We start from the raw sequence: 56,922 nt of genomic DNA on the forward strand, positions 1-56,922 counted from the left end.
CAGTGCAATTCTTTCTGCAGTAGCGTAACATGATGGCGATAGTCTTAGTCCCAGTGAACAGTCGAGCCCTCCAGAGACTGTATTGCAGCAATCCAGGGGGGTGGGGTGGAGAGGGTTACCAGTACATGGATGACAGTAGTCAATCTATCCTGGTCCAATTTGATATCTCTTAAAACACATAGTTTTGGGAGTCTGAATTAGATTAAGGAAATGTTGGCATGGGGTGAGTCTAGAGAGAAGTGTATTTTTCACACTTTTTCTAAAGTGTTATTTACTTTGGAACTATAACTTCATCAGTCAAGTTGGATGAATCCTGCTTGATGAAGATGAGATGGTGATAAAATCAAACATTTGAGGCATATGTATCAATGTACAGTAGTGCAATGTTTCAGAACTGGCGATGGAGGTAGAAACATCAGTTGGCTGCTTTTAGCTCTGTATTTGTTTTCATCATTGATGTAATTCTGTTGTTTATCCTTTGTTGTGCATCACTCTGGGCTCTGTTGGAGGAAGAGTGATTCGCAACACAATTAATTACTATTGTTATGAAAAAAATAATATAGAAAATCTCTGTACTGTACTAAGCACAGTATATTTTCCCTGCATGGTTCCCCCGCCCCCAGTTAACCAACACCTAAACTTCATGCTGACCTTTCATATTTACACATTTCACTGTTTGCACATTGTTGGGAACCTGCAATTGTACTGAGAAGCCACAGCCATCTACACACAGTTCATGTGTGGTGAAACTGATGAAGCCATTCAGGGACCACCAGATTCCATGGATGCTCAGTCTGCTGCCATGCTGCCCTCTGCTGTTCTGAATTTTGCCCATGCAGTTTCCTCTTCGATAGAATGACTAGCACAGAGCAATCCAGGACCATCAGAGGCAGATCCTGCATGCCTACCAAGAGAAGAGAAGTCCATGTTGGGGGTCATTAGATAATCAGAAAGGGAGATGAAAACAGATCGCACCCTCTGATCATACTGCTAAAGAGTATCTTCCTTCTGGATTTTGGTAGGGCTGAGGCAACACTAGACTTTAGAGGCAGGATTAACATTCCCCCCTCCTTGGTTCTCCTTGGCACATTCCATGCTGCTCCTCCAACATCTTTGGCCAGGCCAGTGTAGCGAGAGCACTACTATAGCAACCAGAATCTCAGAGACTGCTCTGTTCTATGGTGCCAGAGTCTAGGTGCTGGGCAGGAATGTAGCTGTGAAGGTTGCTCTTTTAGGGTTTCTGCAGAAGGTGTCATCCAGAGGACAGATACACATGTAACTTGTGATTCTGCCATCCCATCCTAAACCAAAGGAGAGGAGACAAAGGAATTTTGCATAAGCTATAGCAAGGAGATTGCCATACCTACACCAGTCTATTCAAAGATTAGATTTTCTCCTGGTGGTGTTGGAAGCCAGATCCATCTTCACCATGAGTACTCTATTTGGGTGAGTGAGTAGGTCTTGGCCTCCTCGATGAAGAAGGCATGGCTGCACATTTACATCTCTGAGAATCTTGCATAGAAGGCAGTATAATTGGTAGCATAGTGGGATCATCTGAATAGACAACACTGATCCCGTTATTCCAGTGTGACACTATTGGGCATTATATTCCCAGTGGCATCATATACCAGGCAGATTCATGTGGCCCTGAGTCTCGTCCTTCCATCCCCAAGGCCAGGGTCCAAACTATGAATATACCTCTCTTGTTCAACTCTCAATACCAGACCCTACAAAAAAATAACTGTCCTAAAAATAAAAATTTGCTTCCACATAGGCTTGTACTTCAAACTACCACAATAAAATCTATAAGCATCATCACTTTGGGGGGCTGTTAGGTTGCCAGCGTTGCTATCTGTATTTTTCTATTTTCCCTGTGTATTTAAATATGTTAGCAAACACAAGCGAGGAATGGCAGTTTCTTGAATTCTTGCGTGAGTCCCCTCTGCAGCAATGTTGCTGACCAGATAGCCCTGCCTTGCCCTGCCTTGGTGCTGGGTGTGGCAGCCATATAAAAACAGTGGGTTTTCTTGGTCTTTGAAATAAGCTGCCTCACTGTGAGATGTGGATGCTGGCCCATGAAAGAGGAAGTAGCATGTCAAAGCACTGCAAGGGGTCCTTATGGGCCTAGAGATGCTACTGCAGTAGATGCCAGAGTCTGCCTAATTTGGCTATGTTTTCTGCCAGGTGTAAACACTGGCTATTAAAGTGTTTTAGGGCAGGCACCAATCTAGAAGGCAGCTCCCTCTTCATGTGCATGGTATTGTCCCAGTGGTGTATGTATGTCGGACAAAGGACACCTAGGTTGTGCAAGAACAGGAAGAGATTATAGGCCCTGCAGCCAGCCCATGAGTATTGCTAAAAGTGAGAGCTGACTGTTCTAATCCTTCACTGTCTTTTGGCAGGCAGTATGATCCCGGTGGCCGAATTCAAGCAGTTCACAGACCAGCAGCCTGCTTTCAAGGTTCTCAAGCCATGGTGGGATGTGTTGGCCGAGTACATCACCATAGCCATGCTGATGATAGGAGTTTTTGGCTGCACTTTGCAGGTGAGTGCGTATGGGGGGAGCCCACGCAGTGCCTAGATGCCGCCATGGTGTCATAGAATCAGAGGATTGTAGAGTTGGAAAGGACCCTCGCAATGCAGGCGTCGCAGCTAGAGCATCCGTGAAAGATGGCCGTCCAACGTCTGCTTGAAAACCTCCAAGGAAGGAGAATTGGAATCATTGGAATCTTGGGGTGATGTTCCACTGCCCGTGGAAGAAGAGGCTCTAAATGTTTGGGGGCAGTCTGGACAAGGGTGGAACTGACCCTAGCACAGAAATGGTCAACTTCTACAGCCTGGGGGGTTGGATTCTCTGCAGCCCACCACTTGTAAGGGGTGGCGGCCTAGCACTGTGCAGCCTCAGTAACTTAGGCAGGGAGGCTCTGTTCTCCAAACGTTGAAGACCGACTTCTCTCCTACATGGCAGAGATGAGAGATTGAGTATTGAGTTTACTGTATTCATGCAGCCTTAGTACAGAGAAGAAGGTATGGGAGCCACAACTTTTAAGATTCTATCCCATGTTACAGAAAGGGCATGAAGTATTAGGTGATATATACCAAAGCAGGCCTGGGAAGGACCTCTGTGCCATGACTTCACCTTCTCTTGCCAATGCTTTATCATAAGACTCCTCAGATCCAAAGAAGCCTACAGAGCGTTAGATCCTTGGGAAGGAAAGATAAGACATGTCTCATATAACCCCTCATTCTGTAATCAGTATGGAAAACGCAGCCCTATAGCTGACACAGCATAGAAAATGCATGCAGACAAGTTATTAGCAGATTTATACAGGGGCAGATTTCCCCTTGGTCCCTTTAGTATTAAGACTAGATTATCAGTTCATTTAAATTAGCTCCATTTTGACTACACATGAAGCAGTATTAGATATTAGACTTTGTCATTTCAGACAACAGTTGGGGGAGGATCCTTTTTTAATAACACGTAGCACAAAACTCCTTAAAAGTGAAACCAGCACATCAGAAAGAGCTGTTCTAGACCAGCCCACTCCTTGCTATGCTAGTTTTCTACCTGCAGAGACTTTTTAAAAAACATATGAAGAGGTACAGTCCATTCAGCCACTTCAAGGCTTTCCTTGTTCATCCCCACCTGATATAAACTGTTGCGTTCTACCACCAGCCTGTTTTCTATCATGTTCCTCTCTTCTCTTTCCTAACCTGATGTGACAGGTGACACAAGATAAGATTATCTGCCTTCCCAACCATGTGCCTGATGGCACAACCTTCACTGGTGCATCTTGTGAAGATTTCACGAAGAAGAGAGCCAATGCCTCTGAGCCAATAGGACCCTCTGCCAACCAGCGAATGAATGGATTGAAGAACAACCTAGACCTCCAACAGTACAGCTACATCAATCAGATGTGCTATGAGACGGCCCTCCATTGGTATGCCAAATACTTCCCATACCTCGTGGTTATCCACACCCTCATCTTCATGGCGTGCACCTCGTTCTGGTTCAAGTTTCCTGGGACCAGTTCCAAGATTGAGCATTTTATCTCCATCCTGAGCAAGTGCTTTGACTCGCCCTGGACTACTCGAGCCATCTCTGAAGTCTCTGGGGATAACCAGGAAAATGCATTCTTAGAGAAGGGGTACCGGAGGAGGAAAAGCAGTGCTCCCAGCGAGACAGCTGAACTCAACCCCCCCGGGGGATCGGTGTCAGAAAAGAAGGTTTCAGAGTCCTCCCCGGTTAGCCTATTGGACAAGAAGGAAGGGGAGCAGGCCAAGGCTCTCTTTGAAAAGGTGAAGAAGTTCCGGCTCCACGTTGAAAAAGGAGACATCCTTTACACCATGTATATCCGCCAAACCGTTCTCAAAGTCTTCAAGTTTCTCGTCATCATTGCCTACAATGCAGCCTTGGTTTCCAATATCAGCTTCATTGTGCCATGCACTGTCAGGATGGAGGACATGACAGGCTATGACCATTTCTGCTGCAATCACACCAAAGCCCACCTCTTCTCCAAACTGGCCATCTGCTACATCTGCTTCCTTGGCATATATGGCATGACGTGTCTCTACACCCTCTACTGGCTGTTTCACCGGCCACTGAAAGAGTACTCCTTTCAATTTGCACGCAACGAGACAGGCATCAGCGACATTCCTGACGTCAAGAACGACTTTGCTTTCATGCTCCACCTCATTGACCAGTATGATTCCCTCTACTCCAAGCGCTTTGCTGTCTTCCTTTCCGAGGTCAGCGAGTTCAGACTCAAGCAGATCAACCTCAGTCATGAGTGGACGGTGGACAAACTGCGGCAGAAGCTGCAAACCAACGCGCAAGGCCGGCTGGAGCTCCATCTCTTCATGCTACCAGGGTTGCCTGACACCACCTTTGAGCTGAATGAGCTGCAGTCCCTGAAGCTGGAGCTCCTCAAAGATGTGACATTCCCACCCTCAGTGACTCAGCTGGCCCAGCTCCAGGAGCTCACACTGATCAACTCTCCCGTCAAGCTCTCTTTCACCTCTCTTATGTTCTTCCGTGAGCAGCTGAAGGTAATGACTGTGAAGTTTGATGACATCAAAGATATACCACTATGGACCTACAACTTGAGAGGCTTGGAAGAGCTGCACATCTCAGGACTTTTCAGTCCAGAGATGGGCCGGGCAGGGACTCTGGAGAACCTGCGTGAGCTGAGGAATCTGAAGACCTTGACTCTGCACAGCAACATCTCAAAACTGCCACCTAGCGTGTCTGACGTTGCCGCCCATCTGCAGAAGCTCAGGATCTACAATGATGGGACTAAGCTAGTGACCCTCAACAACCTCAAGAAGCTCTTCTCTGTGCAAGAAGTGGAGCTGATAAACTGCAACCTGGAACGCATCCCCCATGCTGTCTTCAGCCTGGTGAACATGCAGCAGTTGGACCTCAAAGATAACCAGCTGCAGTCCATTGCAGAGATCATCAGCTTCCAGCATTGCCGCAAGCTGGTGTGCCTCAAACTTTGGCACAACCACATTTCCAGCATTCCTGAACACTTCCGCAAGCTCAAGACCTTAGAGCAGCTTGACCTCAGCCATAACCGCATTGAGGTCCTCCCTTCCCAACTATTCCAGTGTTCTAGGCTGCACACTTTGGACCTTTCCTATAACAATATCCAGGTCATTCCCCCTGGGATGGGAGTCCTGCAGAGCCTTCAGCATTTTGCCATTTCTCACAACTCCTTAGAGGCACTGCCAAATGAAATCTTCTTCTGCAAGCAACTCCGGGTTCTCAAAGTGGGACACAACAAACTGCATCGCCTCTCTGACCGCGTGAGTTGGCTGCCTTCGCTCTCCACGCTAGACTTGAGAGGAAATCCCCTTCAGGCCCTTCCCTTGGAGATTGGCCAGTGCCCAGTGCTCAAACGGAATGGCCTGCTGGTGGAGAGCAGTCTTTATGAGGCGTTGCCTATGGAAATTAGGGAGAAAATGGAGGATCAGTGATGAGGAGAATGATAAAGGGGACAGGGGTGTCCTCTCATGTGTTGGCCCCTTTGAGTCCAAGCATGGACTGAATGGGGGAGCTGGCTGGACTTCTATCTTCGGCTGGAACCAAGGAGGGAATGGGAACTTTTCACCCTAATAAGGGAGCAAAGGAATTGAAAAGACACAATAAAGAGCAAAAGTAGAAAGTGACTTTTAAAAAAATAACCCTGTTTTCTGAATGGATAAGACCACAGGAATTGTCCATTGGGGCGGGGGCGGAAGCACAGCTACACCTGACCAAATCATCATTATAGCTATTTTTGTACATGTGTTGTGTACTGGTGTATCTTTGTGAAATGCCCTGGGGCTTTGCGGGATTGTTCTGTTCAAAACTCCTATCTCTGCTCCCTTCTCCTCATCAATGTGTTCAGCTCGCAGGCCTGTAGCTTACAAAGCCCATCTTTTGAGCTTATTAGAAAACTTTCTTTTCTGCAGTTTCAAATTCCTATATATCATGGGGTGGGGAATCAGGGACAGGCAACTCTTCAACAGGGAAATAGCCTAATTCCTTTTACTTCTTTGTTCAAAGAAGGGCTGTGTTCCTTAGCACTGGACAGACAGAGCACAATGCCTTCACATACCACTGACTGTAAGGAATCTTCTTATGTTTGTGTGTGTCTGTGTACATATGCATGTATACCTTAATCCCTTCTGGTTTCTGTTTTTGTCACATTCTAATCAGGGTGACATTAGTTTATCAGTTCTTCTTGAGTGCTAGAGCTGAACTTTCTGGCTGTTCAGATCTCTTCCCTCTTCAGGCTAGGAGAGCCTAGCACCACAGATCCTCTTCAGAACTCACTTCCTCTCTCATTACCTTCTCACGTAATTTCAGTGAGCACCACACATGGAAGAGAGGAGGAATCCTGCACTGTGAAAACCCATCCTCACTACCACTTATGAAAAGCCACCTTATTTCCCCCTGGAGCCTTTAATCAGTTCTCCACATATTCCAATCCCAGCATAGGTTGAAGTCGCTTTCTCACTCCTCCTATAAGCACAGACATTCTTTCTACCCATTTTCTGTAATCAAGGCAGGTAAGTGCCTTTTGCTTAGCACATGAAGGGAGATGTGGGACTTCCCAGGTGGCTTGGGCTTGCTTCTGTTTCATCCCTTTGGGTCTCAGCTCTCTTACGGCCTCTTGAGACGCAAGCAGACTCTTCTGGGCCTGCCGTAACCTGGCCTTCTCTTCCTGCTTTACCTGATTGCAGAGCACTTTGGGGCATGTAAAAGCCATTGGAAAAGGGACCCTGCTTCCTCAATGGCAAAGCAACTCAAAGCTGGTCTCAGAATCCTACCTGTTGGCAGCAGACTCCTTCATATCCAGTTAAAGTATGTTTAGAAAAAGTTTATTAAAAATAAGAGAAAGCTGAAATGCATGGCATTAAGAAACAATAGTGCACACTTTTAGCAGATGCTATGCTAGCGCTCTCTCTCTCTCTCTCTCTCTCTCTCTCTCTCTCTCTTTTGGGTGTGTGTGTGTGTGTAATGTTCCTAACCCCTACTTGTCTTTGCTCATAGAGTTGCTTTGTCCTTAGAAACCTCACAATCTGGTCCGAAATAGTTTAGTTCATATGTCTTCTGCCAGATTCAATACACAGAGGTGGTTGGATAATGATTTCACCTTCCATTTGTTGAGAACTAGTTGCTTGAGGGAACTTTCACAATAAGGGAGAGGTTGCAGTAGTCCCTGGTAATTATTGTTTTGGTTAATGAAGTCCTAAATTCAGAGCCTGCTGAACAACGAAGGCTGAAGTCCTGTGCACACATAACGGGAATAAATCCCACTTGCACTTGAGTCAGCATTCATAAGACCAAATAGAAAGGTGGCAAGGAGACAGCCATATCTATTTGCACTCTTACCAGCAGTCCTTGGGACTCAGCTGCTGAGCCTTGCTTTTGACAGGAGCAAGCTGTGCCCTACACTGGGGCAACCAGGCAACCAGCCAGCCAATGCTTCATACCTGGGAATGGCACAATAGGCCTCATTCCTCATGCCCTGGTGGTTGAAGGGGGAGGAGGAGATGGGTGGGAATGTGAAGCAATGGGTGGGAAGGAGAACCTGCTATGTGACTCACTGAGAGAAACCAACCAACATAGCTGCATTTTGGGAGTGCTTCTGAGGCCATAAAATTGGAAGAGGCTGTTCTGCAGCAAGGTTGTAAAACAGGCCTGTTGTGCAGGAACATGCTTTAGTAGCATGAATAACACTGATGGTGTTAACACTGTGGTGGGTGGCCTGGTGTTTACATGAGCATGCACCAAAGTAATTATTTGGCAGTTCACACAGTTCCTGGCAAAATGCATTTACAGTGGTACCTCAGGTTAAGAACTTAATTCGTTTCAGAGGTCCGTTCTTAACCTGAAACTGTTCTTAACCTGAAGCACCACTTTAGCTAATGGGGCTTCCCGCTGCCGCCGTGCCACGATTTCTGTTCTCAACCTGAAGCAAAGTTCTTAACTCAAGGTACTATTTCTGGGGTAGCGGAGTCTGTAACCTGAAGCGTCTTTAACCTGAGGTACCACTGTACTTAAAAGACTTAAATAACTTTGGGGGGGGGGGGGTAGAAGAAACGCCAGCAGAATTAAAACAGATGTAAAACATTGTAAAAGGCCAGAGTCAATGTAAGAGATCTTCAGTTAATTGGGTAGGAGGCGTAACTTAGTGGTAAAGCACATGCAAAAGGCCACCTCAGTCTCCAGGTGAAGGATAACAGGGGATAGCTAATATTCACCTACTTGAGCCGCTGCTCAGAGTAAACATTACTGAGCTAGATGGACCAAGAGCCCTACCTGGTATAAGGTAGAATCCTATGTTCCCATGTAAAAGGTAAAGGTAAAGGTACCCCTGCCCGAACGGGCCAGTCTTGACAGACTGTGGGGTTTGTGCGCCCATCTCACATTTATTGGCCGGGGGCCAGCGCTGTCCGGGGACACTTCCGGGTCACGTGGCCAGCGTGACATCGCTGCTCTGGCGAGCCAGAGCCGCACACGGAACGCCGTTTACCTTCCCGCTGGTAAGCGGTACCTATTTACCTACTTGCACCCGGGGGAGCTTTCGAACTGCTAGGTGGGCAGGCGCTGGGACCGAACAGCGGGAGTGCACCCCGCCGCGGGGATTCGAACCGCCGACCTTTCGATCGGCAAGCCCTAGGCGTTGAGGCTTTAGCCCACAGCGCCACCCGCGTGTACTTGGTACTAAAAGGATATAAAGTGCCAGCTGGGCTTCCTGGAGAGGACATTCCATAAATGTGGTGCCACCACTGAAAAGTCCCTTTCTCTGATCTCCCCCCCCCCGTCTAACCTAAATAGGTTGAAACACTTAGAGATGGGCCTCGGAAGATGACCTATGCATTTGAGCAGAGACCATGAGGCTGCAATCCTAACCCCAGCACCTGGGAGTAAGCCAGGCAAGCGAGAAGCACAGTTCAAGGCCACATTCCAAGGAGACACCTGAGGGCCAATGAAGGGTGTGGCCTCAGGAGGAGGCGTGGCCTAGGGAGAGGTGTGAAGGGCCTGCATCTCTCCCTCCCTGCCCAGGTCTGAAGTTCCCCAGGGAGGTTCAACTGGTGCCTTCATTATACACCTTTAGATGCCAAGCAAAAATGTTCCTCTTCAACCAGACCTTGGGCTGATTGACATCTTATACCCCTTTAAAAATTGTGTGTGGGAGGGGGTGAGCGGGGTTATTGGTCTGTGGTTTTTTTTGTTCTTGTTTTTATCATGTGCTTTTATATTGTATTTTTAGGTTGTGAACTGCCCTGAGATATGTGGGCAAAGGACAGTATACAAATGTAATAAATTATCGTCTAAGCAGTACACCACTTTAGGTTTCAGGCAAGGAGTTTGGGAAAACACTGCACCGCACCACAGAGGAGTCTGTCAGAAATAGTTGGGATTGTCACTATGTACATCCACTGCCTTTGATATGGGCAGTGACTGAAAGGGTCCAGACATGATGGATTAGATGTCGGGCTGGATCATTTGCTCCAGTAGCTACTTATGCCAGTCTTGGATACCCGACAGATTTATATTCTCTCTTCGATCAGAGGCCTTCAACTGGTGGATTGGGGACTCACTACCAGGTTGCCTGATCTAAGGTGGGTCACAACAGCAGCACTACCACCATACAAATGTATGGAATGAATGAATGAATGAATGAATGAATAGGTCCCCAAATACTTGTTTGGATTACATAGGGGTCCTGTGTATGAAACCGCAGAATATTGTTGCAGTTTAAACATTTATGTGCTATGTCACTAGGTTCATTGGCTGTGTGTTGGAGCCTAATGCCACCTAGTGGTTAAAATTATTCAAGCACCTCAAAGAGCAATCATAAAATGCACTTTTATTTGTGGTGGGTGTTCAAACTCTACTAGTCAAGGCTTTTCAGGTATAAGGCAAATAGCCGATTCTTCAAACCCCACTGAAGACTCAGCCTACGCACCACTGTGATTTGCTCTCCTATGTGATCAATTAGCTGCAGACTTCCTTTTGGAAGGGAAGGTTATACATTTTTAAAGGGAATAAATAAATAGGTGGCCACTTTCTATTCCTAATATGGAATTAAGCCTCCTTACCAGTCTTCACAGCATACAGATTTCTGGGATCACAACCAACCACATTGTTCGGCTGAGTCAGGTCTTACAAGACTGTATGTGGATAGAGTGGGTGATTATGTTCCTGTATTGCACAAGTGAAAAATAATGCAACTTTAAGGAGAGATTTTGCAAAACTGAATCAAGGAATACAGTACATAAAACCTTGACCAAAATATATTGCATCTGTGCCAACTCTGACCACACATCAGAAAGGGAGGGACCTACCAGCTGATACATGCAAAAGACATGAGTCAGTCAGGTTTCAGGTCTTGTTATGGGACCTAGAGAAGCTGAGGGAGCTGAGAAAGAACAGGTGGGTGGTCCAAAACAGGGACAGTAGCTTAGGGTGCAGGCATCACAACAGAGAAGAGTCCCTCAGACTGGGGCTAAGGCTTTATTGGGCCTAGTGGACAGGGATTGGCCTTTGAGGGTCACATGACTGAATGCTCAGGTAGACCAGTATTACATGTCGTTGAAGCAGAGTTCAGCCTGCCAAACATGCAGTTAAAGCAGAGTCCTGGTGCTGCAGAGATTAAGACACCAGTCTGCTGGGAGTCCTGGTTTGTGCACACACAGTGGGTGCCATGTAACAGGCCTCTGCCTCCAGGGAGCTTGCAGTCTACAAGAGCCAGTATGCTGTGATGGCTATCATGTTGGTATTATACCAGGATCTTCAAACTGACCTGTATCAACTTGCGTGCCCTTCCCTTTCTCCTGTGTGGCTAGAATTTCCATGTGCGTCACATTCTTCAAAGTTTCAATTAGTCCTTGATTCATTCTGAAAATCTTTTAGCCTCGTTATTTCAAAGTTGTGTAATGCAGGAACAGAATTCTTGCTCAAGCCACTCCACCCATCCCTGATGACCTTATGGCTGTTATTATCAGCCTTCCCTACCTCAAAGGGTTGTTATGAAGAGCAAATGAAGGCAGGGAACTATGTTTTGTGGGTGAGGAGTTCTCTAGTGGTTTAGTGGTCTTAGCTTAGCCCCTTCCTTCCTTCCTTCCTTCCTTCCTTCCTTCCTTCCTTCCTTCCTTCCTTCCTTCCTTCCCTCCCCCCTCTCTCACATTTTTCCACTGTGAGTTACAGAAGACAGAATAAGAAGTGTGAGTGTGGGAGTTTGTCACAACTGGTAGCAATCCCTTTGCAAGCAAATGAATTCCGAGCAACGAGTTTTGCTTCCCTCCTCCTTCCTCCAGTCCTTTCGTCCTGCCTGGAGCTGCCATGGAAACGGAATAAAGCCTCTTGCACTGAGTACAGTGTGGTGTGCAGGCTTAACGCACAAGCAAAGGAGAGGGTCTGGGAGAGAAAGATCCTTGCAGACGGGAGAGAAAAGAGCAGAGGTTGTGCATGAAGAGTTCTAGAACCGCCTGCAGGTGAGGAATTGATGCCAAATGGGATAAGGAAGTCAGAGAGGGGCAGAAGGTTGGCATGTAACCCTTCCAGTGTTATAACCACAGCCAAAAAAATGCTTGTGTCTATGCATGCTAAAACCACCCTTCTAAATGATATTTAAGGACAGCCTGCTGCAGATCTAGCAACAGTGAAGTGGTTCTGTTTCAAGGCTAAGTGTCTGGGAGTGCATGTTTTGTTGGTGGATGTTTTAGGGTGCCCCCAAACTGTTGATATTTTGTGGGAGGAATACACACACATACTGGAACTTTAGGTTTGCACAATTAAAGTGGATTGCAACCCTCTGTCATCCTAGTGTCACAAATCCACTTTAAATAAACAACATTGGACTTTTCGCAGTTTGAAAAGTGATGGGGAAATGCATTCAAAAGTGTGGGATGAGTGAATTATTATTATTATTATTTATTAAATTTGTATAACACCCTATTCTTGCAGGTCTAAGGGTGGTTCAATGACACGTAAACACCCTGCATGCAAATAAGGGTAAATGTAAGATAAATACTCTTTGTCATATAACTACCCCATAAACAAATCAGAACAAACGCTCAATGAAGATCAGACATTGACCAACTATTGTGTAAGCTTATCAGGATCATAGCTGTCAACGTTTTCCTTTTTTTAAGGGAAATTCCCTTATTCCGAATAGCAAGAAAAGGGAAAAGTTGACAGCTATGATCAGGATGAATGTTGAATAAACAGGTTGTCTGGAGGAACCCCGAGTATCGTGAACAAACAACAACATTTTCAGCAGCAACAGCCAAAAGGAATTGGAATCTAAAGCAACAGCTGCTTTCAGAGACACCAGGATTAGATCCTCTCACAAACAACTTTTAGCACAAATGTGCAAATCACTTATTGGTATCTCTGCTTTTCAACTTCAGGTAACAGTAATTCTTCCATCTACTCAGAGTAAGATATCATTAAGCCTAGGCCATTTCCCACTTGCCTGATCCACTGTAGGACGTGGAAAACAAAGATGGGGAAATGGAAAGTTGCCTAAACGCCACAGAGTAAACCACCCTCTGTACAGCCTTAAGGCATTTTTCCATCTTTCCGCTTTCCACAAAGCGAAGTCTAGTTATAGGATCTAAGGAGAAACTGTGAGTAAGGAAGTGTTGTTGCTATTTATGACTTGGAGAGCATCTTGGCAGATGGCTATATGAATTATAGTCTTAGAATTTTTTAAAAAAACACATATTGAATCTTTTTCAAGCCACTCCATCTCATTGCAATTATTCTTATTATTCAATTAGGTATTTATATCCTGCTCTTCTGCGCCAAAAGCATAATCAAGACAGCATGCAGGATAAAATAATAACAAAAACAAACTAAAATGCAATGTTAAAAACAATAACAAGGAAGCCACAATAGCAGTAAAAAAAGCAGGGTTATTTTTTTAAAAAAAGTGTCCATAGGTCAGGGGTGGGAAACCTGTGGCTCTCCAGATGTTGTTGCAGACTCCTCAGTGGCAAGGGTTGATAGGAGCTTGAGGACTCATCTACATTAGTACGGAAAAGGTGTTTTATATGTGTTATAACACTGTGACACCAGATAGCACTGTGGAATTCCGTTTTTAGCCAACATGCTTTCCCACTATGTTGTTTACAACATGTTTTCCTGAAACACTTTTTTAATGTATCTAGATCCAGCCTAAGACCAGTGACAACTGGAGGGCTACAAGTCCTTCCCTGCCCTAGATTATTTATTTTTTTTACATTTGGAATGGCAGTTGCCAACTCAGCATCCACAGATGCCCTGCTGCCCACATTGGTGCCCCTGGGTGGGGGAGGACAAATTATGAGCTTTCATCTTTTTCTTTTTTTAAAAAAAATAAGGCTCTAGCCTTCCAGGAAAGTTATGAAGCAAAACATACAGGTACCCTTCTAAGTGATTTTTGCAAGATGGGGGCTGCTGCCTGTCAATGCTTTTAACCAGCGGATGAAGCTGTGATTGATAAATGTGTTGTTTAGACACCAGGCATTAGGAATCCCTGGGATCCTAAAGAGCTACTGTTTCCCCCTGTCCTTTAGCGCACTTTTCCTGTTTCTGTCTGTCTTATTTATAGTCTTTGGATTCTCTTTAGTTTGCCCTTCTTTTCCCCGTAGCAGCCAGGATGCATCTTCCCTAAGGTCTCTTAGTGTTTACTAGGGCTTATTCCCAGGTAAGTGAGTGCAGGATGGCAGCCTAGACTTTGGTTTATGGTTGACACTCAGGAAACAGGAGGTTCTTGTGTCTTTGGCAGCTGTATGGCAGGCAGAAACTCAACAGGTTAAGGCAAGCCTTTCCTAGTATGGAAAGCCTCGCCATAACTGTTCTGTCTCTAAGTTTGGGTTATGCCTGACCACTTTGTTCATCAATGACGGCGCTATCAATAGTGCCACACAATGCCCGCTGTACCAGGAGAGGAGCATTCAGTGTGGCAGCATCAAAACGATGGAACTCCCTCCCAATGTGCATTATGCAAGCGCCTTCTGTTTTATAATTTCAAACACATTTCTGTTTAACCAAGCCTTCCTTGAAGTGTGACCAGTTCTGTATTTTAGTCATTTATCGCTGAACAGTTTTAATGTTTAACTTTTTATATTGTTCTGAGTAACTTTGTATTGCTCACAGTTTAGGGGTGTGTGTGTGTGTGTGTGTGTGTGTATGTGGCACTAGCTAAATGTGCTAAACATGCAGACTTTGTTTCAGTGCAATAGCCAAGGATGTTACTCAATTCCCACTTACCATTTGCTTCTAGTGATGTTTAACCTGACAGAAGTGACCTTCCTCGGTGACGCCCACGCTCGGTTCCAGACTCTAAAGCCTTGGTGGGATGTCCTGATGGACTACTTGGTAGTAGCGATGCTGATGGTCTCTCTCCTCTCAGGTACTCTGCTGATTTCTGTTGACCATATGACCTGCTTGCCTCTGAATTACAAGCTAAATGAGACCACAGCAGCTATGCTCAAGCCTGGAGCTATGAACAGTGCCACCAGTGAAGAGTTTTCTGCTGAGAACAGTGGACGCCCAATCAACCTTGACTACCAGCAGTACCTGTACATAAACCATGTCTGCTATCAGAATGCTTTGCCTTGGTTCTCCAAGTATTTTCCTTACCTAGCACTTGTCAACTCACTGATTTTAATAGCAAGCAGCAACTTCTGGTTCAGGTACCCTAAGACGTCCTCAAAGATCGAACACTTCTTATCCATCCTCATGAAATGCTTCGAGTCACCTTGGACCATCAAGGCCGTCTCTGAAATGGTCTACCAGAATTTCCTAGACCTACCCCAAACCACGGATACTAGAGGGTGTCAAGAACAATTTATTTCCCCTTCATCCTCTCCTATCCTTGACTGGAAGGAGAGGGAGCAGGGCCGGGCACTCTTTGAGAAGATCTGCAGATTCAGGGCACATGCTGAAGGTGCCAGCTTGATTTATATGGTCTACATGGGACAATCAATCTTCAGAGTCGCCAAGATCCTAACTGTGCTGGGCTACACCTCCAACTGCATAGGAGCCATCTCCTTTGAACATGTTTGCTGGCTGGACACAGAGAACCTCACCGGCTACTCTGTTTTCCTCTGTAACCACAGCTTGGCTTTCATTCTGCAGAAGTTGATGGTGACCTACCTGTTCCTGGTATTCCTCTATGGGGTGGTGGGGGCTTACCCACTGTTGTGGCTGCTGCGGCAGCCGCTGCAGAAGTATTCCTTTAAGCAAATGCGAGAAGACAGTCACTTTCTTGGCATCCCAGATGTCTACAACGACTTTGCTTTCCTCCTGCACATGGCTGATCAGTGCGACCAGCTATACTCCTGGCGGTTTGCCATCTTCCTCTCAGCCATGAGCAAGAGCTCTTTGCTGGATGTGGGCCTTGAACACAAGGCAAGTATTGAAGGGCTGCAGCTGCATGTGCATTGAGACTCAAGGGCATCAGAGAATTAAGGCTTCACAAGGCTGCCAGGCTACCTAGGGCCCTCTTCTGTGAAATGGAAGTCCTGAAGCTTGCAAACAGTCCCAGACTAAAGCACCCAGAAAAATAGGTATACTAACCTTTCTTAATCCTCATTGGTCAAGATGGGCCCCACTGACCTAGGAAGGCCCACAGTATTCCACATCACATTTCCTGACAGGTCTCCACCAGTATCTCTCTAGCAACTTTGGCAAGATGAAAGATGCACTGTTCAGACCTGTCCTTGTTGGGCTGGGATTATGAATATGGATTTCATATGGATATGGAAGAAGGGGTACAGCTCAGTAGTTAAGCATGGGGTTTGTATGCAAAAGATCCTGGGTTCAATCGTTGGCATCTCCAGTTAGGGCTAGGAAAGGCTCCTGTCTGAAACCATGGAGAACTGCAGCCGGTCAGTAATACTGATCTAGACAGACCAAGAGTCTGATCCAGTTTCAGGAGCCTCTGATATTCTGATTAACTGAGGGCTGAAGATAAGGCAAATTCACAACTGGATCCTTTAACTTTCTTTTCTATTTTAATGCAGTACTTTTTATTAGCTGCTCTGCAATAAAAACAACAGGTACCTGCATTGCCTGTGAACTTTCCTCCCTGGGGTTAACAACAGTGCGCTCTCTCTCTCTCTCTCTGTGTGTGTGTGTGTGTGTGTGTTGGGGGGGAGGGATCAAGGAATTGGTACCAATAATTGGAAAACTTCAATAGAAACCAAAGCCTCTTCTGTATTTCTGCTTAAAACAGCAACAAAACAACAACAAATAATACACTGACCTGGGAATAAGTCCAATAGGGGCATACTTTTGAGTAAATATGCATAGGATTTCTGTAGCATTTATTACATCTGTTTTAGCCCTGAGATATTAACAGAGAAGCAGATTTGAGCTGGCATGATTTTCCTGAGCTATGCTGAAAGTAAACACACGAGCACATACAAATTAATGTATAAAACTGTAACATTTTCTCCAAATGATCTTTTCAATGTTTGTTTGTTTGTAAAAAAAGAATTGCAGGACTCTACAGTTTCAGTTTAAGAGTGTAAGGAGTTGTAGGTAGTGAAATGATCCACTTTCTGAAACCAAAGGAGAATATTAGTCATATGATGGCACAATGGGCCATCAGTGTCCCTGGCTGTTAGCCAGAAGGTTGGGACGGCTGTGAGCAGGATTCCTGCATTGCGGGAGGTTGGACTAGATGACCCTTGGGGTCCCTTCCAACCGTATAATTCTATGATTCTGTTTCCAAGCCGTTCATATGTTAATGAAACAAGTGTGGGTTCAACAAGCCCGTCTGCCAAAACAAAGAAGATATGTCCTCCTGCATCTCCCTTTCCTGCCTGTCTTACAGGAATGACACTTTAAGGATATATGAAAAATGTGTCAATGAGACACTGACGTAAGAGGTGTTTCTTACAGCAAGAATGAAAAATCACCATAACCTGGGGAGGCCTTGTAGCCCTGCAGTCAGAAACAATGATTTACAGTACAATCCTATACATGCCTATCCAGAAGTTCTATTGTGGTTAATGGGGCTTCCTAAAGTAAGTGGATATAGGATTGCAGTCTTCTTAACTGTTAAGCAGATTGACAAAGGGCTAGTCCACACTTTCACTTATGCCATGCATAGAAAGCATGGGTCCAAGCAGTTTCCTGCAGATTTCTGCATGACCCACACTTTCAAGGCATGGGTCCAAGCAGTTTCCCCCTTGCCCCACTCCTTTCCAATTGAAAATCTGCTCTTTAGCAGCAGGATGAGAGGAAGTGTGGATAAGCTGGGAGAGCGAGCTCACAAAGTAACCTTAGTACTGTAGTCTCTAGTTAAATGAGACAGCTCTGTGGTGTCCCCAGTTCCAAAAACAATTCAGGACAATGTCCCTTATTTTAAACACAAACAAGGAAGAATGCCAAAAACAGAAAGGAGCAACATAGTGGAACTCAGAAGACAAAAAGTACTGTACTCCCATAGAAATGAAATGGCCTGTTATGGTTTGCATTTTGCTGGAAGAAACCTATATTATTATCAGAATGTTCTGGCTGAAGGCAAAACATACTTAACTGTAGCTAAAGTCACACAGGTGATGTTATCTGAATTAGAGCTGACAGACCATGGCAGGAAAGTCAAAGGACAACCAGTACGTAAAACTAATTAATGCATCTCCCCCTCCCCCTCCCCCCCGCCAGCATTGCACCTTCCACAGAAAAATTCTAGGAGTCTGTAAGGATTCAACATTTCCTTCTGATACAATCTGTAAATGTATTTTTATGTAGGTAAGAATCAAGTAGGTAAGGTGTGGGGAACCCATGGTCCTTCTCCACACATTTCTAGACTACATGTCCTATCATCCTTGATCCTTAGTAATGTCAGCTGATGGTGATGGGAGTTGGAATCCATCATCTGGAGGGTCCGAGGGTTCCCACCCCTGAAGTAGAAGGCATATATTTAAAATTAAAGATGTGTGTGTCTTAGGATGGAGGCGTGTGCACACGTATATACACATGCAGTTTTCTTCTTAAACCCTAACTTGATCACCATCTAAGAGAATGTAATAAAGGCTTGCTTTGCTCTGTACTTTGGTAGCTGTTATCTCATAACATGCTTTCCCATGTACTTCTTCATGCAGCGCATAGTTAAACTATGAAACAGGAGGCAGTGATGGACAAAATGTTGGACAGCTTTTGAAGAGGATTAGACAGATTCATGGAGGATGCTGTCAGTGGCTACCAGCTGTGATGGCTACTAGCTCTGCCTCCACTGCTGGAGACAAAATGCTTCTGAATACCAGCTGCTGGAAGCCACAGGCAGGGAGAGTGCCCTTGTCCTCCTTGTGAGTTTCCAACAGGCGTCTGGGTGGCCACTGTGAGAACAGGATGTTGGATTAGATGGGCCAGAAGGCTCTTCTTATGTTCGCACCACACCCTTAAAAGTCCACAGTTCACATTTTAGATGGGAAACAGATCCGCAGCAACTCTAAGGAATATACTGTACCGGTAAGCCCAGCTCTTTCGACTCCCAGACCTGTACTCTGTTACACTGGATGTCCCAGCAAACATTCTATCATGGGTACTCCACAATACCAAGAAATAGACAACCTTATAAAAAACCTAGCAAAATGTGGTTCCCAGCGACCTTTCATGAGGTTGTAGCTGGTTCCATTGGTTCCCTATCTGCGCTTCCTAGTTTCCTATTTGATTCAACAGGTCGGACCTAGCAGAAGCCAGTGCGACAGCTCCCACTAGTGCAATTCCCTGCAGTGCAATGCATCCTGCTCCGGAGTGTGGGGAGAACCCCCAGAACAGTGCAGGCAGGGGGTTGGGGAGACGCGAGAAAAGGCGGCATATAAATGCAACAAGTACACAAATTCTAAAGAAGCACAAAGGAAACCCAAGCGCAGGCAGGAAAAAATGCTCTTCCGTATTTGGAGCAGTTCAGCTCCGGCTGGTCTTCAAGTGTGAGAGGTACGTGCCATAGAATCACAGAACTGTAGAGTTGGACTCAGAGGGTCATCTACTCCAACCCCTGCAGTAATATTTTGCTCCCCGCGGAACTTGCACCCAGGACCCTGAGTTTAAGAGCCTCAGGTTCTATTGACTGAGCAGCATCTTCTAACACCCCTCCGACCCCGTCATGACTCCCGGACATGCTCCCTAGTCCCCATCAAAACTGAGTGGAGATGCACGAATAGGGAACGTCCGAAATATCATTGACGGCCGGGCGGTGCGGATACTGAGCTCGGGCAGCGCTTTGGTGCCCTCGCGCATGCGCGAGCAAGGAAAAGCCGCGAGGCAAAACAAGCACAGCGGGCAAAAGCGGAGCCGTGTCTTTGCGGTGGGCGGAGGAGGAGGACGATAATATGGTGGCCTGGTTGGTCCTTTCGGCGCGTGCGCACTGCGGTGTTTGTGTATTCTGGCTGCGCGGTGGCGGCAGCGTCGGCGGCTCCGGGGGAGGGGGGGAAGATGGCGGCGTCCTCGCTGGAGCAGAAACTGTCCCGCTTGGAGGCCAAGCTGAAGCAGGAGAACAGGGAGGCCCGGAGGCGCATCGACCTCAACTTGGACATCAGTCCGGCCCGGACTCGGCCTAGTAAGGGAGGCTTTGAGGGGGGAAACGGGGGCGGCGGCGGCGGCAGGGGAGGCTCCGCGGCAGGGCCCCCCCCTGCTTGGGCGACTGACACGGGCCCGCCTGGGCAGGAGCCCCGGGGCCGGAGGGATGCGGGGCGGGGATGGGAAGAGCCGAGCTGCCCCGGAGAGGGGCCGGTAGAGAAAGGTCCTCCCGGAGAAGCGAAGGGGTCGGGAAACCCGGGGCGGGGAAACAAGGGGGCTCTTGTTTACCACGGAGCCTGGGGGAGGCGGAGGCCCAAGGCACACCGGGGCCGGGAGAAAGAAGACCGAGGGGAAAGGTAAAGAATCCAGTGGGGAAGGGACTTGGAGGAAGGCGTGGGCGTGGGGGGCGGGGAAGAGTTTGAGAAGGAAGAAACGTGTAGGGAACAGAGTTGGGACCTAGTGCCCGGGCTATGATCTGCGTGTGGGTTTTTATAGGAGGACTCAGGGTAGAAGGAGAAGAAATGAGTGTAGCAGTAGGGGGCACCGACAGGAGGTCATTGGGAACCTTAGGTTAATCGATCTTCCTGGGGGTGGGAAACCACCTGTGTCTTGAGCTTATGATGTGATGGCGTTAGTGGACCGTGGTTCTTTGAGATTTTCTTTAAAACTGAGGACAGTACTTAGAGCTCAGAGTTGCTTTACTGGGGCCAAGAGGAGTTCCCATGCACTGTATTCTGATTAGAAAAATTGATATACGAGGAGTTATGCTGTAACTGTTATACTGAAGGATGTAAAAGTGGATTTAGGACCCCCCAATTGCCACATTATAACTATGTTTTTAAAGTTAGGGAAGTCTAAGCAACTGCTCACACCCTGCAGTGGAGAGGGAGGAGGGGTGGGTTAGGAATACCATGAAATAGCGATATGCTGGGCTCAGAAATGTCCCCAAGTGTATGCTTCTCTAGATCAGGTTCCTGTCATTTGCTGGACTAGTATCTTTTTGTAAACGAAGAAGTTCACAAGAGCTCTTTATTTAAGTTCTAACTTAAATACAGGAAAGTTCCATATTGTGTATATAGCAGTGCTTCCAAAACTGATATGGTTTCCCCACCCCATATTGGATTAAAATTGAATGCATCTTTCACCCTTTACTCAGATGTGTGTCAGAAATCCTTCTTGTGTCATAGTCTAGTTAATAGTGCATCTTGGTTTACTGTTTCTGTTTAGTTATCTTCATTGGTGTTTCTAGGAAGACCAAGCACTTGCCAATTGTACCATGGACTATGGCAAGGACTTACCTGTAGCCTCCATATGCTGAGGGTGTATAGACAGGTGTATATAGACAGGTGTAGGCATCCAATATGGTGAATTAATTTTTTCAAGACACACTTCAGCCTCTCTCATGACACATTAGATGCTCCAGCATGCAGTTTGGGAATCACTGATGGCAAGATGTGAATATATTCACTTGAGAAGAGAGCTGAGGGAGGAACTTACTTATTTGGCATATTTATAGGCCTCCCTTTAATAAAGTTGCCAGGGTTGTTCACAGCCAGAAAAGCTCAGTCAGTAGAGTATGGGTCAAAACCTACAAACTTGAGCTACTGGTTTTGAACAGACTAAAAATTTCATGATCAACCAACAGCCCAAGTTTTTATGCTTACTATACCTGTTTGACCCATATTTTGAGATACAGAGCTGAAATTTAACATGAAGTTAATAATTTTTTGTACCACTGAAGGATTTCCCCCTGTAATTGTATTGTATTGTTACTAGTTTACTTGGCACACAGGACAAAATCTTAGAAAGTGTGTTGATAACATGTATAAGTTTGTCATAAGCAACATAGAATGTATATTACAATGATAGTGACATTGAAAAGATTTAGAATATTTTAAAGTCTGATTTCTAATTGTTTGGCAGTAGATTATTCTAACTGTATAGTCTGTCTCTGTGAATAAGGCACTTACCTGTGTGGCCAAGGTGAAATTGCCAGGGCAAGAGTGAAATGAACAACAAATCTAAATCATAATTTTTTTCTGACAAGCCAATGGATTAATATGTTGATCAGAGTACCTCTGATAGTCATTCTATGGTTGGAGCAAATCTCCAATTATAACAACTGAGACTTAAGCATGCACGGCTCAAAGTTTTGGTGCAGACACAGGGCTCTTACCAGTGCAGGTAGGTACACTCTACCCCATTCAGTATAGTGCCTGGGATGTCTCTGTCCCTACATTTGCCTCTACTGCATGCATTTGCCTGCTGCTGGAGCAGAATCCAGAAGTAGCTATGTCACTGAGAAAAGGAGAAGATTCCCCTTTAAAGTCAGTTAGAGGAGGAAAAATGTGAAGCTCATCTGTTCCTCACTGCTTTTAAAGTTGAATTACCTCTGGAGCATGGGAGCTATTTCAACACTGTCTGGACCTCCAGTGCCGTGATAATGTGCACAAACAAACATCATGTGAGTGGATGCTTATTTATTAATTTTGATGGTTTATGTCCCACCTTTCAATCAAACAATTTTCAAGGCAACTTACAAGCAGGAGGTAACAATACAACCCCCACCCCCAATTCACACATACAATCTAGCAGCTGCTGGATGGGACCAGAGCTTGCTTTTCATCAGCTCTCTAGTCTCAGGGCAACTGGCAATTGAAGTTGAGTGTTCTTTCTAGAAGCAAGGGGGAGGGAGGAAGCAAATTCCGGCAGCTGCTCATTCTTTGGCTGATGAATGGGGCCAGACTGGTCTCCCTTTTGCCTTACTTCCTGTGAGGCAGGGGGTGCAGGTTCCCAGTGGCCCTGCTGTCCTGGCCAGAGACAGAATGGGATTCTCTTCTGTTTTCTGGTCCTTGTATTACATGATCTCTGCTGAGATTGAAATTGGAATGTGGTTGTTTCTTATCCTGGTGGTGTGGGAAGTAATTATATTATCCCATGCACCCACGTGGTTCTTGTATCTACATAGTACTGGGGTTTTCTGAATCCAGGATATAGATGAGCAGTTCCAATAGTGTAATGCTAATATTTGAATTGTTCTTTAATATCCAATAAAGAACAAAGAGCAGATTCAGTTTTGTGCCACTTTTCAAATCAGCTCACCTGGTGTAAGATGTCGGGGGCGGGGGATGGGAAGGGATGCTTTAGCTCCTACAACTAGTTGTGGGTTTAATGTGAGTGTAAAGCTTTCTGGTTCCACTTTCCATTGTGGTTTTGTGGCTTGGATGTAGCTTCTTTCAATCCTGAGTCTAGAAGCTGGAAGTGGAGATTACACTGTGTATGTTACTATAGGTTAGTAGGTTATGTGTGTGTAATTAGTTAGGGGAGGTTTCTGATAACCCTTCCATGTATTCAGGGACTATGTGAGGAGGATTGTGGGGCTGCATGAGCTAATCCTGGCTCTATTGCAGCATCTAGCAGCCCTGTACCCCACACTTTATTATGTGAAAAGAGGCTTGCTATGCATATAATAATAATAATAATAATAATAATAATAATAATAATAATAATGTTATTTATTTGCTACCCATCTCACTGGGTTACCCAACACTGTGGGAGGCTTCCAACAAAATAGGGAACCACGATAAAACATCAGTCGTGTGCATCAAGGTTCTCCACATAAGTTGGGATCTTGATGCACAGATGTTGGTATATTTGTAGAGCCCCTTCTCCTGTGTGCTAATTGCAGGTGAGTGGGCCTTCCTGCTGTGTAAGTGGCAAGAGGCAATTCCTGCTCATGTGGTTCTGCAAACCCCTTAACTTTGAACACATGGGGAGAGTCATTGAACTAACCCCCCCATCCAATTGAATAGCCATTTCTGATCTAGGCTTTCTAAATATTTATTCAATGTACTTCTGTTTAGGTCACATTCTGTCTTTCTGAAATCTTGTATGCTTACTTTTCACACATTTGTGTGAGGGAGATAGTGTTCATGAATGCCTAATAATGTACCCCATTAACCTTAAGAATGTTTACAAAATATTTCACAAGAGTGACAGAGTCATGGTCCTTCCCTAATTAAGAAGCATTTCTTCAGTAAGAATAGATGTGACCTTCTTATATGGTATAGTGGAACTAGAACCAAGGTCTGTATCCTTTCTACTTTGTCGTATGATCCACAGCTATTTAACAGAGAAAGTCTAATTTACCAGATCGTAGAGGTAGAGGAGCTTTTGTATTCATTTAAAAAGGACAAGACACTTGGTTTCTCTAGTGGAACGAGACAAGGGTAGTGGAGGTGAGAGATTAAAAGGAGAAACAAAAGTTCAAATATGCTTTATGGAGAATCCAGATGCACCTCCAGGATTTTTGTTTTACACACTAGCCTCAAACTTAAGTGTAATGTGAGTCTTTCAGTATGCTTTATGCAGAATAAAAAGTTTTTATTGAAGGTGACTTTTATGGATTTCAACTCTTTTTATTTTGTTCTGGGTAGTCCACAAAGGCAACAAAAAGCTATTATGTACTTGATGTTTTTTGCCGTACTCTCAAGCTTCTGATATAAAATTCCTGAATTCTACACTGCACTTTGATTCACATTTCAGGCTATCACATCTCATTTTGCATGTAGGTATCCTTTTAGAGAATGAAATTTGAGAATGACTTATGTGGCCATGTCTTCATAATTGCAGGCTTTTTGTAAGAATATGTTAATAGTAGTTTCTTGTAGAATATGTGTGACTTTTGGTTTGTGCTGTTGGGTGCTTATATGCCAGATGTAAATGAACATGATGAAAATGGAGTGTTCGAAAGTTGCCTTGCTGAAATTCTCTCTTTTAAAGCAGATCAGGTTAATCCATTTTAACTTAATAATGACAATTTAAGACACCTTTAAAAATTATTAGCATGAGGCAAGTAGAATTTTGTCAAGTTGCTACATTGGTATAGACTTCTCATACTTATAATTCTTGTAACAATGCTCTTGTGTAAAAACACTTTTCAGTGATAATGTGATCATAGCAACTCTATAAAGTTGTATGTACCACTTTTAAGAAAGGGGCTGTAGTTTAGAGAGATTTGCTTCCCAGTTTCTCTTAGTGAACCCATGACAAAAATGAGGGGGAAAGTAAAATGATGACTGAGACATGGCTTCTTGATTTATTTTATTAAGATGGTGAGGATCAGTTCTTGTTTATTCAGGCTCTTACTTGCAAAAAACGGAGTGGAAATTGGGATTTCTTATACATTTACAATTAATATTCACAATAAATGGTGGCTTGAACTGGTTTTGAAGAGTATAAAAGTCCAAGAGAATATATTTGGAAGTACAACTAGTTTTTTAATGTGAATGATGCCATCATTGGTAGGTTATAAAATTGATTTCATTGTGACATAAGTCCTACCAAGTAATCCTTATGGCACAGTTTTTCAACCATTTGGGGTCCATGGCTCCCTTGACCAACTACATTCTTTGTGCGATACCCCTGTGGGGCTCAGGAGCCCAGTTATGTCACCCCTTGCCTGCCGAGCTGGCAGCTCCCTTGTGGAGGGCTCCCTCAGCCTCCTCTCTTCTCCCCATGGGAGTCCTCTGGGCATCTGCAGCTGCTGCCCCTGGTCTCTGAGCTGCCTCCCCTGCCCCAAAGAGAGCTGCCTCCTCTCACTGCCCCACAGGGGCCTGGGAAGCACGCCCTGGTCAGCTCCAGACACACCATTCACCTGGGAGCTTGTAGCCAAGGCTGCCGCAACAAACAACTGTTCAGACCTTTTGGAGGCAGAGATGTGAGAAAGCATCAGATGAAGGGAGGGAAAGAGGGACAGAGGCCAGTATTGCCCATGGCACTCCTGAACATCATTCAAGGCACCCCAGGGTGCCGTGGCACACTGATTGAAAACCACTGCCTTATGCCTCAGTCTGCAAGAAGCAATACCAGAGAGCTTTTCATTGTATATATATGATTTGATGTTATGAGCAGGTGTACTTTGTTTGCTGTTCATATTGCTTATAACATTATTTAGATCAGTAAGCCAGTTAATTAACCTCCATGTGTTATCATGAAGCAAAGCAAGGAGTTCATATCCTATTTCAGATCTTGTTTCCTTTCAGGGCATGTAGTGGTGGTCCAACAGAATGAAAGAAGAAATAAGGTGATGGTTCAGAGATGGTTTTCTTTTGATAAGCTAGAGTATGGGTGGGGAACCTAAGGCCCTACAGAGGTTGTTGAAATACAGTTCCCATCATCCCTAACAATTGGCAGTGCTGTCTGGGTCTCATGGGAGTTGGAAGTCTGTTAACTTCTGGAGGACCCCAGGTCCTTCATCCCTGAGGTAGAGGCTGTTAGAGAAGATACTGTTTTTATCAGTTGTTTTTTAATCTCATTAGCTCTCAAAACCAGGAGCAATCATTTCTACTTCTTGGGGATCAACTAAAAACTTTGTGAATTTTTCTTACCTTTTATTTTTTCTTAGAGAATGGGCATATTTTATAACAAAAAAGAAATTACTTATGTGCATCAGTTGGGGTGGAAATCTTTTAGAAAGCAATTTTCAAGGGGAAATGAAGAGAAGTTATTAGCATCTGAGCACTTGGTTAAAAACTAGAACGCTTTGATATCTTAAAGTAGAAAATATTTTATAAGTTGCAGGGGCATAAGGTTTTGAATAAGGTGAGATGTTGCTTGTGAGAGGTCTGTTTAACATAAATAGAATCAAGGAGCATAATTTATGTTATCGTCTTTAGATTATCCTAGTCACCTCTTATGGTTCAAAATGCCGTTAGTAAACATCACTTTGAGAGTATAGCAAGATCATGGCCTTTAAAGCAAGTCTTTATACTGTGATCAGACCTTGGAACATCACAGGTAAAAGGTTTCCTAGGCATCTAGGAATATGAGATATTTGAACGGCATTGGTGCTGAAAAGAAGTGGAGTTTGCTGCACATAATATAGTCAGCCAGGTGCAATCTTGGAACATAGACATTTGATGCTGGCTTTGAAAAACTGGAGCTTTGCCCCGGGTACTTTAAGTACATTTCATGTATATCTATGATTGTGAAGCACTGGGCTAGATTGTTGATGAAGCCATAGTGAATGGGTTTTGCTTTCTGGAAGGAAGGAAGGCCATTGACCAGAACACTGCTGTGCAAGGGAATTGTTGACCAACAGAACAAGAACCATAGCCTTTTTTTCATGTTACAAGCGCTAGGGATGTGAAACCTGTGGAATTGATTCGTTACTGTTTGATGCATCACATTTTCACTTTGTCTGTCCCCTTTGTTGGTTTCTTGCCACCTCCACTCTTTATCCTGAAATTGATTTGAATATGAGTTATTTTCATTTTGATGATTTGATTGTTTCTGTTGTGATTTATCGTGTTTTTTTCTTCCTTTTCCCAATCCAGTTATTGTGATCACTCTAAGCCCTGCTCCCGCTCCATCCCAACGTGCAGGTACCAGAACTTTTTATCATCGCAGCTTGGATTTCTTGCATCATTTATTTAATGCTTCCTTCAACTGCATAGAATTGCCACTTGTCTGCTTCTCTTCCAAGTGTGTGTCTGACCCTGCTTCCTTCCCCACTTTCGTATTCTCCTTTACTATTGATCTAGCCTTACTTGCCAAGACTGGCTAGGCAAAGCGTATGTAAGGCCATGCATGAAAACATGTTTTGATTGTCCACAGCTGCAGTAGTTGCTTAGCACCTTCCTTTCCTGATGATGTCAAAGCACTTTCTGAAGACAGGTAACCATTAAATTTTCACACTGGTATTTTCCGCCTTCTATCTTCCACCTTCCACTTTAACATGCCAGAGTCCTCAAGTGGCAAATGGCAGAAATTCATATTGCCATACATTTCCTTAGATTTTCCTGAGTGGAAAGGCAATGTTGAAATGTCAACCTGCATACAGCAAAATTAAGTAGGCTCTGCTTTTTGTGATGTGCAGTTGCCTCTGAGGTAGAACCCAGTAGCAGACTGTCAGTGCTGTTGCACACTAGTTTGCTTTAGGGCAGAAAGTCAAGACTGTCCTTTTAGTCAAGGGCAGCTGCTGTAGGGATTTTAAGATGGGAACAGAGTAGCCTTCCTTAGAGTTGAGCAGGGCTCAGATTTCTATGAAGCTCCTAGTAGTGTCTGCTGCATCCCACAACGGTGCCAGACTTTGTTTCTGATATAATCTCAGGAGGGCATATATTTATATGTATTTGTTACCTTTGTATGCCTCTTTCCCCCAAAAGAATTTTGATTACTATTAACAGGTTTTCCATGCAGATTCCTGTCTACGTATCATTTGGTCCCAAATATGCTAAGCTTCAGAGATGGACCTAAATGATCTATTTCAGACAATTCTCTGGACCAGTGTTATTCACTGGGGCTTTTATTGTACATGGTGTGCAGTAAATATATAATTGCTACCTAAATAAGCTGTAATTGGATAAAATAAGGTCAGGTGAGAGATAGCTTTATTTTATTGTTGAAGAACATCCCTTAAACAGTTAATAAAATTCAGTGAAGCCCAGATCTAATGCCATACCCTACATGGTATGGGGTGGGAGTCTACAGCAGAAATAAAGCTAATTCCTCATTTTTTTGTTATTTGCTGTTGTTGCATGGTGCTGGAATCTTCCCTGCCTCTTACAGAGAGCTGTCCTTGATCTTCTGGATGTTAAAATTATGCTCTGGAAGTTAAAAGGATGCTGTACTATTAATATTGCTGTAGTGATGTCTCCTATTAAGATTAATGAATTAATTAGGTTCTGGGCATATTGGTGCTTATAGAATCATAGGATCAAAAACTGTAGAGTTGGAAAGGACCCTGAGGGTTATCTCGTTCAACCCCTTGCAATGCAGGAATCTCAACCAAAGCATCCATGGCAGATTGGACGAGTCCATGGTAGTACATGAAGAGGGTTGCACTGTAAATGTTAAAGTCACAGTCTTGGCATAGCCTATCATGCCAAGTGTTTTCTTTAGTTTATGCAAATGGGTTTCTTCACCTTCTACCCTGAGCTACTTTAGCTGTGCATTGTGAAATAGCTACTGCATTGTTTTTCTACCCTAGAGGCAGCCGTCTTTGAGTATAGAAAGTACAGAGACCAGTCTGCCATTTTATCTAGTGGGTGCTTGCCTTACAGTGCTTTGAAGCCTTTCAGGATGGGAATGTGTTTCATTAGATTACCTTCCAATGCTTTCCAGTCTTGCCTACCACTAGCTCTTACCTGTGCTTTTGTGCTATGCCACTTGTTCTTTGCAGCTGCCATCCAGCAGAATTTCTTACCCTTCCATTTTCAAGTAGTTATTATTCTAACACTTTCTTCTGAAAGCAGCAAATTGATAGTTTGTATGATTATTAGGTTTAAGCATGTGTTACTCTTGACTTGCCAATTCATGGTAGCCATCTGAAGTGCACATGGTACAGGCAACTCATTATTCACCAAGGTTAACTATGCAACCAGAGCAGCTTGCGAGCAAGGTGGGTTAGTTTTACTTGAGTCTGCACACCTGATCAGGTACTGCCACAAAATCCCATCTCAGCTCCAACTTTTTGGCTTCATTTTTTTCAATTATTTATTGGAAAACTTAATTTTAGTTAATTTCTCTTATATTTGAGTGAATGGAAATATTCCAGCTTTAACTTTGAATTGTTTTTTTCTATTGTGGCTGTATAGAAAGTTTAAAATATGACCACTGTGTCTTTTATTGCCTAAAAGTCTAATGGCAAAGAACAATCCCACAAACATTATTTTGTAAGCTGTCTATTGAATTGGCAGATAGAGAAACTTAGGTGACACTTGCAAATATATAGGATTGGCAACTACCCGTATAAAATACATTAGCTGTGTCTCAAAAAACATGTTGCTACCTGAAATTCTACATGTGAGAGACCACTGGGACTTTAAAAGTAGACGTGCCTAGGATTTTTCTGTAAATGGTTCACTTCCATGTCTTCTTTCTGGGTAAATGTAGTCAAAGAGGAACATGGCAGCTTGCTGCTTGAATTCCAAAGGAATTCATGGATCATATTGCTGGATAGTGAGTGAGACATTTTGCAATTTAAATGGTGGAGTGCCACTTTTCCTCTCTGGTATACTTCTCCAATGATGGATGGACTGTTTGTTTTTAAATGGATATTCAGAATCTTTATTCTTTTCATTAAGGTAGAAGTGAAAACGCATATAAGCTATATGCATTTTGGGTTGCAGGCAACAATATAGGCTTGAGTTATTTCACTAAGTACTGCTGTACAACCACTTTCTAAGCCAGGGTTGCGGGATCGTGTTGGATTCTAACGAGCCCCAACCAGCATGGCCAGTGGTGAGGGATGATGGTTGTTGTGGTCCAGGAACATCTGGAGAGCCACAAGTTCTGCATCCTCTTCTGTGGGACAGCATGCTGCATTTAATAATAATAATAATAATAATAATAATAATAATAATAATAATATTTATACCCCACCCATCTGGCTGAGTTTCCCCAGCCATTTCATTTGGAATAGGTAGTAGAATGCTTGGTGTTAAAAATGACCAGGTTTTGGAGGATGGGGAGATTAGGAAGATAGAATGCAGCTGCTAGAATTAAAATAAAACCATTTTTGTGCTTCATTATGGAAGGAAAGTTTCCAGAGCACAAAGACGCAGGCCCACATTTTTCAGCTTGCAGTTTCTGCAACCTGAAACTGCTCTTATCCCTCTACAGATGATTCTGTGTCATGCTCTAGTTAGCCTTTTCATTCAAATGCTGTCTTGGCCTTTGCCTGCTTAGCTTGTCTTCCCAATCACAAGAGGCCTGAGTTATGAAAGGCCTATAGATTGTTGTCTTGGGGGGGAAAAGATAGAGAAGCACTTGCAGTCCAGCAGCGGAACGGCAGGTTGGAGGTAGACATTATTAAAATGGCCCTTCTAGGCAATACTGTTTTTAAAGTCTCCTTGTGTGAAAAGAACCTTTTCCTCCCATTGTTATGGAAGTCCTGCCTACTGTCCGCATCACAACCATTGGAGAATAAACAATTTCAAATATCCCCAAATGGAAAAAAAAATCCATACAAATTGAGCAACGATGACAAATTATGCCACTTGATTTTATTTGCATACATTATTTCACAGGGATGAACTGTAGATTGTATTTTTTAAAGAAAATTAAGCACAGAATTCAAGATTGCTTGCTTATATAGAGACCAGCTTGGCCTTATATAGCAAAAAATCACTCCTTCGCAGAAATGTAACAGACCAATGATGCTTCAGTGTATTTGTGACTCTGGAATGCTGCCACGTGAAGGCTGTTTCAGTCACTAGAAGTAAAAAAAACCCCTTGAGATAACATGCTTTCTTCCTTTTGTCACTTCCATTGCCAGGCCTATTGGTCTTTGTAAAAGTTTTTTTTTTTTTAAATACACATTCAAATAGAAAGCTAAAAGGAAGTGTTAAGTCTAGTCTTCATTCTCATTCCCTGTGTGGATGGTTGGCGTTCCTTGAACCTCACTCATAATCATATCTGTAATTTGCTTGGCACAGGATTAACTCAGTATATGCCAGGAAGAAACAGGATCAAGTGATGGAATTTTATCCATTTACTTAGAACCATTGAAATTGGTCACATTAAGTTGGTCAAGTCCATTAATTTCAGTGATATGACTAACATTGGATATAAATCACTGTCTCTAAAGCACCTTCCATAAAAAGGCAGCCTATCTCCATGGCCCATGAAGAATGTACAGTGGTGCCTCGCAAGACGAAATTAATCCGTTCCGCGAGTCTCTTCGTCTTGCGAAGCACGGCTATTAGCGGCTTAGCGGCTATTAACGGCTTAGCGGCTTTAAGAAAAAGGAAACAAACTCGCAAGAACTCGCAAGACGTTTCATCTTGCGAAGCAAGCCCATAGGAAATTCGTTTTGCGAAGCACCTCCAAAACGGAAAACTCTTTTGTCCTGCGCGTTTTTCGTCTTGCGAGGCACCACTGTATGTTCAGAAGAATGCCAGTTTGTCTGGACAGGTGAAATAGATTTGTATGTGCCTTCATTTCATCATCTCTTGAGAGGAGGTGATCTTAGAAGTGACTACATGGTTTGCGAGCCTTGAACATCCAGGGTAATGATAATATTTGGTGTAACTTCAGATTTTGAGCAAGTGCTAAACCTATGGATATTGACTGGGTTTTTAAAATTAAAGGCATGGGGACTGACACAGAGCATAATTAAATATAACCAAATATTTTTGGAAATATGAAGGATTCACAGTTATCTTTCTAATACTTTTGAAGGTCAGATATATTTTTCCCACCTAACCCAGCAGGATTGTGGCTTTAGAAATTTGACTTCCATTAGTTTCGATTTTTCATGGAAAACTCTTTGCTAAAATGCAGGACTTTTTATTTATTATTGCATAGATAGACATATTGCACTGAGAACATATCAGTAATGCTGACTTTGTAACTCATTCTCTAGAAGCATCAGGGACTTAATTTCCTGGTTTATGACGATTTAATTTTAACCCTTTATCCCATGTGTGGTTATTTCATGCATTCTTAATCAGAATATTAAATCACATTAAATCCACCGCTTCCTGGTTTAAAGTAACTAGTGGCTTACAAGCAGAGACAATATGGAACTATTTGAACTGGCTTTAGGGGAATGCCTTAAAGCTGCAATGTGGGAAGTTTAAACAAAATAAAACATTATTATGCCATGAAACTCCAGGTGCCTTTCCTGAGCAGTCAGGTATATAAGCTCTATCAGCAGTCTCAGTTTAGAGGTGATTTGCAAGAAAAATAATTTCCATGACTTAAAATAATAAGTTGGGAATTTGCCCTTAACACAAGAGATCTTTTTTTCAAATACATCTGGTGCAAGTTTCTATCACATTTAATATGATTGGTACATTGAGCCTGGTTTCAACTCTGGTTAAACTGCTGGTTTAAAGAAAAGCCTTGTATGGGCATGCCAGCAGCTGGAACTAGGTTGTCCTTTTAGCTTGGCTATCACCATTACAGTAATTTAAGCTGATTTATGAAGCTTGCAAAATGTGTAAGTCTGCTCTGCCTGCACTTCTGCCTCCCTGTTCCTAGCCATTGCCGTTCAAAGTAGAGTTCATGTTGAATTCCGTCAGTGCTGGCCTGAAATGGCCATGTAGGGTTATGCCCCATAGCTGGCAAACCACATCATCTGAAGTATCTGGTGAATACTCCAATGTCAGCAGCCTAACTAGTGTTTCTCTTTTCCTCTGCTTCCATTCTGTGTGCAGTACCTGCTTATGCCCATCAACTGAACCTTCCTGCTTTGCTCTGCTTCTGTTTTGGCTTTCTTCCATGTCCTGTTCTTCCCACTACAACCGTCTTCTTCCCCTTTAATGTAACCTTTTCCAGTATTGTACTGGATTGATTGACCATTTCTGCAGCATGATTTTCTCCTTTGCTGTGGTTCTCCTTTTGGCAGACAGAGGCTGACAGGTTTGCATGATCAAGCTGTAGTGTAGCATGCAGGCTTCTTCGATTGAGAGCTTGAGCGGGGAGCGTGTTATAAGAATGGATTTCTCCTTTACAGATTATTACTATATTTGGATGCAAGGGGGAGGTGTGCAGTGCAGTAGGGTGTGATGGGGAGAATACCAGCTAGATTTGCCATACAGTATTTTCACCAGCATTAATGTTTCTGGGTTTCTGAATTGGTATATTGATATCTAGGATTAAGAGAGTATACCCTTTATCCTGTTCGGTGCAGCATGATTGATAATCCTCTACTTTCTTCATGCCCATCAGCTTCCAGGCAGAATTCTCTGCTGCTCTCCAGAGGGTCCCCATCCAATGGGACCATGCTAGTCTGGACAGTTCAGTTGAAACTTTGGTTCATATGCTCACCTTTCAAACGGCACATCAAAGAAAGCACGTGCTTAACCCAAGAAGATCAAGCCCTTTTCTGTTTGCAGAAGCATCCTGACTGTTCTTGTGTTGGAGGGTACCGTAGCTCCATTAAAGATGGCGAAACCAGAGAGAAGCCGGTGTCCTTTCATGATATCTGCCTCTCTTTCTTCTTCAACAAATGTGATTCTGCTACTGGTTCTGAAAACTCTTTCTTATGTTATAAAGAAGGGTATAAGAAGAAGTTCAAGACTTCATTAATGTGGAACCTGCAGATCTCAGAGATAAACAAATCCCAAGTTACAGTTGAATTGGGGGGAAAGTGAAAGCTGCCACTTCTGTCTGTCTTACAACATATGAATGAGCCCTGAGATTAATATAAGCCACTCCTCTTGCATCAATCAGGAGAGGCATATCACATAGTTCAGACCCACTACCAGGGGCCAAGCAAGCACAGTTGCATTGTGCTAGATATGGCACATATGATTCGGATATAAGCCAGCCTGGTACAAAAACTCGTATCTGCCTAGATAATTGTTTGTGTGTCAAGGCAGCTGAAATGCAGTTTTTTGGCAAACCATATTCCCAAATAGAATTACTCACTGCCAAACTGGTTTGGTCCCATGAGACTGACTGTATAAGAAACATTATGTTCCTAAGGAGGCAGGAGAAAACAGCAATGAGTTCTGTAGAGCAGGGGTACCCAACATGTTGCCCTCCATATGTTGCTGGACTTGAATTCCCATCTTACCTGACCATTCGCCAAGCCAGCTGGGCTGATGGGAGTTTGAGTCCAACAGCATTTGGAGAGCACTGTGTTTGCTTCCGCTGCTGTAGAGGCTTCTGGAACACATTTTTAAATGGCAAAACTGCTACTTCTTTGCCAATAAACTTTGCAGTGTTTGTCCATCACAATACTCTTATTAAGGTATTATTTTCACTTTGTAAGTTTCACTCCCTCCAGGGTTAAATTATACTGCTTCATTGGTCACTGGTTTGCTTTTGTTAATAGAGATTCTTAAGCAACTTTAATCTACTGCTTGAAGTTTGCTATAGGCACAATCCTATCTGTGCTTGACAAATCAAAGTGTCCCCAATAGTAGAAAGCCCCAAACCACTTCTATAAGAGCATGCAATAGAGAGGCATTGGAGAGGTAAGACTGAATGTTTTATAAGAGAGATAATTTTTTTAAAAAAAAAACCAAGTGAAGCCAGAAGAAAACTTTTGAGATTGTAGCTCAGTTCACTTGTAAATGTCTGCTCAGTGTGGGACTTGGTAAAATGATGATTTTCTGTCCAGAAAAATCTATGAAAATTATCATTTGCTTATAACTGCAGTCATTTTTGTTGTAGACATAATCCTGACTCACCCTCTTGGTATTTTGGCCCCTGGATCCCTTGCTCTTTCAGAACCCTAAGGTACTCATAATAAAATGTTGTAGTAAAAGAAACAGATACAAAATGTAGCTCTAAATCAAAAAATTGTCCCTGATTCTTTAACTTATAAACAGAATATTGCCCGAAACTATCTACAGAAATGGTGTACATATTAAGATGGCAGTCAAAAGTGTTTGACAGATTTGAACTGCAGAGGCTTAAAATACTATAGTGATATGGACCTATGTCCAACCCAGAGTCCATTTATTTGAGGTCTGTTCTGAGCATGACTAATGTTGAATATCAGCATATGTTCCAAGAAAAATTTGAAATGACATGGATCCTACCAGATGGGTTTTTGATGAGCTTAAGACCAATCTCTGTTAATTTTTGTAGTGTTGATTTTGAAAATGGATGGGCTGTCCCCTCAATCCAGAATTCTGTTAACTTCACTAAGTGCTGTAGTGCTTTGCTTTTGAAGTCACTTGCAAAGTCATATACCCTTTCTTTAACCTATGTACTCTGGTGTGGGAAGAAAAGCCAAATTATAAAAAGAATGAAAAAGCCAGTTAAAGGAACAAATGTATGGCTCATAATGAGTTTTTATTCTTTACATTGTTTCTGAGCAAACTCTTCCATAGTTCTCCCAAGACACCACAAAGATACATTATGGTGCTCAAAAAGATTTTTTGAATTTCTCTGTGTGGCTCCTTTAAATCTAAAACCTATGCCATTGAAAACTTTATGAATTTTTTTTGCCAAACCTAAGCTATACAACATAGCTGTTTCATGAGCAAGACTGCAGTGTTTCTGAAAACTATGGGAGACCAGGAAGGAATATCACATTAAATCATGGTTTCTTAAATTAATGTAATTCAATAGTGTTTGAGACTTCATCAGAGTTGAATCTCCCATTTTTGCAGCAATAACATTTCCACCTCTTTTAAATAGTTTTTATCCCCTAAAATAAGCAAATAGGTTAATGCTTTTCATTACATGCCAGGTGGAGACAACCTGGAGAGCAGATGTTTGTATGATGACACTTATATTTCTACCATTGATCTGCCAGACTTGATCTGCTATTTGTGAAAACTAGGCCTCAGCTAGTTAGCTGCTTATAAGATTAGTCACTTAGCTAGTCAGGACCCACCCATATACCCCAGTCCTTTGATGGAAATTGAAGCACCTTTAGATTCTTCTGCTCCTTAGCCCACAGAACCAATCCTACCAACACATCCTCCAAACTTCTCATTAGAAATTTGTTTACACTGTTGCAACAGAAAACCTTAATAAAACCCATACTATTTCCTCTATGTTGTATTTATAGCATACATTGTAATTAATGCTTTAATCTTTGCCTTTCTGGTAATTGAGTAAGTTTAGAGAAATTCAAGGTAGCGCTGAGGAGATTGCTCTATCGGTGCAAGCAGTTCTGCTTGTTTGATGGAACAACCTCTACACTCCCCTTGTGTCATTCTGGGAAGTCTCTAAAACACCCAAGCCACTGGGTGGGCATTGGGGGGAAAACTGTTGTGTGGTGGAAGCATTTGCATGGACTTGCTAGTGAGACCATTTAGCTGAATCTGGCGCCTTGTGCTTTTTGTCAACCTGGACTGCAGAAATTTTCATCCATTTCCTCTATTTTCTTTCTTTGCTTTCAGGTTATACTAGAAGCTCCTTTTCGGGGAATTTAAAAATCCTGCACTGGCCATTTTAGAGTTCTCTTGTCCTTAGCAATAAAAATGATTATGCCTTTAAATATATATATATACACATTTCAGAAATAGTCAGCTCTCCTTAATTCATTTTCTAGCTGAGGAAGCTTCCTTTTTGGAGTTGAATTCAGAGGACCTGTACTCCATTGGTTTGCTCCTATCCTCTTCCCCAAAGGATTATGTACAAGCATTTTGTGGTCACTTGCAAGAGAAGCAAGCATCACCTTTAGTAGTTTTCATGAACTGGTACTAATTGAGATGAACCATGATTTTAAAATCCCTTACTCTTCTGTTGGGGGTCTGTCTCACGTCCTCCATGGTGTTGTCATCCTATAAATCTTTGTAGCGTGGACCGCACTGCACATTAAAATGACACATATCAAGAATAAGCTGATCTGAGTGTTAAGACATCCCTTGTTACAATATCACTTCATGACCTCTTTTGGCTAGCCTCAGTATCCCTTTCTGCACCTGTTATACTGATCTACCTTACACAACAGTTGTCAGGATTATGGATGCAATATAAAGGGAGCTCTTTTAGCAGAAGATGTACATTTTGCTACCGTAATAGAGCTTCATTGTTTATATTTTAAAAAGTACAGTCATACCTCGGGTTAAATATGCTTCAGGTCGAGCATTTTCAGGTTACGCTCTGCGGCAACCTGGAAGTAACGGAACACGTTACTTCCAGGTTTCACCGCTTGCGCATGCGCAGACGCCCAAAACGACGTCACGCGCATGCACGGAAGCGGGGAATCGTGACCCGTGCATGCGCAGACGCGGGTTGCGTTCACTTCAGGATGCAAACAGGGCTCCGGAACAGATCCCATTCGCATCCAGAGGTACCACTGTATACCTCTTTAGATCCCAGGACAGAATTCTAGCTAGCATGTTGAATTGCACTTTGATCTGTTATTCATGGCTGCTCTCAAAGTGGAAGTTGGGGGCTGCCCAAGCATTGAGAGTGGGCTCACTTGTTAAGTATTTTGTATAGAACCTGGCACAATTCTTCTGAACCATAATTCCTGCTTGAAATCATCACTTCTGCCCAAGTATCAGGAAACTGGTACTTGAGAATCCACTTTAGTAGCGGCAACCTATCATAACTAACTGACAGTAGCAGCACTTCTCTCTCTGCCTCTCCCACCTTAATATTTGCAACCTTGGGGGGTGGGATAGAAGTGTTTCAGAAATTAAAATTAAAAAAAAAACGTTGTTACTGAGTTCCATTGAGCAACCTTGTCATTGTTAATGGTGAGATTGCGATATGGAAGCCAGTATTTCTACTTTAGCCAAGGGCTATTGTTGAGGTTGATGAAGGAAATTGTGTGTGGCTGAGCTTTTTATTTTTCAAATGAGCAAGCAAATCCACTGGGGCCGGGGTGGGGAACTTGTGTCCTGCCATACGTTGAATTCCCACCTCCCACCAGCATGGCCATTGATCAAGGATGATGCAGGTTGGATTCCGGCTTTTGGAGGGTCACAGCTTCCCCACCCCAGCACTACGACTTATTCACTGGTTGATTTAAGGGATGCTCCTGTTCCCATTTTTAGAAATAAGCCATGACACCAAGAATATGAGTTGCAGCTTTGCTTGATCTAATGATGCACTGCTTAGCCTCTGAGCTAAGTGGAGGTGAGTTGGGATGTCTATGTAGAATTGTTGTACTCTGGCTGTGTGCCTCGCTGTGTCTTCCTGTTTTTGGATTAAAACCTGTGTAGACACAGGAAACCAGGTAAAATATGAAAGGTTATGGGAAGAATTGCAGTATCAAATAATTGTACTGGAAAGATTAGATCTAACCATTCAGCTACTAACAGATGTTGCTAAAACCTGTGCAGCATGACTTCTGCTTGCCTGTGCTATTCCCAGGATACTGCAGTTTCTTGATCTAGGTGCCCTGAAGGGTCCCCTCTTTTAGATTGGTTCAAAAATGGATAGTTGCCCTGAGAATGCTCTCTTCAGGCTTAGCAGAGACCTCTGTCTAAATATGCTTGTGCTAAGACCAAGCAGGAAGAAAGTTCTTGGTGCTATCTCACATCACACTCACTGCACAAGCCCCTGGGCAAAGAAACTAGGCAAGATGGGCAGCTTTATCTGTAGTTCCAGAAGCAGGTTCTTTCTAAAAATGGATTTAATTTTAAACCACACATACTCTCCCTCCTGGTCCTAGGCCCAGATTAAGCCTGCAAAAAACTTGCCAGTATAATATCCACACAGTCATTGATCTGCCTACCCCAATGTAACATGAATATGCCAGTTTATGGCTTATTCCCAGTCAACAGATGCCTACTGTTTTAATATATGCATAGGCACCAACAATCCAGTTTAACTTGCTGCATGGATCCTCATATGAGTGAAGCCTGACCACCCTCTCAGGAAAACAGGGGAAGACCTATTTATTGTGCCCAGACAGAGCTATCCCCAGGATGGTACAGTTAAAAGCTGTGGCTTCCACACAGATTTGAGAAGGTGGGATTTTAGAACACCTTGGGAGTACAGTAGGGCTAAGCTGACATCTCGGAAGTCAAGGTAACAGCTGACTTTTTATTGGAACCACAGGCTGGTTTTCTAGCACCTCTGCCTTCAAGACTAGAAACATTGTGGGCTTGGGCTGCAAAGGAACCTAGCTTGAACCAGGAGCCCATGCATTGAAGCCTCCCTGCCTGACTTCTCCTCTCCTCTCCTCTCAGCATTGCAGCTTCCCTTAGCCAACGATGGAAGTAGCCGCTCCACCTCTTTGGACAGCTCGCCCCAGCATCATCATCCTCATCCGTCACGCCCCCGAAACTTTCTGGGCCTGCCTCCTCAGCCCCCCTTCCACATGAACAAGAGCATGGAGAGGTAAGCAGAACTAGAGCAAATGAGGCAGGTTTTGGGGTGCTGTGCTCGTCTTCTCTGCTGTATTGAGACAGGAGGGACCAGCTTGTTTTGAGAAAGGGAAGCAGTTTGGAGCAAAGGTTTTATGTTGTGCTTGCCATTTGATCAGACAGGTCTGCGCACAATACATGAAGCGTTTGCTGTCCTTGTGCCTGTACAGCCGTGGATAATAGCGTGTTGGGGAACTGAATGTTCTCTAGGCACTTTAATCTTGTTGCTTATTGCTATTGCCACAGTCTTAAAAGCTGCTTCACACTGTTCTTTTGATGTAAGAGGCAGAGCTTTTGAAAAGGGCTCCTGTCTCAAACCATCTTTGCTAGGTAGATACGGAACTTTCATAACCCCTAGTTGCCTTGAGTTGCATTATTTTTTTGTAATATCATGTAATATCAGTAGCAGCCCATGCAAAGTTTAAACTGTCCTGTTTGTGAATTAACGGGCTAAGCTTGTCTGCTAAATGAGTGATTTATAGCATTCACACAAAAATATACAGTAATGGCCCTGGGAGTTAGTAGAGGACCTGCTGCTTTTTGGGGTTTCACCAGGTAATAAAAACTCATGATTTAACCTGCACTGCTCTGATCTGCAGATTGAGGTGTCTTGTTATGTAAGTGACTTGTGAGTTGCTGGCTTTGAATTCATATTAGAAATTCTCTCATGATGGAGATCTACTAGTTCATAGGGTTCTCTAGATGCCCATGTTGAGAAGAGGAATGTGTGGTTCTCCACAGAGATGGAGCCTGTTTCTGCAGAGAGAAGGGTTCTGAGATTTTCGTATGCCATGGCTAAATGGAAGCAAACACAATATTTTTCCTTTTTTCTCTTTCCCTTTCTAGTATAGAGATTGATCAGAAACTGCAGGAAATCATGAAGCAAACGGGTTACTTGACCATCGGAGGGCAGGTGAGCTGGCTTGAGAGGTGCAGCAGTTCCAAATATATTGAAGCCTGATGTATATTAAGAATTAACCGAAAGCAACTCCCCACCCTTTTCAATATAAAATGGATTGATGAGTAGCTTCTCTATGTGCTCATCTTCTCACAGAGATACCAAGCAGAAATCAATGACCTAGAAAATCTGGGTGAGATTGGAAGTGGGACGTGTGGACAGGTGTGGAAAATGCGTTTCAAGAAGACTGGACACATCATAGCTGTGAAGGTGAGGTAGATCTACTGGGTGTTGAGTGGAAGATACCTTAAGATGAAAGGAAATGGCAGAGTTGGACTTCTAGAGGGTTCATTGCTGGTGAAACTCTTAGGTGCCACAGATTATTTGGTTCCTGTGTCAGCTGTTGAGAGAGAATCCAATTGGGCAGGATTAAGTGGGCCTTAACTTACTTTGATGGAAAGTAGTGACGCTCTGTGAATTAATCATAAAGCAGTTAAGGGCCATGAGGCCCTTTGTGGGTCAAAGCATGATCACGCACGACTCTTTTGGCTCTTTCCACTTCTGCTCCTAATTCCCATTCTCTTCTCTGTTCAGCAAATGCGTCGTTCTGGTAACAAAGAGGAGAACAAGAGGATTCTGATGGACCTGGATGTGGTGCTGAAGAGTCATGACTGTCCTTACATTGTTCAGTGCTTTGGAACTTTCATCACAAATGTAAATGAAGGCGATGCTACTGTTTTCTCAAGTCCATCTGTATTTTTCAATGTATTTAGAACAGCCACATCATAATAACCTTAACTTTTACTTTTTTATTTTATTTCCCCCCCATCCTTTAGACTGATGTTTTTATAGCCATGGAGCTAATGGGCACATGTGCAGAGAAGCTGAAAAAACGAATCCAAGGGCCAATCCCTGAGAGGATCTTGGGAAAGATGACTGTGGCGGTGAGGGTTGTTTTTGTTTTTGCTTTTTTCATTTAGATCCCACATTTCCCCCATCTAGACATTGGCCCAGTTCACATGTCATGCTAAGCATAGAACGAATAGCATGCTGGTATAGACTACTTAATAGTACTCCTTCCTTGCTTCAGCTGTGGCAGCTTCACAGATAAAACAAGCCATATATCTGGCCTGTCATGTTGCCTGGACTTGGGCTCATGGCTTGTTTCCTCCAAACTGATGAGTGGTAACAAAGGTTTATTCTTGGGTTACCACTTGAGGTTTGTTTGGAGCAAACAAGCCATGAGTCCAGGTCCACACAACATGGCAAGCTAGAATCTGGCTTCTTTGTCTGTGACACAGAGGAGCCATTAATTGCTTCCAAGTTTCCATGATCATGGCTTTTAAGGAGATGCGTTGTGCTTCAAACTCCTTCCTGCATATGGCATCCAGGTATTTTTCTTTTTCAGCTGCGTTTTCTGCTGTTTTTGAAGGGAAAACAACCATTCTCCACTTGTTATTTGTTATTTTACATACCATTCTCTTCCATTTACTTGAGCCTCACACGTCTGTTTCTCTTTTGGCTCACAGAAATGAGCTAAGCTTCCCTGCTTGGAGCAAAGTGCTGTTATGGACAGCAGAGGGAGTAAGATTTTTTAAATAATGACTACACTGTTGGGTGGATTTTGGCAAAATTTGGAACCCAGGACTGGGCGCTCTGTTCTGTGTGGTTGTTTTCATTTCCTTTTGGCCATCTGCCCCCCCCCCCTTGATGCTGCATAATGAGATGTGGTAAAATCTAGGGCTCGGTTGAAGAGTCAAGTATTATCACACCCCACTGAAAACTATGAAGCCCAAGATCTCACCTTCGGATCCCAAGAATAGTAACAGCATTTCAATAGTAACAACAGTTCATGAACATGCCACCTTTCTTTCTCCCCAGTGGTATCCCTGAAAACTGCTTGGTAATCTGCATGACTGAAGGGCTGTGCTGTAACGCTGTCTCCCCACAAGTTGTTGTGTATACAAGACGTTTTGCCCCAGATAGCTGAAACTATCTCTTCCAAGTATCACGAAAGCCTCAGACTGATTGCTGAGTGCATAACCTTTGTTCTCTTAAGCAGCACATGTTTTTACAGGCATGTTGATAAAAGGGTATCATGAGTTCTAGACTAGTTCTGAGTTGTTTTCCTTATAGGGAGCAAGGGTTAATTCTTCTGCATTGTGTTGCTTTCAGATTGTCAAAGCACTCTACTACCTGAAAGAGAAGCATGGTGTCATCCATAGAGATGTGAAGCCTTCAAATATCTTGTTGGATGAGAGGGGGCAAATCAAATTGTGTGACTTCGGGATCAGTGGGAGGCTGGTGGACTCGAAAGCCAAAACCCGGAGCGCTGGTTGCGCAGCATATATGGCGGTAAGAGATGGGCAGATGGCGAGAGAACAGCAGCAGGGATCTTGCTGTGCTGGGATGGAACCGAGTAAAAAAAAAGAAAAGTGACATTGTATGTTGCTCTTCCTACAAATTGCTCAGAATAGCTTGTGTATGATTTAATTAAATACTCTTTATTTGTTAAACTTTTATGTCATACTTCCTCCAAGCTGCTTTGCATGGGTTGGGTATGATCCCTAGCAGTCTCTCATCCTAGCAGTGCTCTAGGCCCGACCTGCTTCACTGCAGCCGTTGAAATGCACCATGTGTCTCGATAACTTCTCTCCAGGACTAAGAATTCTATCGCTTGCATTTTACTACAGAAAGTTGTCACTAGATTTGGCCTGAGCTTTTGGGAAACTGTATGGCAGCTATTACGCAGATGCTGTTACGGTATCAAAACAGCCTGCATTTTGTCTTAGCAACATCCAGTGGGATTCAGCTAAGTTTTTGTTTGCACGGAACAAGGCCCACTCATGCAGTGAGACTCTCCCTCCTCTCCCCATGTGCTTCCCCCTAAATCTGCTCTGGAAGGCTGAGGGAACCCCCAGAACAGGTTTAGGAGGATGGGGGAAGTCTTGTTGTGAGGGTGGCGTTCATTCTGTACACACACACACACACACACACACACACACTTCGTGCTACATTCAATTCCACCCATGGTTTGGCTTCTGTAATCACTGGAATCTTGCTAGGTGCAGGTAAGAGACCAGTAGCAAAGAGGTTTTATTTTTGACTGAATTTGTAATAATCTTTTTGTTTCCAGCCTGAGAGAATAGATCCCCCTGATCCCTCAAAACCAGATTATGATATACGTGCAGATGTTTGGAGCCTCGGCATCTCTCTGGTAAGTAAAACCTGCTCCCCATTTTTAAGGAAATTTGTGTACCCTTGTTGGGCTCTTCAGGTTCTGGATCATAGCTCAATCATCCTTTAATGTATGCAGTCTTTAATACATGACATAAACAGCAATAAGCTTTGGGGTGAGTTTTTCTTCTCTTTTCTTCAATTTTTTTAATGGAGTTAACTGATTCAAAGGAGGCTGAATTCTGGCTATCCTGAACCCTATTTTTGTCGCTGCTGTTGAGGCTGGATAAGCCAAGTGATCATTCTGTTCCACATTTCTTCCCTTTCTTGCTCTCGTCTCTTTCTGTACAGTCATTTAGAATTGTGTTGTTTGTATGGATTTTTATCTGTTTGCTTTTGTTGTAAATTGCCCTGCGGCTTATATGCAAATATACATCACTGAAGCATCATTGAAGAGATGCTGATGATAATACTGCTTTTTAGATTATTCCCATTTTTAAGCACTTATTCTTCATTTCTCTGCCACCCCTAATGCAGGTTGAGCTGGCTACAGGTCAGTTCCCCTACAAGAACTGTAAAACAGATTTTGAAGTCCTCACCAAGGTGTTGCAGGAAGATCCTCCGCTTCTCCCAAACAACATGGGATTTTCTGTGGATTTCCAGTCCTTTGTGAAAGACTGGTGAGTGAAGTGCCTTAAATTCATGTTATGTAGAGCGGCTGCTTCAGCATTTCTTACATAGACAGGAAGCCCTGCAGTTCCAGCTGGTTCCTCACTTTCCTGCTGAACTCTTGCACACCATTTGCTTTCTCAGATATTGGCTAATGTTCATTCTAGGGCACCCTATCTTCAAGACCATTAATAGTGTATGCAAAAGAATTGGAACTGTTCTGCTTGTTCAAACTGGTACCATGCTCTTCTAAAGACTGAACTCAACCTGTGCTGGTGATTTCCACCTAGAAAGGAAATCCCATATCTGCCTCCATGACAGCTGTGCTTAAATTCTGGGCTAGCACATCTTTGTGTATGACCTCTTCTTGTCTACACATTCCTGGCTCTTATCTCTTTTCTGTGTCTGATGTACCGATTCTAAAGGTGTAGGAAGTCCTTCATTGCCGTGGAAATAAAAAGTAACATGTCGTAAGTTAGTTACATTTCCCCATCTTTCCTTGTTTCCATTCACTCCAACAATTAGGCAGCTGTATCTGCAGCTGTAAATGAATTGCACTCCTTGCAACTGGCATTGACAATTCCACAAATGGTCAAACAGAAAATCTACTTCTGATAGTGATTGTTTTGTTCCAGTTAACTTTGAGCTTATGTGTCCAACTTGCCACTCCTGGATTCCATCAAACAACTTCATGTAAGATTGTTGCAAACTGCCGTGGGATACTGGGCAGAGGAAGTTGACCCTGAAAGATTATTGGTATGGAAGGATAATGGACTTCATCCTGTTTAGCTGAGAGAGTTTTAAACTTAGAGTAGACCTATGTCAATATGAGCTCTGTTTGCAAGGATTCATTATGTATCATGTAGTGGAAACATGCCGTGTTGGTTGCTCCATAAAACAAATTTGATCCTGTGTTTTGAATGTGTGTTTCTGTTATTTCTAGCCTTACTAAAGATCACAGGAAGAGACCAAAGTACAACAAGCTACTTGTGAGTATTGGTCACACCTCTTTCATTGTGAATATTTTAAAAAATCCCCCAGGCCTTGGAAAAAGGCCACAGTGGGTGCTTCTGCCAACCCTTAAAGTTTAGAAATAACCAGTAACATTTCTTGGAAATAGTTTGTGCCAACTGGCATGGAAGCCGAGATTAATAAAGTGACATCCTTTCTTTTCTCCACATAGTTTCTTTAAAAGAGAGGGAAAGTTCTTTTACTTTTTTATTTGACTTGGTCAGATTTTTCCCTGCTTGTGTTTGCTGCTGTTGTGTATCCTCCTTGTTGCTTAGCTATAGCTGACAACCGTTGCTCGCAGCTCTGTAGAAATAACACAGGTGGTGTGACTTCCTTGCTTATTTTCCATCTCGTTTTGCCTGTTCCTTTGCAGGAACATAACTTCATCAAGCGTTATGAGACACTGGAAGTGGATGTGGCGTCCTGGTTCAAAGATGTCATGGCTAAGACAGAGTCACCCCGCACGAGTAGCATCCTTAGCCAGCACCACCTGCCATTCTTCACCAGGTAGCCATGTAGAGTGGCTGTTGTGCCAAGGAAGGACCCCTTGGCAGACAGAGCTTGCAAGGTGGGGCAAGAGAGAGCACCACAACAGACGCCTGCCCTCACAACAGCAACTCTTCAGTGGCATGAATTGTTTGCTTCACCTGCTCAAATCACCCTTGCCCATGTTGTCTTTTCCTTCAGTATTGCCATGAAGAGATGGGGTGGCTGTCTGGTCTTTCTGGAATGTGGGTGTGTTCTAGAGCCTTTGGCATTTCTGGCACCAGGCAGCCCAAGAATACAAGGCCTTTTCCAGCCTGTGCTTGTTATCTTTCTGTGATTGAGCGCCTGCCATCCGGAGTTGCCACGAAGTGACAGCTGCTCCCTGCTTGTCTCTCTCCACCTTGTCTGGAGGCTCAACAGTGACCCTTGCTCACGCACTGTGAACAGACACAAAACACACAAAAGGAAAAAGAAGATATTTTTTTTACCACTTATTTATTAAGTTTGGACTTGTGGTGCTGCGGCCTGCCTGCTGCACCCGTTCACCCATCCCTGCGTTATTAATGTCTGTTTTTGTTTTTCGTTTTTTCGTTTGTGTTTTTGGGATTGTATTTGCTGAGGGGGAACGGGGCTGGACGTCGATGGGTCGTCTGCTGCTTTAGATTCTGAGCTTAGCTGTTGCTGTTGTCTTGGTTTCATTTTTTTTTAGGGCTTGGGGAGACAGGAAAGTGTAGGTTTGAGAATTATTCTCATCCAAGAGTAGCTCAGTTAAAGTGATTTTTTCCCTCTTCAATTCTTTTTGAACTCAGGGGTTCCTATCTTTTGTTTTGAGCGTGAACAAAGTTTTGTCAGTGGTGTTTTATTTACCAAAGTGTGTGTTTGGTGCTAGGATAAATGCTTGTTCATTTTCTTCCAGTATTTAAGAAAAGGAAAAGCAGAACTTAAAAGATAATCCTGGCATCAAGAAAGCCATTTTTTAAAAAAAGATTCAGCCCAAATGATTCTTACTGCTGTGTCTTAGGGATTCTTTAATATATTTAAATAGTAACACATTTACGCCCTATTGTGGACTTAATTGACTCGATTCTTAACTGGTCACAAGTGTGTATCTCCAGTTGAGAATTGGTCAGAGTTTGCTCTTTGGAGATCATGGGCTAGAATCTGCACTGTCTGTCTAGATGCTCAGACTTCATGAAATCTCAGAGGCAGGATTCTAAATTATCCAAAAGGCTTGGAGGATGAAGGCTGAGCACCCTCCTCAATCCTACTCTTTCAGAATAAAGCTTTTTTTCTGCTAGTGTTTTTAACAGGATAAGAAGCCAGAAGGGACAGAATTCCAGTCAACTTTAATTGACAGGCATTCCCAAAGTGTTGGGGCCATGCTGTAGGCACCAAGGTCTCTGGGTCATTGAAGTTGTCATATAAACCTTTAGGGGCAACAATTCCCACCATTAGCCTTGGGAAAGAGAGGTGGTCAGAGACTTTGGGAATGAATCCTGGTTTTCTTCTTGAGTCAATTCTGCCAATAACAATTGCATTTCAGGTAGTCCAGAGGTTAAAGCACAGTCCTGAAGCTCTGACTGTTAACCTGAAGGTGAGGCTTATTCCTGCTTTCTCTTGCTAGCAAAGGTTGGAGTACCATAATCTTAGCTCTTGTCTCAATCCTATGGATATTTGGGTTAGTGTGGTTACTTGTGGCGCAGGCATGATGGTGCACTGCATTGTCAGATGCCATACTATACTAGATGTATAGATCAACTTCAAAAACCCAACACACGCACACAGAAGTTTTAGAGTAAAGTCATAACAGTACTTGGGATGTCCTGAAAAGGAGATGCTCCTGTGGCCATTGATGAAGCTGGGCTGTCTGCTTAGTACAACTCCTTGAGACATGATTCCATCTATATTCTGGCTGTTTCCAAGGGGGAGCTCCTATATTGTATTATGTTTCCAAGGGGAGCCAAAATTAGGTACATTCAGTGGCAGAATTAGTGGAGGGAGGAGCAGTTATAGCATAATCCATGTTTGGGCATGTCCTACAAAGTGCTTGGGGGTGCTGGGCAACCTGCCAGAAAGTCAGACCAGACCAAGAGGGTCCTTTGAGATTGGGGCAGTGCACTTGCTTGACTTGTGAAGAAGTAGGTGGGTGTCTTCTGTGACTGATTAGGTTTTTAGAGTGGATAGTTGCTAACAAAATGAGGCAAGTTACCAAAGAGCTTGGAGGACATGGAGAGTTCATTTCCTGAGAGGGTGGAGGTCTTCATTCCTTGTGACTGGGACACCGTTACAACACAGTGTGGAAGTTCAGTTATTCTGCTGACCTCAGTAGTGACTGTTAATGTGGCAGCATTTTCGGAATATGAAGGAAGGCAATTTCATTTGCACACAGGCTTTATGAGTAGGTGGTTTTGTGCCTAAAAGAAAATGGGTGGAGTGTATTATATGAAAAGACATTTGCTGTATGAGAGAAAGTTGGAAGTGAAAAGCTGGTGAAAACTAAAGGGCAGTGAGCAGAGAAAGCAAGTTTCAGATTTAAGATGTGTCCAAACAGTGAGTGAATATTAATGGTTTTTATGGAAGTGGAGTAGGAAAAGCAATGAAGTTTACCTATGGGTGTCTAATGAAAAACAGAAGGTGGTACTGCGGTGCATGTTTAAGAGATGCCTAGCCTCCAAGATGAATTCCTTTAGTATTGTGGAGGCTTCAGCAAGATGTTTATTTAGCCTCTTCTGTGAACTTTGGCTATGATGTCTTCCTAAACTCTCCAGAATTTTAAGAAAATCTGAGTGTTTTCCAAAGACATTATGCCACAGTTTGAAAGTAGCTTGAAAATAGTGTGCTAAACCATAGTTTGAGAACCAGGAACAAACAACAAACTCACACACTTACCTTTCCCATTAGTGATCTGATCTTGTTAGAGTAAACTACAGTTTCCCATTGGATCTGAAATAGTAAACCAAGCTGTTACAGTTCTCTAGCAGTAATAATAAACCATGGTTTGATCCTGGTTAGTAAAATAACAGTTTGCCAATTCAGACATAATGGGGAATTGCAGCTGAAACTAACCAGGATCGCTGCACCAACACAGGGTGGGGGTAAAGGGAGAGAATGCATGCCTGATGTTTGCTGACTTCCTAAACTTTGATTTAGAGAGTCAGTAATGTACATCCAGACATGGTCTTGATTTCAAGATATTGAGTTGTGCTTTTCAAAAAAATAAATAAATGGGTGGTTCCGCATAGGCAAAAGACTTTGTTATTTTCAATAGCAAGATCTTTTTGCCATATTGGAAGCTCTTTGGGTAGAGGACAAACGTAGTAGAAATGCAGTTTTGTGTTTCCCTTGAGCAAAATATCAAGAAAGCTCATATTAAGACTACTTGGAGATATCATCTGTCGGGGTGAAGGGCATAGGAGATAATTTTGCCACAGAAATGTGTTTTGGTTAGGAATTGTTCAGGCCTCCCAACTTCAAATTGATACAAGAATGATCCCATAAAGATGCAGATTTGAGATGTCACTTGCACACAAAAAATGGTTTGGAGAAGAGTAAAGCATGCTTTCTAGGGCATCTTCCACAAGATGACAAGAAGAGCAGTACACTGTCAAAATATTGAACTGCCTAGAGAAGGAGTGGGGAGAGGCTAAAACCCTTTATAGCAGAGGACAGGTAGAGTGGCTGAAAGATATAATGAGAAACTCATAGGAGAACTAAAGCCCTGGTGACCAGTAGGACCAGTTGTAGTAGTCTTCTCCGCGGATGATCAGGGTGGCCTGTCTTTCTCAGTGATAGGCCCACACCCTTCTGCTTGCTTTTGCACAGTCCAGCAATTGTGGAGTTAATCACTACTTTTGAGAATTCATCTTGGAAAGTAGGCTGGTAGTCATCAAAGGTCTGGGCGTGTTTTGTCGGGGAAGTGAAGCACCTTGGGTAGAGAATGCTGGCGCAGGTGAGGGAACAGAGGAGATATTGGAAGTGTGAAAAGTTGGACTCGAGATCCAGGTGGAAGAACAGCACGTGCAAGTTGAGAACGGCACTGGGCTGCGTGTAGAAGAAAGTGGTGTTTAGATTGGATGTCAAGTTAATGTGCGGAGTGTACTGGGAAGTACAGAAGGTGTGGGAAAGAGATAAATAGAAAGGGTTAGTAGAAGCAGTCTAATGGGAGCCATTTTATTGCCTTGTCCTAAAAGCTGGGTGTGCCCTCCTTTTGGCTCTACAACCTGTTCTTCCATTGGACTTCTATGAAATGTACTTTAGCAAATGAAGTATACTAGTTGGCAGAGAACTGGTGATACATGGTATGACAACTGGCACTGGTACCTTTCCAAAGTGGCTGATATCTAAAAGTTGAACTAGCAGTGGATCTACCTTCTGGCTTGACCTAAAAACCATGGTTTAGCTTTAGAGCACAGAGCCTCTCAAAACTTTTTTATTAGCAGTTGCCAGCATGAATTGGTTAGATGTGCACCACAGCCCTAATCTTTAGTGGCTGGCTAGGCCCTGGAAATCTTAAATCAAGAAGCATTGGTTGGAAGATAGTTGAGAGTACAGGAATGTTATTAGAGCACTGGGTTTTCTAGTGCTAATGGAAAGCAGGTACCCCTAATGATGGGATTGGCTTTGCAACAATGAGATTTTTCTCTTTAAAGATGGCTTTTGGGTTTTGTTTCCTCTTGGTCTTTAAGAATTTGTAGGTATCTGCTTTGCTGCTCCTAAAAGCTTTATTCCGTTTAAGATTCCAAGTGATGGAACTGTCAGGTCCTATGAATAAGTGCCTCCTGTAATGTAACTCCTGAAAAGCTATTTTGTCCGTTGATATTTTTAGTGGATATTTATTGAACATTTGTGTCGTATCTTGTGAACTTGGAATTTAAGAAAAGAGCCCTTTTTAAAAAAAGTTGCTTAAAATAAGTAACTTCAGCCTTGCGCTGTTTTAACTTTCCATCTGGAAGCTTGTTCCAGCCATTAAATAAATATATAAATCTTTTGGCTCTCCTTTCTCTAGTGCCTCAAGACGTCAAGGTTTAGAAGTGCTCCTCCCACAAAGTTGTGAAATAAATTTGCCTACATGTTTGGAAATGTGACGTATGAGATTTTTCCTGCACATTTCATCATATGTACAGCAGAGCAGTAGCTAGAAGAGATACCAAGAGATTTCTCCAGGTGTCTGAGTTTGTGTTCTTGTCTTAGCAAGGCAAAAGATACCAGCAAGGGTCTTCAAGGGAATTAGACTGTTTGCATGCAGGTACTTCAGTACATAGTGAAGTATGTACTTGAGTATTTATAAAATGACTATTAGATGAAACGCAGTACAATGACTTGGTAAAGTCCCAGAATTAAATCACTTTTTTTTAAAAAAAAGAAGTTATGCAAATGTCAATTAAGGTTAAAATTCAAAATTGAAAATATTTCTCGTGAACTGAAAATTTATCCTGATGGAGAACATGGCCGAAGTGTTCAAAAAAAATATGGGAGGGGTAGATTATAAAACATAATATTTTCAGAGGTTCAGAATTATTAGATTGTTGTTCAGCATTTGAAGCGGGAAGCTTCTGGGTTCACTTAAAAAAATTGCACATTTGTCCCTTTCAAGAAATGAGTTTGGATACAGTATTCTATTTCCCTTTGGACTTGAAGCTCTCAAACACGGCAGACCACCCAAAAACAATTGACCTCTTGAAGAGCCTGGTTCATCTTCCCTTTACTTCAAGAGAAAGCAAGAATAACCTCTTATCAGGAGATTACCTAACTCTCAAATGTGGAAGGGTGTTTTCCATTCTCAAAAGAAGGTTATAATTTAGATTGCCATGGTGGGGGGAGCATACAGGGGTGGGATAGGTTTGGGAAACGTTAAAGGTTTTTTCAAACGTTCAAAAACACGGGATGTCTTTTCAAGAAAAATTGAGGAAAAAATGCAGTTTTATTGCATTTTTTAAATTATTTTTTTAATGTATTAATTTAGAACAAATCTTTGTTAATGTTATTTTTAATCTGGATGGCTAAATGTTTACAATCGCCTGCTTGACATCTGCTCTTAAAGTGTGTGGGGATATTGGGGTGGGTGGGGCACAGGTGTGCAGCGTGTGGTGCATGCAATTCAAATGGGGGATTTTAAAACAAACAAAACTGTAAAAAAAAAAAATCATGCCAAAGGTAAGGCAGAGACTAGCTGGGTAGATGGTTATATTCTAGACATTAGCATTTCACTATATTCTCTATATACCATATATTATAAATTTGCATGTTAAAGTAAATAGAAGTAACTTCTATCTTATACAGAAAGGGACTTTAACTTTGGATTACTTGTAAATTTGGTCACTTGTCTTGATTCAGGACTGCCTGAACACCTTAAGCTTTAGGGGCTGCTTGATTTTGTTTTTGTATTTTGTTTTATTTTTGTAGCCACCAAACTTTTGCTTTTCTGCCTTTTCATTAAAAAGGGCATGATCCAAAGTTTCATAGAGGGGTTTGAGAGCAGAGCTTCTGAGTGGTGGCAGCCAAATTGACTTGAGTTGCAGCCACCATAGAACTAGTAGCCAATTTGCATCTTCTCCAATGCTGTATCTTCCTTTGCTGACCTGTTATACTGAAATCGGCGTCACGGAAACATCTGGAAGCTTTGTATCATGGACATCCACCAGATCAATGCTGTACTCATGTGAGCAGTCAGAAGGTTTCAGACGGCCAGCAGTTTAGCTTTGCTTGCTCAAACAACCTCCCTCATGTTAGTTCCAAGTAATCAAAGCTACACTTTTGTGCACATTTATTTATTGCCCACAGGGAACTGTGTGTGTGTGTGTTTAATTTATTTTTTAAAACTTCCCTTTCTTTGACTTCTTATGGAGGGTGTATTTTTCATTTATAGTATTTGGTGAGTAGACTGTTTTCTCAAAGTAGAGGAATGGAGCATCACAAACAGATTTAATTTCAGGTTGCAGACCACAGTCCAAATTAATTCCAGTGCTTGATTCTTCTCTAAGAGACTTGAAATACTCGGGCTGTGGTTGGGCACGTGAAGTCTTGGAATCATGTAACTTTAAAATTCCCAGGATTCAATATCATAAGGCTAAGAGTCGGTGAAGTTGCTCATAGGTAATATTGGAAGAAGGACTGAGGCTGGAAATCAAGAGAATCACGATTATGCAGATTGACCAAACTCTGTGTTGAAGAATTCATGAAATTTGCTTTAAAATGATAATTAAGCTGATAAGTTGAATATTTATGCTTGCCTGCTGGCTTCGGAATTTTAATGTAGAACAAATGCTAGTCAGTTACCTTTTAAGAATTTTTTTTTCTAATGTAGATCAAGCTGTTCTAGGTTATTTTCCAAACACCTGATTCACAAGAGTTACAGTCAAAAATTTATATCCCTGTAAAAGAGGAAGATTGACCAGGAGGTGAGCTGGAGAACCTGTAGACACTCTGTCAATATTGAGTTTTATTCCTAAGTAGAGAGGAAATACTGTTCCTCTGTAGCTGTAGTAGATTTTGCCCAAATACAAGAACACAATATTTCAGAATGGTAGCATAGGAATTGGTATGCAACATGAACTGATGGGGTGTGCCTGTAGGTAGAGGAAGGGGACTTAGGAGAGATAGTTCACATTACTTGTTTCTGTCACATCCTAGTTTTAGAGATGGTTTGTACACTCACACAGTGAAGTTTGGAGAAATGGTTATCTCTGAGAACTTTGGGATCAGGTCTGGAGAGAAGTCCTGTTTTGTTTATCCTGCTTAAGGGGAGCTTCTTAAAAACAACAAAATTGTCACCATATATATATATAGTTACCTGTAGAGTGGTTCTTAATTTTTTAAAAAAATAATAATAATTTGGCTCTAGTTTCACATTGGTGCTGTAAACCAAACCATTTTAAAAAGAAAATACTGCTCTATATACCAAAGTATTTCAGCTATTTGTTTGGAAGTTTGTGGAGTTTTTAATAGCATAACCATCTCCTTCCTATCCCCACAGCAGGCCATTTTATTAGTAGCTCTCCTTACTTAGCCTCCAGTTTAATGTCCAGTTAATGGACCCTCTTTATCTTGTTGGAGGGTTTTTTTCCCACCAGCACCAGTTGTTCCCAGAGCCATTTGTCACGGGCAAGAAAAGGTTTAATGTGGCTTAGTATGCTAGATGTTATAATGACATTCAGAAAGCATAGAAATGGCTTATCCCAGGGATAATATGTTGAGTAAGTTCTAATAAAGTAAGTACTGGAGTTTGTCTCAGAAGAGGAATGTTCTGATTTATGATTTGAATTTAAGTGATTTCAGGCTTAGAGTGCCCTAGGCCCTCTGGCCAGTTTTGGGGGTGAGTGGATAATTTGCTGAGCTCATTGATTTTCCTACATGCTGAGAAATCAGAAATCAAGCAGTTGCCCCTTTTAAAATATCAGTTGTACCTTGGATTTTAAAAGATAATAAGAGAATAGTATCTCCCTGGGGTGTCTTCAAGAGTCTTTGTGAAACACTCCTTTCTGTGCCCTATGGGACCCATCCTTGTAGGTTCAGTCCAGCAACAGAGGACAGTTCAGTGTCACTTATTTCCAGTTATGGATTGCTAGTCACATCTGAGTGTGATTTCACTGTCCTAAATTTCACTGCCCACTACTTGGCATGCACCAAATTTTAGAACAGAGACTTTCCTTTTCCTAGTCAGCACCCCACCTCCCCGTCAGCAGTCCAAACAGCTTGTCAGAAGTAGTTGCCTGCCTCCAAGCAGCGAGGCCAGTCTGGTCAATTGTAGTGGAACTTTTGGATTTAGAAACATACCTACAATAGTATAAGGTAAATGACATTCTTGCTTACTTTTGAAAAGCTTTTTTTTTACTCTGTTTGTAAAAACCCTCATAGAAGCTTAAAAATAAAACACTCTTTCCCTAAATGTCTGTTTCTTTCCATTTCATGCACAATTTTAAAGCAGCTTCCTTCCCCAGAATGAACTTCTAAGTCATGAATCATTTTGTGCTTGGAATCAACAAGAAAGACATCCCGGCAACCTTAAGGGAGATGACTCCATCATGGTTTAAAATGGGTGGAGAACCTGAGGCTAAGGGGACTCAGTGCAGCTCTCCAGGTCTCTCCCTTTGGCCTTCGGGACTCTCCCCAGTCCACACACACTCCGGCCCAGCTTCTCATCCTCCTCTGCTAGTTTTTGACTCTTTGAAATGTGTCCTTGAATTCTTATAGCCCCTCTTGCATGAATGAAGGACAGAGAGGGGCTGCATATATATGTGGAAGCTAGCCTACTGTCCAAAGGTAAAATTCACATTTGTTGTTCCACCCACATTTTGCCTCTGCCCATTGTCTCTGCTGCCCGTCCCCAAAGGTCGCCCAGGAGGGAATGATGTGACCCACAGGCTAATAAAGGCTTCCCACTCCTGATCTAAAAGATTGATATTTCAGAGGTAGGAAGTGCTGAGTTATCTTGACAAACTTGAAGCTTGGAATAAGTAAGTATTATTATTAATTATTAAAATTTCTATACTGTCCTTCACCCAAAGATTACAGGGTGGTTTACAATATGAAAACACAAAATGTGTAACATTGTAACAAGCAGAAGAGAGTAGCAAGTGGTGAATGCATTAATTTGAGCAGTATCTGTTTTGTCTTTCAAAGAAGAAGGGAAACTGATAATTTGAAGATGGAGGGAAAATCATATTTAGTCTTTGGGCTGCACAGAGGCCTCCAAGCAGTTTACAATTAAAACTTAACGTAGCAGTTTCTGGGTGCAACGTTAAATCATGCAAATTGACTATTGGAACGTAATGTGCTGAATACATTTGCCACATGCTATCCGTCGTAAACTTGGGAAACAGTGACCTGCTGGCCTGTTCCCTGCATTTGTTTAACATGTAGAGTAAAAATGCTAAAATTGTCATAAAGGTGAGACTCAACTTACATGGGGTTTATGTTCTGGGGATGGCGCTTAAAGCCAGAATCATAGATAGTCAATTTGCCTTAACTTGAGCCAGCTGAAAATTGCTGTGGCGAACAGTGATGCAGCAGCAGAACCACTCACAAAATGGAAGCAGAATTTGATAATTACTGGTGATGGTTTTTACTGATACCTAATCCATGTTTGAAAATTGACTAAATTCTTTGCTGAAGCATTATGTGTGTGACTAGGAGCTCATCTTTCCTCAAGTTCAGTACATTTGCTCTGGAGGTTTTGTGACTCAGCCTGTTTAGGCAGAATTTGCTGAATCAGAATCAAAATGCAGAAAGCTTATTCTTTTATATCTTCCCCTCCCCACCTCCACATTCTTCTCAAAGGATTTTTACCCATCTCCTATAATTTCTTCCCCCATCCTTCAGCTTTCTTTTCAAACCAGCCAGTTATTTCATTTCTCCTATCTGGGCCTTTTACATTTGCTACATCTTCCTATCACAGCCTTCCTCTCTTATCCTTTTTCTTTTCAGTTCTTGACTTGGAATCAAATCCCTGCTCAGCTGTGAAGCTCACTTAGAACACTTTCAAGAAGGACTGGTTTCTCAGCTTTACCTACTGTACCGGCTGCTAGAATCAAAGAGCTTGAAGAACATCAAAGTGCATTTAGTGCTGATGAAGGGAACCCACAACAGCAGCATCTGAGATAGCTTAAAAACTGCTTAAAAACCTGTAATAGATGAGAGTCCACCTTCTGAGGCAGTCCACTGTCCAAACAGTTCAGGACGTTCTTCCTAATGTTGTAATTTAAACACATTGTTTTGGGTTACATGCTCTGGAGCAACAAATCTGCTCCATCTATGTGGCAACCTGTCAAATATGTAATGTTCGCTCTGCCCCACACAGTCAAACCAGATCCTTCAACCTTCCCTCATCAGCCTTGGTCTCAGGCTCACTCCTCATCTTTATTGCCCTCTTTCTTAAATTGTAGCGCCCTGTTCCTCAGGTGAAGTAACCAAAGCATTCTAGA

General features: G+C 42.9%; 2 protein-coding genes, 1 long non-coding RNA gene and 1 pseudogene across 14 annotated transcripts in view; 3 read left to right on the forward strand and 1 right to left on the reverse strand.

Annotated features, from left to right (window-relative positions):
• LOC309527122 (volume-regulated anion channel subunit LRRC8E-like) overlaps nucleotides 1-6,288 on the forward strand; it is a 10,838-nt gene extending 4,550 nt beyond the window's left edge. For 2 of the 5 annotated variants that reach the window (XM_082213654.1, XM_082213656.1), the window contains exons 2-3: nucleotides 2,403-2,545; nucleotides 3,727-6,288. In XM_082213654.1, coding sequence (XP_082069780.1) covers nucleotides 2,408-2,545; nucleotides 3,727-5,979 — 2,391 coding nt within the window. In that variant the 5' untranslated portion in view covers nucleotides 2,403-2,407 and the 3' untranslated portion in view covers nucleotides 5,980-6,288. Of the gene's footprint in view, nucleotides 1-1,215; nucleotides 1,447-2,402; nucleotides 2,546-3,726 lie in introns of those variants that run through there. The other 3 variants (XM_082213655.1, XM_082213653.1, XM_082213657.1) reach the window with 3 other exon arrangements.
• LOC309527124 lies at nucleotides 364-1,135 on the reverse strand. Its single transcript, XR_014217114.1, has 2 exons — nucleotides 652-1,135; nucleotides 364-500 (listed from the first exon to the last, which is right to left on the reverse strand). It is a non-coding gene; the product is annotated as an uncharacterized lncRNA (long non-coding RNA).
• Nucleotides 6,289-9,212: 2,924 nt separating the features above from the next.
• On the forward strand, nucleotides 9,213-16,143 carry LOC309527123 (volume-regulated anion channel subunit LRRC8D pseudogene; annotated as a pseudogene). 3 transcript variants are annotated; one of them, XR_014224668.1, is made up of 3 exons: nucleotides 9,213-10,119; nucleotides 11,818-11,994; nucleotides 14,772-16,143. The product of XR_014224668.1 is annotated as a volume-regulated anion channel subunit LRRC8D pseudogene (transcript). The 3 variants fall into 3 exon arrangements; XR_014224671.1 differs by lacking the exon at nucleotides 9,213-10,119 and adding an exon at nucleotides 11,311-11,355; XR_014224669.1 differs by lacking the exon at nucleotides 9,213-10,119 and having other exon boundaries at nucleotides 11,288-11,994; nucleotides 14,901-16,143.
• A 3,720-nt stretch (nucleotides 16,144-19,863) lies between these two features.
• Nucleotides 19,864-54,887, forward strand: MAP2K7 (mitogen-activated protein kinase kinase 7). Of its 5 annotated transcripts, none has more exons than XR_014216681.1 (13): nucleotides 19,867-20,060; nucleotides 27,358-27,405; nucleotides 39,586-39,736; nucleotides 40,609-40,675; nucleotides 40,817-40,930; nucleotides 41,255-41,374; nucleotides 41,497-41,604; nucleotides 42,836-43,015; nucleotides 43,797-43,877; nucleotides 44,375-44,517; nucleotides 45,450-45,495; nucleotides 45,891-53,068; nucleotides 53,112-54,887. XR_014216681.1 is itself a non-coding variant. In XM_082212033.1 (12 exons), exons 1-12 carry the CDS (start codon nucleotides 19,937-19,939, stop codon nucleotides 46,026-46,028), a joined length of 1,320 nt encoding a protein of 439 aa, XP_082068159.1. In that variant the 5' UTR covers nucleotides 19,867-19,936; the 3' UTR covers nucleotides 46,029-54,887. The 5 variants fall into 5 exon arrangements, 3 of the variants coding, with proteins under 3 accessions (XP_082068160.1, XP_082068159.1, XP_082068161.1); XR_014216682.1 differs by having other exon boundaries at nucleotides 45,891-49,635; nucleotides 49,673-54,887; XM_082212033.1 differs by having other exon boundaries at nucleotides 45,891-54,887.
• The last annotated feature ends 2,035 nt before the right edge of the window (nucleotides 54,888-56,922 follow it).

Source organism: Podarcis vaucheri (genome assembly GCF_965113315.1).
Source record: "Podarcis vaucheri genome assembly, chromosome: 2".
Taxonomy (NCBI): domain Eukaryota; kingdom Metazoa; phylum Chordata; class Lepidosauria; order Squamata; family Lacertidae; genus Podarcis; species Podarcis vaucheri.

What these genes read in the sequence shown, in the direction of transcription:
- MAP2K7 (XM_082212033.1), top strand. Translation starts at nt 19,937, where the DNA reads ATGGCGGCGTCCTCGCTGGAGCAGAAACTGTCCCGCTTGGAGGCCAAG. An exon ending in TCCGGCCCGGACTCGGCCTA is followed by an intron (nt 20,061 to 27,357) that starts GTAAGGGAGGCT and finishes TTCCCAATCCAG; the next exon opens with TTATTGTGATCACTCTAAGC. An exon ending in GTTGCGCAGCATATATGGCG is followed by an intron (nt 43,016 to 43,796) that starts GTAAGAGATGGG and finishes TTTTGTTTCCAG; the next exon opens with CCTGAGAGAATAGATCCCCC.